This window comes from Periplaneta americana, chromosome 3, assembly GCF_040183065.1.
Source record: "Periplaneta americana isolate PAMFEO1 chromosome 3, P.americana_PAMFEO1_priV1, whole genome shotgun sequence".
In the NCBI taxonomy this organism is placed as follows: Eukaryota; Metazoa; Arthropoda; class Insecta; order Blattodea; family Blattidae; genus Periplaneta; species Periplaneta americana.
The window spans coordinates 206,342,510-206,401,500 of record NC_091119.1 but is presented as its reverse complement, the minus strand read 5'-3'; the positions used below and the strand labels follow the sequence as shown (position 1 = coordinate 206,401,500).

Sequence of the window (58,991 nt, the reverse complement as noted above, 5' to 3'; positions counted from 1 at the left end):
TTATGCATAATTTCCTTAGTAGAAAAAGAGGTCTTGTATTGCTTAATATTTAGACTAGTAAATAAATTAAATTTTACATAATTTTTTCTAAATAGTACACTTTAATTATTTTGTCTAATGTAGTTTCCATGTATGATCGTTCACCTCTGCGTCAGCATATGGACGTGAGGTCAGCAGTCGGCTGGTCGGTCTTGGCCCTGCATGGGCTGTAGCACCATGGATTTACTTCACTTTTAGTTTCCGTGTAGTTTACCACAAGGCAGGTATAGAGGAATCTATATTGAAGGGATGGTTGGACTGATCCATTACGTGGGGTGTACTACGTTAAAATGGCAATATTTGTGTAGAAAAACGATTAAAATATTATACAAAATAATGAGTATTAATGAACAAAATATGTAAAGAAAATATCAAAGGAAATAGACATTATTTTACATTAATAACGGGGATTTATGGCCAAAATTAAATGAAAATGCCTAAAAAATAACCGAACAAAACAAAAGATGCTCTTATGAGTTGAAATAGGCAGAAAATGCAAAAAAAATGCCCTAACAAATATGTCTTAAAACACTCAGTTTATCTCATAACATATAAATACTAAAGCAGCTATGTTTCTGGCTTACTACAAAAAAGATGCAATTTCATCAAAATCCTAGCCCTACTAATAAGTTACATGGAACATAAATTAGTTAGTTAGTTTGTTTGTTTGTTTGTTTTTTTCTTTCTTTCTTTCTTCCTATCTTTCTTTCTTTCTTTCTTTCTTTCTTTTTACTTTCTTTCTATCTTTCTTTCTTTCTTTCTTTCTTTCTCTCTTTCTTTCTTTCTTTCTTTCTATCTATCTTTCTTTCTATCTTTCTTTTTTCTTTCTTTCTTTCTTTCGTTCTATCTTTCTTTCGTTCTGTCCTTCTTTGTTTCTTTCTTTCTTTTTTTTTCTTTCTTTCTTTCTTTCTTTCTTTCTTTCTTTCTTTCTTCCTTTCTATCTTTCTTTCTTTCTTTCTTTCTTTCTTTCTTGACTGTATTCATATTATCCTTTAAGCGTTTTATATCGTATAATGCAGAAAAAAGGATGCGTATAATAATATTCATCGACCACGAAGTTGTAGCCTACGTGTTAAGCTCACCTTTGGTGTTACTGGCCCAGTCTGTGAAGGACGTCACTTAACAACGCTCACTGTGTCATCAGCAACTGAAGCGTATTTCCGTCAAAAGGAGTGTGAAAGGAGCCTAGTGGCGGTGTAGCGTGGTGTACCGTCTAGCACTATTATCATCATTTTAATTGTGTGTTATTTCCATGACTTCTCGCTAACTATATGAAAGTGGGTTTTAGGTGAAAACCTGACTTTTCTTTGATCTGCAATGTGCTCAGTAGATGGTGCATAGGCATAAATAACATTCTCGGTGTTTGAAATGCGTAACTATTTTGTGAATAAATGCCATCTGTTTTTCAAGGTATTAGAGCGAACCCCGTGAACTCAGAGTACAAGAGTTGTATCAGATAGAGAAGCATTTCATGTCGTTGGGATTTGGAGGGTAGTAGAGCGTATGAGGTTCAGACTGTATGAATTACTCTAAATTGAGTTTATAAATCAAAACACCAACATTGAGCTCGGACCTCTGAATATAATATTAACATTATTATTATTATTATTATTATTAAAATTATTATTATTATATTGTTATTATTATTATTATTATTAAAATTATTATTATTATATTGTTATTATTATTATTATTAAAATTATTATTATTATTATATTGTTATTATTATTATTATTATTATTATTATTATTATTATTATTATTATTATTATTACTGTTTCTTACCATTGTTTATTATTGTCTCACTAACATTACTTATCTAACTTTCATTATTTACTTTAGTTTTATTATTCTTTGCGTTTGTCTGAACCAAAATGTAAAACCAATGCAGCTTTTTATCATAGCATGAGTCAAGGTCCCAGATTATTAAACAAATTTTATTCCAATAATATTTCAACCACGGATCCTCTCCAAATTAATAAAAAAATATTGTATTGGATTTAAACATATTAAACACTATTTAATCTGTATTCACTCTCAATTTTAATTTTATTTTTGTCTGTATTGGAATCCCCTCCTGAGCACGAGTCTTACTCATTCAGAAGTGGGCTAGTTTATCTTTCATTGTATTTATTAACTTGTATTCATTTCAAACTTACTAGCAATAAAAATAAATAAATAAATAAATAATTCACTTTCATGTTGTTTTATGGCCTAGATATTAATGTAATAACTATGTAAGCAATTGTATTCAATTAGAATTAGAGTCTGGCTGGGTGGAAGAGAAGGCCTACTGGCCTTAGCTCTGCCAGATTACATAAATAAATTATTAATATTACATTATTATCTTTGGTATCCGAATGAAAAACTCCATGTCATTCCATAAAGGTTATAACGTTACTTCTTTTGTAATCGCTAGATGGCAGCATAGTGAAATTGTTAAAAGCGATTGTCGTGAAAGTTCATTTGGATTATCAGTCAGTTATATTATGTGATCAAGCATTATTATTGTATTTATGAGAAAGGAGCACCATTATCTCTTCTGTTATCGAGCATAATCATCATTAGCTTTAATGTAGGTAAGAACACATAAAAAGACATTAACACCAGGCAGGAATCAGTGGCTATTATCAGAATTCAGGCATTTGACAAATACATAGAAAACATTATTGGATAGGAAATTAAATTGTTCCTATCTTGTACATGCATTGAAGTCACTACCACAACGAGTAACAGAAATTATAACAAATTGTATTATAATGTTTAAATAACCAATGTTTCGTTTCTTTGACTCCGTCTTCCACGAAATAACAGCACAAAACACACACACACACACGTTATATATGGATATGCAATAAATAAGACGAATACAGAGTAGATAAGCTTTGTGATATTTGCATGTATCGTCGCTTCGATTGATTAAGATAGCAAAAGTTTTTTTATCCACACTCAATACATCCAGTTAACTTTTCCAACCGTGCCCGTTCACCTCTGTTACAACTGTCATGGGAGTAGAGCACAATAAATGCTTGTTTTGTTATGTGATAAATTAATTTTTAATAAAACGCAATAAAGTGTTCCGCCATGACATTTATACCTTTAATATCTCTAGCAATTCTATTATTCTCTGTCTGTGTACGTTGCATTGAGTACCTGAAACAGAGGAATATACATTCTGAATTAGAGAGAAAGAAATAATTATTTAGAAATAAAGTTACGAATTTGTCCATTACTAGTGAAGGTTGTTGAAAGCTTGCAACTTTTAGAAGTTGTATTTGCCGTTTACGTCAGATAAACAAAGAACAAGAAATGTATCCTACTCGGGGTTGATTACAAACGAAGTCAGTCAACTGAATTTATTTAGAGCACGACTAATGTAGATAAAACAATCGACATTTTGTTGGGTTATATATATGCGTGTGTGTGTGTGTAATGTATGTATGTATGTATGTATGTATGTATGTATGTATGTATGTATGTATGTATGTATGTATGTATGTATGTATGTATGTACTGAATGTATGTATGTTTGTGTGTATTTGTATGTATGTATGTATGCATGCATTCATGTATGTATGTATGTATGTATGTATGTATGTATGTATGTATGTATGTATGTATGTATGTGAAGAGTCCACTGCAAGAATGATGGATGTCATTTGGAATACATTTTGCAGGAGAAGCAATTGAAAGTTTGAAATGCTTAGCGCTCAAAGCTTAACTGTGATTTTCCGATCATTACTGGACAGTGACCATCAGTGTTAATGCCATGTAACTCTGTATGTACATTCTATATGTCTTAAGCTATGCATTGACAGTCTTGGTTCATTTTCGACAAGAAAGTGATATCCATCATTCTTGCAGTGGATTCTTCGTGTATGTTATGTTATGTTATGTTATGTTATGTTATGTTATGTATGTATGTATGTATGTATGTATGTATGTATGTATGTATGTATGTATGTATGTATGTATGTATGTATGTATGTATGTATGTATGTTGTAATGTGTAACTATCAGTTGGTGATTAAATTTTGTGTTGAAAACACTTCAACGGGTTTGTATTTTTCATTAAACAGCTCTTCAATTTAAAACAAGTCTGTTTATCTTATGTGTGACCATGAATAGTAATACAACCTTATGTAACAATGTGCAGATCAAACAGATCGCTGCCTTATTCGAACTTTCCTTTTAGTTTTCAGAAATTGCTGAAACTGTTTTTAAAGGAGTTCTCATCATTAAATTATCATTCAGAATGAAGTGAGACAGTTCATGAGCCATTAGAATTTTAATTGCTAGTACGTAACTCGAGAATTTATCTGCAATATCCGATCCTGTTTTAGTAGGCTTATTACCTAAGTTACTGACTATGGTGGTGAATTTCGTTGTAAAATATGTCGAATTGAAACCCTCTGTTGCATTTCAGCCAGATGAAGTTATTGCATTGCTATTGAACACTGCAATAGTTACGACGTCACTAGACACTACTTACCTCGAACTTTCATTCCTTCCGGACAGTTCTGAAAATGTAATATTTTCATTATCAATAATGGAATTTCTTGAAATCATATTAACTTATAAACACTAAGAACAAAACTTTCGTTATTATATGTACTTACAACTTCCATCATAGAACGAATACATTGTGACACAACAGCTGAGGCCAAGTTACACCTTTGTCCATAGAAGTAGACGTTGCCATACTCTAGAAATATACAATTAATATATTTGTTTTTGTTTTTTACTGTACACCTAACTTGAAATGAAGTATTTAACGAATTCCCACGCCTATTGTATATCTTAGATTTTCTACCAATTATGTTACTGTTTTTAGGGTTTGTTTACATATGCGAACAATTATGTCAGAAACCTAAATGTGCGAAATGAAAACTAATACCCCAAGTAACGGAGTAACAATCGATTGATAATTTACAGTTCATTTTTGTTCAGATAAGTCTAGTAATATAGTACAAAATACATATAAGTTCAATCATAAGACATCTCTCTTTGAAAGAGATATGTCTTATGATTGAACTGATATATATTTTGTACTAAATCGATTGATAGTTACAATTAGTCACTTGGGCAATGGCGCCACAATTAAAGAAATTATGAAAATTATTAAATAACTAGAAAATTTATGTACATATTTCAGGAATCCCTACACTGAATAGAAATGACTGAGGGATATCCAATAGCGTACGTCCCTCTTACTGAGATTTTTCTATTTAAGTTTACAATCCACCATCGTGATTGAAATTAAAGTTTTCCCCTTTCTACGCAGTTAATTTCTCTATCACTATAGTGATATTATTTTAAAGTTGTAGAAACGAATGTTTACCTTTCTAATAACAGAACACGATAAAAGTGAAACCTTAAAATCCCATCTTAAGATAGGTAGCATTCTGCAGTGTCTAGCTACCAACTCTTTTCTGCTGCCACGAATCCGTAACCAGTGACTAAAATGAAATGGAAATTCATCCTCCGGCTAGAGTTTTACATAACATAGATTACATTAAAGAAAATGGCGATATTTTGTTTTGTTTAAGGGGCTGAAACTGAAAGGTAGGCCTATAATAATGAATAATTATGATTGAAGTTAAAGTGTTTTCAATTGTTGTATATAATTCTTCAATTATTATTGATTTTGTAATGATTCAAATGGTAACTCTCCGAATGACACGTGGCGTCTTTTGATACCTACGAGTTGTGCCGTATTGTGTAGTGATACATACACACTTGGGTTACAGCGTCCAAGGTATCTGTTTTTATTGATTTTCTATATTATTTGATTTCTGTATTTCAAAAATATGTTTTTCTCTTATCATAAAATCTTTTTTAAATTAGAAATTCGTTCGGTGGGCACTTGAGGCTTTTGGAAAGTACCATTTGATGGTTGGTTTGACTGTGCAATAATTGCTAAGAAAACTAAAGAATAATAATTACAGTCCAGTCCAAAATGGAAATTACTCAAAATTAAAGTTATGAGGAACTTAGTATCGTTAAAATTGCTTAACGTAGAAAATACTCAGAATTATAAACTTTGAGGAACTTGTATTTCAAAGGTTTGTGTTGCAGTTAAAATCAAAGTATCGTTGAAATTACTTCAAATTCTGTTAATATTTTGTGTATACTATAAGTTTCAAATTTGAGTGTGTTAATTAGATTTTTCACAGCAAAATGAAGATTTAAAATTGAATTGTGTCATAAATTTAAAATTAGAGTTGTTCCTCTTTTGAACAGATCCATCTATAATTATTGGAACAGATTGTTCGTATGACTACAGTGAAGTGAAAATTTATAACCACAAGACTTTTTGTTAAAAGCACAGTGGTCCTTAAAGACCCCAAGCGCCCATCTACGTAACTTCTGCAACATGATCAGCATAGATGAAAAGAACGATAAGAATTACAAGCATTAGAGTAAGCTAATCGAAATTTTTACCTTCTGAAGTTCTATTTGTGAAATTCGTACATCTGCTTAAAATGTCATTTCTCTGTATGAACAGTGTGCGCCACTGAGATGAGCTGGTGATGAATTTTGACAGGTTGTCTTCCAAAATATTTCCTTCCACGTCTGCCTGCAACATTATGAACACAAATGACAACTTTTTCTTATGTTGCTACTACATATTTATACTAATGATGCTTTGAATGCTTGCTGGTGAGCTTGTAATCAAATTAAATTATTGGTTAGGAGTATATTTATGACAATCACTTCCATGTGTTAAATGGTAAACAGGGAAATTATTTCAAACACGTTACAAAGAACACATTACAGCCGTAATCAAACCACATAATACCTCCGCACACTTGTAAACACGGAGCACACAATCATTACCGAGCTATTTCGAGGTGCAACTTACTCTCTGAACAGCGACCAATTTCAGTGTCAAAGGATGTTCAAAGTTGCTTTTTTTAAAGTATATCAACAGTCTTACCAATAAGAAAATTAATATAAGAGTCTTACCACTTGTAACTTCTTCCCCATGCAGTCCGCAATACACTGCAATGAAATAATATTCAATGTATTACAAATTTATGTATTTACTCTGTACGAAATATTTAATATTTCTTTTATCAACAGTAATCTCACTAGAGGTTTCGATTTATCTATAGAAGATCAAAACTCGAGTGGGATTTAATTGACTATTACACGATTAGAAGAAAGTATATAAAGATTAGAAGTAACGAAGTACTCCAATACAATAAAATATTAATTGACTTACGAAAATACAACTGTCTTCAAATGTATTATTGTACCATCTCAACATTACGCTAGATGGCAGTACTGTTTTATGATTATGTTTTCTTGTTATCAGTTGTGCCAACTATGGAATCTTCACTGAACTCTGTGGACGGTTACTAGTCAAGAAGGCTTTGTTGATTCAATTTCATTTTTATTAAAACATTTGCATTCCACTTCAATCATCCGGATCCCAGTAATCAACGTCACTTGACAGATGATTTTCAATACATCTTAGTATTAAACAATCTCTGATAATTGACTATCCATAACATCATATACCAGAAGCTATTACATAACCTAAATAATATAAACAAGTGTTAGAAATGTTTTAATTAAGGATGATGAAATAAACAAGAAACATTTTAATTAACGATGATGAAATAAAAAATAAACGTGAATAATTTTAATAGAAACAATTATTGAATGTACAATTTTAAAATTTGAATGTTTTAGTGGTTGGTGGTTCAGTTGATGTTATATTGGACGTGTGCGTAAAAGAAGTGAACTCGTTGATGTACATGGTGTATCCCTCAACTTATTCAGGATTTCCGAATGGTGCTCTTCATTTATTTGTAAATTGAATTTCAGGGAAGATGCATAGCAATGACCAGTGATCTTTATTAATTCTTGTTCTTGAATGCCAATGTGAGTCATATTTGAAACTGCTGTGCATCGACTGGAGTGGTTTGTAATTTTCTGTGTGTGTGTGTGTTTTTTTTTTTTTTTTTTGACGTTCAGACCAGTGCAGTTTGAAATGTTGGCAAACAAAGAAACAAATGCTAGGGTAGTGATAAAAATAAACAAATGCTAGGGACGCGATAAAATTAAACAAATGCTAGGGAAGCGATAAAATTAAACAAATGCTAGGGACGCTATAAAATCGTGCGATAAGCAGCCATGATTGGTTGAGAGACATCCTTTCGTACCGTTTTATTGGTGAAAAGTATTATGACGTCGTAAAAGTGTAATAGTCAACTGAAATAGTTGAGGTGTAGTCTTTGGGTAGCACAGATTATCCGATGCTGATATATGAAGGGCTTTGAGATTATAACGTAACTCATCTCGTTCTGTCATAGCTGAAACAGGATGGCTCATCTGTACTTTGGTTCCAGAATGATACTCATTCTACTGTATTGTAGATGCTGGACATTTGTCAGCTACATCGTGCACAGTGGGCTGGTGTAAGCCTTTTACTCGGTAAAGTCAAGTAATAAATTGATCTGACAGACTCCCTTGCCCATGCTTAGGAACTGAAAGTTGTCTATCAGTCTCAATATAGGTTGTTTCGTAAACATAGGTACGAGTACAAAGAGTAGGGATGAGTAGAGGACGATGAAACAAGGCCAAAAGTCCTAATAAATATAAGTCCGGGAACAACCGTTTCTTTCCTGCTGATCCAGATTTGCGCTAGGGCGCAGGTTCGATTCCCACTTGGACTGATTATCTTGTTAGGTTTTTTCTGAGGTTTTCCCAAACGGTAAGACGAATTTCAAAATGAAGAATCCTCGGCCTCGTGTAACCAAATATCATCTCGCTATCATCAATCCCATTGACGCTAAATAACCTAGTAGTTGATACAGCGTTATTAAATAACCAAGTAAAAAAACAACCGTTTCGGAGACGTCATTACTATGTCACCAACCGAATATACCGCCTACATTTACTACTTCATTTCTTAATGTTATGTTTTTTTAACGACGCTCGCAACTGCCGAGGTTGCATCAGCGTCGCCGGTGTGCCGGCATTTTGTCCCACAGGAGTTCTTTTACATGCCAGTAAATCTACTGCACACTTAAATGCCATAGACCTGGCCCGGGATCGAACCCGCAACCTTGGGCATAGAAGACCAACGCTACACCAACTGCTCCAACCAGACCGACCTTCATTTCTTGCCAGGCAGACTTAATGGTCGTGCATAGGCTATCTGTATTTTTTCAACATGAGCTATCCAACGTTTTGGATGGTGTGCCTCTGTGGGAAAGGCAGCTGCTGTGCAACATGCATGAACAATCGAGAGTTCTTACGCTTCCACAACAGGTGTATCGGCGGTGGCTTACCAACCAATGGCCTCCCAGTCCCCCGACTTCAGTTCTCTGGAATTTTTTGTTAGAGGATAGGCCTATTTGAAATGTTTTGTTTTCTCCATATCTATTACTAATGTTAACGAACTCCCGGTGATGCGTTGTTACTTGTTATCAACGCTTTAATGAACGCCAGGGATGTTCGAATGTGTAAGGTTGTCGATAAGGAAACGTTTTGATGACTGTCTTATTATGAACGGTGGCCATATTCAGCACATGTTAAACGATCTCTTCCGCCAGTGCATATTTCGGAACTATGTTTATTAGAATTTTTTCTAGTTTCATTTTTCTCTATTCACCACTGTAGATTGTACCTATAATTGAAGACCTCTCCTGAATAAGGATGTAACAGACAAATCTGTAATTCATGTTTCATAAGAAAGGAAAACATTTCAAGGCATATTTTATTAGGTCTGTATTTACTATTATTTATGCTGGGTAACTTTCGGTGCTGGACCCCGGACTCATTTCACCGGCATTATCACCTTCATATCATTCAGACGCTAAATAACCTAGATGTTAATACAGCGTCGTAAAATAACCCCAAAAAAACTATTAATTATCATTTTGACTAAACAAGAATACACGTTTATTTAGCCATTGAATGCATTTATTATTATGAATTAATTTTTCTATCCACATCATATATTCCAAGAATTTGATGTTACATACTTTTTCCGGGGAGGTCTTGAATTATGAAACACACTGTACATCACTTCATAAATTAGACAGGTTTCATCGCATGCCATTAGTTTTGCAACGGTCAAAATACAAACAAAGAATCAATTATTATTTTTACTTCAGGTAATGTACAGCAGTGATAAAAAAACCGGACCGACTCTTGTAGCTGATTTCAGAGCCTTCTTCACTCCAGAACACTATAGACTGGTAACTAAGACTTTCGTGGTTCGAATCCTGCCTGGAAAGATAAATTTTTTTTTGTTCCTTATTCATATTTATTCCCAATACTTTTCGATTGCAACGATATTTTACTATTTTATGAACTTATTATTCCCAGAACATGAATTTTACCAGCAATCGAAAAGTATTGGGAATAAGTTTGAATAAGGAACAGAAAAAAAGTTTCCTTCCCAGACAGGATTCAAACCACGAAAGTCTTAGTTACCAATCTATCGTGCTCTGGAGTGAACAAGGCTCTGAAATCAGCTACAAGGGTCGGTCCGGTTTTTTTGCCACTACTGTACATAGTCAAAATACAAGCAAAAATTCAATATATTATATTTCCTTCAGGCAATGTACACTTCAACTTACAACGAATCGTTTCACTGATCTCTTCCCTGGATCGTCGGATGCATTATTGAGTGGATCTGAAAGTAAACCCAATGTATTAAACAAATAAATGTAAATTTATAATTTAAAATAATTATTACGAAACTATTTTGTATACGACTCGTATCGTTTCGCATATGCATGTATAATTTACATTTATTATCTTAAAAGAAACTAAAATTTTGTTGAAATCTCTGTAATAGATTTCATTTTCTGGAATATATTTAGTTTAAAGTCAATGAATTGTATATTTGACATACCGTGTGTTTTTCTGGGTATACGTAGGGAATTATCTTTGCCAGAAGAGACCTATGTATAAAAATAACGAAGAAATAACTTAGAAATTAACAGGCTTTGACAATTATTTGTAAAGCAAGAGAACATCGGGCTTTGACTTAGCAACCATAAGCGATGTTGTCTTGTTTTATAATTGTCAAAGCCTGCTAATTTCTAAACATGGCCCACGGATTAAGTTCTTTCTTCATTTTTTTATACATAGGTTTCTTATGGCAATGATAAACCCTATGTGCTATACCCAGAAAAACATACGGTATATATTGAAGCTACATACTTTTTTATTTAAATATTACTAGTGGTTTGTGTAGGAAATGCTGCAACTAAGTTCATTAGAGGTTCAAATAAAAATTTACCAGATTTATTTTCAATGAATACCAGACATTTTGGAAGTTATTTGCTCCCATAATAATGAAACATACGCCTTCTGAATAGTTTTTTTTATGCCAAATACTTTATCTTGAACATACGCACCTTAGTTTTTGAGTTTCAACGCGAAAACGCAAGTAACACTGTCAGGACGATCAGAGGATTTTTCATGTGGGAGTAAAGCAATAGCTATTTCAGGTTATTGTGGATTGTTGGTTTGTAGGCCTCTTATATTATCAATACGTAATACCTTTTGGTCTTTCCTTAGGAACTGTAATTTCTGCGCTCTCTCGAGCCAATACTGAAGAGAATGACGAATATAAATATCTACACCACACCGCCATTAAGTATCTATATGAAAAAGACCCAACCCCACTTGATTAATAACTAAAAAAATATTTGATTTTTATTAACAATATTATCTTACGTAAGTTTTGTAGCCGCCACTCAGTAAATTATAGAAAATATCAAGACTTAATTTAAGATATTCTCTACATCTACTTAAGCTATATAATCCCAAAACGTTTCACTTTCATATCATTAGTATAGGATGAATATGTATAATTAATGAAAAATAGTCATATCATGGTATTAACTATAATAATATTTCATTTCTAGTGGTAATAATGTCATCAAACAACCTCAAGTTTTGTAGATTTTAATATGCAATACACAGTAGTACTCAGAAAATTACACACCGCAAAATCGGACCTGTAAATTATTTTTAGTAAGTCTTGAAGTTTTTAATAACCAATTAAATTTGAACTCTAAATATGTCAGTCAGCAATCCTGCAGGTCATGGCCTTCGTGTACTATCCTATTGTTTATTGTAGTGTGTGTTTTGTTTTATATTCAAATTCAAATAGTTCTCAAAACTGACGAAAGATGGATTTTGGAAAACAGAAAAATTATGTAGGAAAACTAACGCTTCACTGAAAGCTACTATTTTTGTGAAAAACGTCGGGCTTCAAGCTTCAAAATGAGGGGTCATTTATTAAAATCCGTTCAGCCGTTTTCCCGTAATTTCCGTTACCAGTTCAAATTATATATATATAGATACTGTCATATTTATGTTCAATAAATGCAATATCCTAATATTATGGTGAGAAAATTATTCAATGCTGTTACAAGAAGAACATAACCATGTAGTTACTCCAGTTCTTTGATCAAAGCATAATACGTCACGAAGTCATGTGACATCCTGGCCAACGGCGACCTTAACTCCTGAACGATTATTTACGTATTCTACAAATATATCCTTACCATTTGGCGTTGTCTCTTGGACGCATTGGTAGTACACACTGGCCACCTTGACGTTTGGCTGGTCGTAAGGCTTGTAGCAACACTGTAGTACATAAAAATTAAATTAATTTCAGAAAATAATCTGCATCATCTCCTTCGTTAAAACTGAATACGAAGAAAACGTAACAATGGTGTATGACCTCTCCATACAAGCGGCCTGCAATTCGGTACCTGGCATGGGCAATAGAAGAGAAGCATCTTCCATCCACGGGACTCGGTTTTTATATCCTGTCCTGTGTTGTCTCAGCGGTGGCCCTGTACCGTGCTCACCACACGACCAGGGAGTTCTGCAATGTGTACTACCGCTGAGACAGCACAGGACGAGAAACATATCCTCTCCTATCCTGCATTTCATTGTAAGTCCTTAGTACTGCGTGTTTACACCTTTTGACACGGAAATTGTCACTCTCTTGTAGCGTGAATTTTTCTACGTGTCGTTCGGACTAACGCGGAATTCATACGGGAAAATACTAAAGGCTGGTTCACAATAAACCGAGAATGGAAACGATAATGAGAACGGGAACGGAAATAATGTTAAAATAAATGCATTTAAATAGGAGCATTCAAAATATGCAAATCTAGTCTTTCAGGTGAAACTCCCTGTAAAACAGATTTGAATAATTTCAAGGGAAAAATTGTTCCGGGGCCGGGTATCGATCCCGGGACCTCTGGTTGAACGTACCAGCGCTCTACCACTGAGACGGTGTCGGGTGGAGTTCCCGGGTAGCTCAGTGGTAGAGCGCTGGTACGTTCAACCAGAGGTCCCGGGATCGATACCTGGCCCCGGAACAATTTTTCCCTTGAAATTATTCAGCATTCACAGTAGTTAGTTGTGAATGCTCACATTTAAATTCATCTATTTTAACAATATTTCCGTTCTCGTTTTCGTTTCCGTTTGCGGTTTATTGTGAACCAGCCTTAAGCATCGAGGATGATGTCAAGTCATAGGAGCAACGTATCTGTATGTCATGAAACGACATATTCCTTACGTCACCTTAATGGCTTAGCGATAGAGCCCTTTCTTCTATTACAAAGACCAGAGTTTAATCTGGCTGTGTAAAACGCACGCCTGTGAACAGAGCGTACACAGTGACATTACAAGGTGGGGATTTGTCTCTGAATTTCTGTGTCAAAGGGTGTACATTTCGTATGCTTTCTTAATGAAAACTGTTTCAGTAGACTACCTGTGGAAAATTATCTTGATTGGAAAAGCGGTTTTCATTTGCTACTTGTCTCTGTTCGTACAACCATGAAGTCTGCGTAATTGTGGAGTGGTTGTTGACATCAGCTGCTATCCTGAAATTGAGAAAACCTGAAAACAGGAAGAGCAACTTGTATCTAGAAATGTGCGAAAATCTTGATGTCGAAAGTGTCGCACATCTGTAACGTTGTAGCTGCATCAGGTTCCAAGGTGTGTGCAAAATATTAGTGCTGACTCAAGGGTTACATACTCAGGCTTTATACTGGGCCATGAAGCAACCGTATGAGCAGACATTGCTTCATCTTTATGTAGTGTCGTTAACAACTACTAGGATCAACTACCGGTACTCAAAATGCACTAAAAATCAGCTCAACCGTAATTCCGGTGGGCGGGCAAAAGGGCTTAAGTCACTCTATGAAAAATTTACAGGAGGAACTTTCACAGATTTAACAAGTACTATAAATCCCAAAAGTGACATGTTTCAGCTATCTGTAACTATTTGTATCATTCTTTTACCCTTAAAACTAAAGAAGAAATGTATTTTTAACAATTTCAAGTTGATGTAACTCTGAAAATATTGGGAATAGGACCCATGTTCATATTATGACAGTTTCGCTCAGAATTTCTTCGGAAATAAGCTGCGTAAGTGGTGACAAATCCTCTTGAATCACCCTGTATATATACTCGTAATATATGTTTAATACTTACTCTGAGTATCGCCGAGTAGAGAGAATCCTGCTGCCACGTGACAATAAATTAGTATCCATGGAAATATCCGCATTGCAAAGCCGTCGGTGGTTTAGGAACTAGCTGCTTTAGCGACACTGCTGACAATTTTTATGCGATTATGAGTTTTCCCATGACATGATCTGATTATTATGGTTACATCACATCACAATTTCGATTGCGCACAAAGGTTTCCTGCTACCTAACCGTCCATTTCAACGTTTCAATGACACACTATTGTGACTTAGCATTTCAGGGATCTCTTGTACTCGTTATGTAATTAAAACGTGGCGTGTATTATGCCTCCATATCGCTCATTTGTGCCAAGGTTTTTGGCTTGGTTATTGTTCTGTGATTGCTGAAACTGTCATACAGCTGTGTTCCTCTTCATTTTATGCAGTTATTATTATTATTATTATTATTATTATTATTATTATTATTATTATTATTATTATTATTAACTTTGCTCTAGAGTATGCCATTAGGAAAGTCCAGGATAACAGAGAGGGTTTGGAATTGAACGGGTTACATCAGCTGCTTGTCTATGCGGATGACGTGAATATGTTAGGAGAAAATCCACAAACGATTAGGGAAAACACGGGAATTTTACTGGAAGCAAGTAAAGAGAATAGGTTTGGAAGTAAATCCCGAAAAGACAAAGTATATGATTATGTCTCGTGACGAGAATATTGTACGAAATGGAAATATAAAAATTGGAAATTTATCTTTTGAAGAGGTGGAGAAGTTCAAATATCTTGGAGCAACAGTAACAAATATAAATGATACTCGGGAAGAAAATAAACACAGAATAAATATGGGAAATGCGTGTTATTATTCGGTTGAGAAGCTTTTATCATCTAGTCTGCTGTCAAAAAATCTGAAAGTTAAAATTTATAAAACAGTTATATTACCGGTTGTTCTGTATGATTGTGAAACTTGGACTCTCACTTTGAGAGAGGAACATAGGTTAAGGGTGTCTGAGAATAAGGTGCTTAGGAAAATATTTGGGGCTAAGAGGGATGAAGTTACAGGAGAATGGAGAAAGTTACACAACGCAGAGCTGCACGCATTGTATTCTTCATCTGACATAATTAGGAACATTAAATCCAGACGTTTGAGATGGGCAGGGCATGTAGCACGTATGGGCGAATCCAGAAATGTATATAGAGTGTTAGTTGGGAGGCCGGAGAGAAAAAGACCTTTAGGAAGGTCGAGACGTAGATGGGAAGATAATATTAAAATGGATTTGAGGGAGGTGGCATATATTGATAGAGAATGGATTAATCTTGCTCAGGATAGGGACCGATGTCGGGCTTATGTGAGGGCGGCAATGAACCTCCGGGTTCCTTAAAAGCCAGTAAGTAAGTAAGTACAAGTTTCCAAATCATTGATAACATATGAAGTGATTTGGAATATTGTTTTGTGCATCTCTGAGTACAGCGAGACGAATGAAATTATATAGTTTCTGGTCAAAAAATCACTTTTTTGTTTTACTGTAAAAATAAATCTATAGACCCTAATCTGTCACATAAGTTTCAGAACACTAACACACTTGCAACTGTCGGTAATGACGTCATATTTAAATGGCTCGCTGTTTAAATTCTTCGTTTTATAATTTGAAAGTCGTTTTTCGACACTTTTTATTTTCAGCATATTTTAACATATTCAGAATCTAAACGGCTGTACAATTCTAAAGCTATTAAGCTGCATTATTTTGTGCATGCTTTATAAGGAATTGTTAATTAAATACAGTATCGAATTTTCTACATTTTTTTCTGTTCTTCTGCCTGTCCTATATTAGGCTTAGTGGCCTGTGAAAGATCTCATTCCATTGTTTCAGCTGACGACCCAAAGAGCATTATCCTGAAGGACGGTGGTTTGTTATTTGGCGTGGTATTCTGAGTACATGAAATTTCTTTAACTGTTTCTCTAAAACGGGAATTTTTTTTTATGTTATCAAAATATCTAGGCCTATATTTTTTTCTTGTCTAATTTAGTATAACCCGCAGTTTTTTATTTCATTGGCAGTGATTCAGTGTTCATCACATTTACGTATGGTCCAAGCTTCTCTTCCATACATGAGTACAGGTCTCGCTAGTGTATAGGGTTTGATACTTGTGTGTTTTTGGACAAGGCAGAGTTTGAGAATATTATTAATAGTATATTTATATACATTTTTTTATTTTGTTATATATATATTTTATACAGGTATTTTAGCAACTCTCTGAAATAAAAATAATATTTTTATTGAATGGGCCCAACAATTTTGGAAATTGTAGAATAGAATAGAATAGAATGTTTTATTTTTACTGGCAGAGTTAAGGCCATAAAGCCTTCTCTTCCACTCAACCAGCTTTAATCAAAACAATAGCGACATACATTGTGTCCAGCAAGTAAATATTTTCATATTTTTCACGACAATTTTTTTCAAATATGGATGCTCGTGATTCTGAATATATCAGAGGTGCTATAACTTACATAAAGTTATGGATCATGCAGTATATATAAAATTTTTGTTAGAAGATTGATTTTGAAAATATGACATGCATACCTGAAAAACTACTTAAATGACAAGAATGAATTTTATAGTATATAAGCATGTGTGTAAAATATAAACACTTCCATTAAACGCTGTCCCTTAAACTATATAGTTGGATTTTGTTCATATTCAATATCTAAAAGAACATTTCTCTTAAATAATGCACATATAATACACATAAACACTGCGTGAAGGATTTTCCATATACAGATGTAATTACTTTATTCTAGATGATTAATTTTGTGCTCTCGTTTGCTTCTTTTTTCCCATTGTTTACAGACGTTCAGTGTTGTTATTACTATTCATACATATAACACACAACCTAAGTCACTTAGACATTATACATTTTTTTTATTACAATTATATATTTGCAATGATGCATCTCCTAATAATCTTTCACTCCCACAGTGTGCTTTTGCTTATATATTCAGTCCGTCCACGGCGTCCTCTAGCTTGCGACGGTACTCTGTGCATTGTTCACCTGGAAAATAAAAATAAGATCATTGTATCATGAATTTCACAGACTCATACCACGGCTGTCTTTTCTGTTCGTCCATTAACAATGGTGTGATATCTTAACTTAGATACCGACATAACAGACGGTACCTACAAAATAATTTCTATAACTAACTTAGTTATGGCTTTTAAGGAACCCGGAGGTTCATTGCCGCCCTTACATAATCCCGCCATTGGTCCCTATCCTGAGCCAGATTAATCCAGTCTCTATCATCATATCCCACCTCCCTCAAATTCATTTCAATATTATTCTCCCATCTACGTCTCGGCCTCCCCAAAGGTCTTTTTCCCTCCGGCCTCGCAACTAACACTCTATATGCATTTCTGGATTCGTCCATAGTTAAAGTTAGAATTATTTATAAAACAGTTATATTACCGGTTGTTCTGTATGGTTGTCAAACTTGGACTCTCACTTTGAGAAAGGAACAGAAGTTAAGGTGTTTGATAATAAGGTGCTTAGGAAAATATTTGAGGCTAAGAGGGATGAAGTTACAGGGGAATGCAGAAAGTTACACAACGCAGAACTGCACGCATTGTATTCTTCACCTGACATAATTAGGAACATTAAATCCAGACGTTTGAGATGGGCAGGGCATGTAGCACGATAGGTGTATCCACAAATGCATATAGAGTGTTAGTTTGAAGACCTGAGGGGAAAAAGACCTTTAGGGAGGCCGAGACGTAGATAGGACGATAATATTAAAATGGATATGAGGGAGGTGGAATATGATGTTATAGACTGGATTAATCTTGCTCAGGATAGGACTGATGCGTTGAAGGGCTTATGTGAAGGCGGCAATGAACCTCTGGGCTTTCTTAAATCCATTTGTAAGTAAGTAAATATGTAACTACTTTTCTGCTTTTTATAAATTGAATAAAACAACACTGACTACTCTTTCAGGAGAAGCTTTCGATTCCCATTAACAATTAATGAAAAACTTCACCAGAATATATTCTACCAGTGAAGTCTCGTTTGAAAGAGGCTATTAACTCTTCACGCTTGCCTGCTAAAGCACAGTCAATGAACCAGGCTTCTGTAATCCGTTTAGCGTTCAGATGACATTAATCACGGTTCTTATAAGCTCGTGGATTTATCGGTGACTTAACGTAATGAAATGAATGTTTTTAGTTGATTGATTACTTAGAAAAGAGTTAGAGATTTTGCCTTAATACAGTAGACTCTGTTCTTTCCTGGTAATGTATGATATATGTTTTAGTGAAAAGAATACACACTTACTCACTCGCTCACTCACTCACTCACTCACTCACTCACTCACTCACTCACTCACTCACTCACTCGCTCACACTCACTCACTCACTCACACTCGCTCGCTCGCTCACTCAATCACTCACTCACACTCACTCGCTCACTCACTCGCTCGCTCACTCACTCACTCACTCGCTCACTCACTCACTCACTCGCTCACTCACTCACTCACTCGCTCACTCACTCACACTCACTCACTCGCTCACTCACTCACTCACTCGCTCACTCACTCACTCGCTCACTCACTCACTCACTCGCTCACTCACACTCACTCACTCACTCGCTCACTCACTCACTCACTCGCTCACTCACTCACTCGCTCACTCACTCACTCACTCGCTCACTCACACTCACTCACTCACTCGCTCACTCACTCACTCACTCGCTCACTCACTCACTCACTCGCTCACTCACACTCACTCACTCACTCGCTCACTCACTCACTCGCTCACTCACTCGCTCACTCACACTCACTCACTCACTCGCTCACTCACTCACTCCCTCACTCGCTCACTCGCTCACTCACTCACTCCCTCACTCGCTCACTCGCTCACTCACTCACACTCGCTCACTCACTCACACTCACTCACTCGCTCACTCACTCGCTCACTCACTCACACTCGCTCACTCACTCACACTCACTCACTCACTCGCTCACTCACTCACTCACTCGCTCACTCACTCACTCACTCGCTCACTCACACTCACTCACTCACTCGCTCACTCACTCACTCGCTCACTCACTCGCTCACTCACACTCACTCACTCACTCGCTCACTCACTCACTCCCTCACTCGCTCACTCGCTCACTCACTCACTCCCTCACTCGCTCACTCGCTCACTCACTCACTCCCTCACTCGCTCACTCGCTCACTCACTCACACTCGCTCACTCACTCACACTCACTCACTCGCTCACTCACTCGCTCACTCACTCACTCACTCGCTCACTCACACTCACTCACTCACTCACACTCACTCACTCACTCGCTCACACTCACTCACTCACACTCACTCGCTCGCTCACTCACTCACACTCACTCACTCGCTCGCTCGCTCACTCACTCACACTCACTCACTCGCTCGCTCACTCACTCACACTCACTCACTCGCTCGCTCGCTCACTCACTCACTCACACTCGCTCGCTCACTCACTCACACTCACTCACTCGCTCGCTCGCTCACTCACTCACTCACTCACACACACTCACTCACTCGCTCACACTCACTCACTCGCTCACTCACACTCACTCACTCACTCACACTCACTCACTCGCTCGCTCGCTCACTCACTCGCTCACACTCACTCACTCACTCAAAAATTCAGAATAAGAATTTTGATTACTGCACTGCAGCTGTTCAGTTCTAGAGGAAGTTTCCTTCTCGACACAGTCACTACGAAGCCTAAAATCCCGCAAGTCTGAACATATTTGCCTTTCGCTTTACTCTATTTACATATTACAAACATTTAGAATTTCTTATACTTACTTTTAACTACTTTGTCATCTGGGCAATTCTGAAACAAATAATTGGCTACGTAAATTTAAAATCAAATACATTCACTTAAAACTACTGTATTATGTGACTAAACTGGACTTCATTATTTTACTATGGCAGATAGTTTATCGACTCCTTTTATTTAATCGTTACATTTTACATGTTGAAAGGACAAAAAGGAATACATTTTTTTTTAGTCAAATAAGTTACTCCAATATTTCAGCTTGTGTTTTCCTACTGATTACATCTGAAAGCAGATTTTTTTGTCTCTCCTCAAATTTAAGACAATTGTAATTAATTAATTAGTAAATTATTTCCGTATTTATTATTACCACAATTAAGTCTTATGAACTGTAATCGCCATATAGAGTGTTAGTTGGCGAAATTTACTCATAGAAATACAGCACAGTGGATATCTGTTCATGTTTGAGGTTGCACAAATTATCCTCAAGGGAAATAGTTATTGAAGAGATACAGGGAAAAGATATGTACGATAGTATATGCCTTGTGAACCAGAGATCAGTCCGTTTAAAACAATTACTGTTACATTATATCCATACACCGTCATATTTGAAACTAGCTGTACCCGTGCGCTCCGCTGCACCCGTTAGAAATAAATATAAAGTAATTACATAATTAAAATAGGACATTTGATCCAGGGAACATTCGTGTTTGATAGAAGGATAAATCGTTTAATATATTACTTAATTTAAATTGCATCCAAATAATTAAAATGCGATCATTTTGGTCCAGAGACCACTTATTGGTGCAATGACAATTCCTTTAACATGTTTCTAATTGTTATTACATGCAACCATAGTTTAATGAACATTGACATTATTTAGATTTAATGTGTATACTTTATTTTACTTGTTATAGGTTTCCATTGAATTATGGTAATAACTTAATTTTAACCCTTGTTTTCTACGTATTCAGTAAATGGCGTTTGGCCCACTGTGGTTCTGAACCCTTCAAATAACTTAAATTATATTATATAATATTATATTACATATATTATATTATATTATATTATATTATATTATATTATATTATATTATATTATATTATATTATATTATATTATATTATATTATATTATATTATATTATATTATATTATATCATAAGTTACTGTAATAACATTATAGCATTATGTCCATCTAGAGAAACTACACTTTCCAATGGTGAAATAATAATTAATTATACAAATCGGTTAATTTAGCTTCCGATATTACTTCATACAAACATAGAAACATTCTCTGTAGGCTATCTTTCATAGCTTTCGATTGTTGCTGTCCAAGGCCCCTTATAGACGAAGTCATTTGTTTTCTATTTCATTATACGGTCTTATATGGCAGTTATTTTAATTTTAAAACTCATTTATCTCATTAAATATCAGTCCTGTCAAAATTGTTCAAGGAATAAAACTTATCGCAAATTATTTTTAAAGAAACTTTTGTTATGTAACATTTTTCACAAAAATCAATAATAAGCTAGATATTTCGATTTATTTAATTCAGGCCTCCTTATAACCCCCCTTTTAAATAATGTATTTTGAATGCCATATAGCCTAAAATCTAAGTTACAACGAACATAATTTATATTCCAATTTTCATCGAAATCCGTTCATCCTTTATCGCGTGAAAAGGTAACAAACAGACACACAGACAGAGATACAAACAAAAATTTCAAAAAAGCTATTTTCGGTTTCAGGGTGGTTAATTATATATGTTAGGACCAATTATTTTTGGAAAATCGAAAATTACCAGAAAAATTTCGGCTACAGATTTATTACTAGTATAGATATACTTGTACATCACTTCCTTAGATAATGCAAGTTTCTCTACTCTGTCTTTCAGACGATTTTGCCAATTTATCGGTAGCAGACGATAGTTTACGAGAAATATAAAATAAATTCAAGGTGACATAAAATACAAGTACCTACGGTAGAATAATATGATAATAGACACAAAAGCCATAGATGTAATAATTTTTAATAAATTTGGAGCCAGAATCAGCAGAGCAGTGTTTCATCGCAGTTGAGAAACTACATATTATTATTATTATTATTATTATTATTATTATTATTATTATTATTAATTGTAAGAAGAATTGAGGAATAAACTACAAACTAAAATTAATTAAGAGTTACAATCAAATGTCACAAATAATATAATATTAATATAGTAAAGAATTTACATTATTTTGTACGTTGATTAACTAAATTTGTGAAAAGGAATATAGATAAATAACATAGTGAGAATCACGTAAGAGTAGTTCCTAGAATGCTAATTTGGCTGTCTCTTCAGTGTTGCCAACTAATACCAGATATTACCATAGAGGATAATATCACAATATCGTGTACTGAAATACTATGGTAATAATAATAATAATAATAATAATAGTAGTATTAGCAATAATAATGTCTTAATTATTTACTTTTTTAACCACATGTCATCTTTATGTTGGGAGTGGTTTGTAAATGGTTTAATAATTTCTGAAAGAAAAGGCCTATATTTTCCTCCTGTACCTCTCGCACATTATCTTGGCAATTAGTCGATTAGTATGACTTATATTAAAATGTATTTTGTCTGACAACATGACATTCATTGCTTTGACTAGACTGTTTACGATTTACGAGACCTAATCTAAAAATATATTTTGTTTGATCATGTGAAATAATTAGTACGAATTCCAAAATAAAATACTACTTTGAAATGTATAGGCCTACTCTACTTAAAATACCGGTACATACTCCTAAGTCGCTACAATGCTATTTTCTCTGTTGGACATTTTAATAAAAATCTGAACACTAAAAAATATAAAAATATAATTTTCTGTCCATTAGTCACCAGCATATTTCATTCTAAGTAGGCTAGGTCTGTATTTAATCACACTTATCTGAATATAGAGTTGAATTGGAATAATAACGCAACATCTGAATTATGTTTTGATATTATTAATACCTGTACTAAAAATTAATCATTAATTATCTTCAAATTTCACAAGCTTAGGTACTTATATATCATCAGATTCCTTCTACTGCAAACCAAAATTATTTCTGCCAACATAACAGGTAGAAAATAACTGCCAGTTGTAGTATTTGTTAGCACTCGAAGTTGGAAACGGAGTTGGTAAAAGAAAATTCAATCTCACATCCACTACATGTAGTAATAGGGGAAAATGGTTAGGTTTCACCCTTAAGGTATTAAGTAAGCTGATCCGGACTGTATACACTATTAGATTCATAAACATTATTCCCTAAATGCCAGTAGATATTCATTTCTGCTTTGTGTGCTAACTCTGTAACCTCTACCCTCCTAACACTCTCTGTCCTCTCATCATTTCAAAATATATCGTTTGAGGACTTGCAGAAATATTATCTGGGTTGCTATACTCGTTGCACAAAGATTTAGCTTAAGTTAACACTCACAATATCCGTCATTATTTTCAAGCATTGCATACAAATTGTAGGAGCCATGTTGCATTTCTTGCCTTCGAAGTCAACAAATCCTCGTTCTGAAAAAAAAAATATATATGTGTGAGATGCACTATCACCTTTACTTTTTAACTTCGCTCTAGAATATGCCATTAGGAAAGTTAAGGATAACACAGAGTGTTTGGAATTGAACGGGTTACATCAGCTTCTTGTCTATGCGGATGACGTGAATATTTTAGGAGAAAATCCACAAATGATTAGGGAAAACGCAGAAATTCTACTTGAAGCAAGTAAAGAGATAGGGTTGGAAGTAAATCCCGAAAAGACTAAGTATATGATTATGTCTCGTGACCAGAATATTGTACGAAATAGAAATATAAAAATTGGAGATTTATCCTTCGAAGAGGTGGAAAAATTCAAGTATCTTGGAGCAACAGTAACAAATAGAAATTACACTCGGGAGGAAATTAAACACGGAATAAATATGGGAAATGCCTGTTATTATTCGGTTGAGAAGCTTTTGTCATCTAGTCTGCTGTCAAAAAATCTGAAAGTTAGAATTTATAAAACAGTTATATTACCGGTTGTTCTGTATGGCTATGAAACTTGGACTCTGAATTTCAGAGAGTAATAGAGATTGAGGGTTTTTGAGAATAAGGTTCTTAGGAAAATATTTGGGGCTAAGAGGGATGAAGTTACAGGAGAATGGAGAAAGTTACACAACGCAGAGCTGCACGCATTGTATCCTTCACCTGACATAATCAGGAACATTAAATCCAGACGTTTGTGTTGGGCAGGGCATGTAGCACGTATGGGCGAATCCCGAAATGCATATAGAGTGTTAGTTGGGAGGCCAGAGGGGGAAAGACCTTTGGGGTGGCCTAGACGTAGATGGGAAGATAATATTAAAATGGATTTAAGGGAGGTGGGATATGATGGTAGAGACTGGTTTCATCTTACTCAGGGTAGGGACCTATGGCGGGATTATTTGAGGGCGGCAATGAACCTCCGGGTTGCTTAAAAGCCAGTAAGTAAGTAATAATGATATTCACTCTCAATAGACCGCCCTCGTTCTTGCCACATATATACTTTAACATTGTCTAACTTTCATTCACGGATTTATCTTTAGGATTCTTTCCATTTTCAGTGGTAATGTGATGAATGAAATATTGTTACCTGTAAAGAACGGAATCTGGGTTCTCTGCATTTGTACCGACATAGTAACACATGAATTTTAATTAACTGTGAAATATGATTGCATGAATGTATGAAGCTAATTTTTAACATAAAATGATTATGACCACATTAAAATGGAATTATGCTCGTATATATACTGACCTTTTGAAAAGCTATTTGCAAAAGTAATGCATCTTTTTATAGCGTCTTCCTTGTCAGATAGAATTGGTCCCCAATCTTGAGAAGTTTTGACGTAGTCAATCGACTTATCTTGAATTAAAAATCCACTTTCATCAGCCTGAAATAAAGTAAGTAGATAAATACCTTTACGTTTACAGCATTACTTCCTTCGTACAGATAGCAAATTGTAGTTTTATTGATCTGAACTCACCAGTTCGTATTTCTTCGCCGCGCATCCAAAAATGCACTGAAATAAAAGCAGAGAGCTAGTTAGTTTATTAGTATGAGGACTGTCCTTCCTTAAGGAGATTTAAAAAAGTTCTGTGTATATGATTAATTTGTTACAGAAGATAGATTCCATGACATTTATTAAGATGATTTCATTTTGGTTCAATATATAAGATTATGAAACTTCCATAGCAAATTCGAAGATAATACAATGCGTTTATTTTATTTATTTATTTATTTATTATTTTGCTAATAATTGTAACATAAAATATAATATATACAGAAAAACTTTAGCTCGCCCCTGAAGGAGTAGAACTCGTGCTCAGGGGCGGATTCCTCAATTGAAATTAATAATTATACAATACAATTTGTCTTATGTCTACTGTGCAATTATAGTATATAAATTTAAATTTACAATTTTTCAATTTTTATAAAATCCATACCTAACTTTTTAAATAAATTTCATGTTGAAGTTTGCCGATAAGCTATTAATGTTTGACTATAATTATATGAAACCTAACATAGCATGTATATCATAGATGAACCTAAGTTAAGTCCAAGCAATCACACTAATATGACCCGAAAATTACCACATTAAGTTCCATCTAATAGGCAAGGTTTTCATCACATTAATCTAACATTTCACATCTGAAGATGATACACAAGTATCGAAAACGTTAATGAAAATGTATTTATTTTATGATAAGTAAAGGCGGTTTTGTACACATATAATTATAGTCAAAATAACTTTTTAAATTTAATACTAGAACTATTAGAATTGATAAGATTAGGATATTTAAATATAAATTTGTTATATATTCTTGGGCCTAAATTACTACTATGATTAAATACCGTAACAGTGTTGCATTTTGGTTCAAACAATCTTAAAGAATTCATACCTATTGTTTCATAACTATGAGGATACAATTCAAAATTATTTCGATTTTTATGTATCAATTTTATTACTACAATATAATAAATTTTTCTTACGTTAAGTACAGTAAAGTCTAGAAACAAATTCTGAGATGGAAAATCAATAGGTTTATGAAGACATATTTTAATTATTTTCTTCTGTAATAAATAAAGTGGATTAAAACTGGATTTAAATGAGCTACCCCATCCTATAATTGCATACATAATTACAGATTAAAATAAAGTTAGATATATTGTGCGTAATAAAATTATTATATTTTATTAGCTGATTGCTGAGTAATCACTTACGTTTGAAATGTTAATTAGTTTTAAAATAACTTTCAAAGGTCTCTTAGGCTAGGAAATTTATATTAATGTAAGATCTACGGGATAAAAAGGGCGTAATTATTTATTTATTTGAGTTATAGTGACAGTGAAGTGTGTTATGTCTGTGAAGTTATAATGGAGGCAGTGTAAAGTTCTTGAAGTAGGTTAACAGCGAAATTCGTTATTGTGACAGTCAAATTCGTCATACTGGCAATGTAGTGAGTGAGGTGAGAGTAAAATGAGTGTGGCGAATGATACTCTATGCTAAAATATACGTGTGCATGGGCTAATGTTGTAAATATGATTAATTTATGTCTATAAATACGTGTTAATTTAGATCTATCGAGTGTGATAGCATTGGATCAGAATACCTTGATGTATAAATTAAGTTTAGGTGTAATTAAGTTTATGTGTAATTAATTAAGTTGACGTGTAATTAAGTTGATGTGTTATTAATTAAGTTGATGTGTAATTAATTAAGTTGATGTGTAATTAATTAAGCTGATGTGTAATTAAGTTAATGTGCAATTAACTGAGTTAATAATATATGATTAAGTTTGACTAATTAATCTAATGAGTAATTAGGTTAATATATAATGATTATGTTTCATATGTAAAATGTTGACTTGTCCTAAATTAGTTGAGAAGGAATTAATTGTTTAACGTAAGTTGACAAGTGATAAACCGCACTCCTATGGGTTTTAACTCAGAACTGTTTCTTAGATTGTAATAACTAACAGCGTATTTCGAATTTCACCGGACCGGTGCAGCGAAATAGGAACAAAACTGCTAGAAGGATCGATTGCTGTCATGGCGACTGTATAAGTTGTCTGTGCTACGCTAGCAAATTTTGCGAAATTTCCTTACTGCCATCTCGTTCAAAGAAAAGAGAGCATAAACAATTCATTTCTTGAACCGGTAGTAATATCTGGTCCGTTGACATGTTCGCTCATAAGCCATTAACATATTGTTTTTACGTTGTGCTCATTACAAACAATACAGCAGAACACACCGCCATGACACAACAGTGCACGATGTCATTCGTCTGCTAATTCCCGCCCTATACAAGAACCAATCAGATTCACTCATGGCGGCTGATGGAGACTGCCACCACCTCTGCAAGCTGATGGCACCGGTGCGACACCGGTGGAGCATCAGTGAAGCCATCGGTGAAATTCGGAACACCGTGATGCCATCGGATTGCTCAGCGCTGAGATTCGGAATACGCTCAAGGTTAAGGTACAAATCAGGTTTACTTCAATTAATGAAGTTTATTTTAAAATAATAATTATGCTGCCTTTAATTTAGCGTGCTTCTTTTAATTTAGAGTTTCATATCGTATTATTGTTGTTGTTATTATTATTATTATTATTATTATTATTATTATTATTATTATTATTATTATTTGCAATTATATTATGAGTGTAATTAATTACAAGTACCATCCGGTATTGACCCATTTGCAGTGTGAATAAATACATACGAAATAAATCCATCGTGTAGTGCAATCGGCACTAAATGACCGCATGTGGAAGTCTACTGATTTTTTCTGTGTTGTAACAGTAATGGGAACCAATGACGTATTCACGGCCTCGTTGTTGTCTTTCTGATTACAGTATAATTCGAACTTTATAAATGGACGGTATTGTCTGAAAGTTTACAGCTGGTTGTAGGGGAAGTGGCTCGTAGTGTGTCATATAAATCATGCAATTCTCAACAGCACAGGTCCCATAAACTTACAAATGCTCGCTTCGAACTAATTCCGGTGAAATTGTAAGCATCCTCTTGATCTGAAAAGAGAGAAAGTGAACAATATAACACTTACGCCAGATCCTGCTCCATGACATTGATTTATGCCCATCATATTCGATCTCGTCTAAGGTTTATTAGCACAGCAATTTGGTAATTAACGTAATCCAATATAATAATCATTAATAGCAGCAGAAATATGTAAGTTATGGCAAGATTCTTTGCTCATGATAATTATACAGAGTTAGTTAAAAGTTCCGCACCACCTAAATAACTTTTGAAGCGTACAGTTCAGTGACATGAAACTTGGTATGTGAGGATAACCATATGCTAAGAACTCGATAATGGTATTACCGAGTTTTTTCTACTTCCGGTTTAACTGGAAGTAACTCCAACTCTCTTATTTTAAATGGAACACCCAATATATTATTTTATTTTTGAATAGTGCTCATTAAGAGCTTTTCAAAAATTACCCACACTTGTTACTTCTTTACAAATTCAATGTTGCTAAGTCAAGAAAACAGAAAAGTGTATCGGATATTAAAATAATAAAATACTCCCTCCTTAACAAAAACAAAACGAAGCTAGCTCACCTTCTACATTATGTGTTCAAATTGGTAGCCCTCAGCTGCTTTACAATGTGTCACTCGATCATAGAAACAATTTAAGGAATGATTTAACCAGCATTTAGGAATATCTTGCACCACTTCCATTTTTATTTAGCAACACTGAATTTGTACAGAAGTATCAAGTTTGGGTACTTTTTGAAAAGCTCTTAAAGAGCTTTATTAAGAAATAAAAAAATATATTGGATGTTCCATTTAAAATAAGAGAGTTGGAGTTACTTCCGGTTAAACCGGAAGAAGAAAGAACTCGGTAATACCATTATCGAGTTCTTAGTATATGGTTATCCTCACATACCAAGTTTCATATCACTGAACCGTAGGCTTCAAAAGTTATTTAGGTGGTGCGTTTATTATTTTAATATTCGATACACTTTTCTGCTTTTTTTTTTGCTTACTTACTTACTTACTGGCTTTTAAGGAACCCGGAGGTTCATTACCGCCCTCACATAAGCCCGCCATTGGTCCCTATCCTGAGCAAGATTAATCCAGTCTCTATCATCATATCCCACCTCCCTCAAATCCATTTTAATATTATCTTCCCATCTACGTCTCGGCCTTCCCAAAAGTCTTTACCCCTCTGGCCTCCCAACTAACACTGTATATGCATTTCTGGATTCGCCCATACGTGCTACATGCCCTGCCCATCTCAAACGTCTGGATTTAATGTCCCTAATTATGTCAGGTGAAGAATACAATGCGTGCAGTTCTGCGTTGTGTAACTTTCTCCATTCTCCTGTAACTTCATTCCTCTTAGCCCAGTTTTTTTGACTTAGCAACACTAAATTTGTACAGAAGTATGAAGTGTAGGTAATTGTTGAAAAGCTCTTAATGAGTTTTATTAAAAAAAATAAAAATAAATTGGGTGTTCCATTTAAAATAAGAGAGTTGGAGTTACTTCCGGTTGAACTGGAAGTAGAAAAATTCGGTAATATCATTATTGAGTTCTTAGTATATGGTTATCCTCACATACCAAGTTTCATGTCACTGAACCATATGCTTCAAAAGTTATTTTGGTGGTGCGGGACTTTTAACTAACCCTATGTATGTATGTATATATGTATGTATGTATGTATGTATGTATGTATGTATGTATGTATGTATGTATGTATGTATGTATATAATAGGTTTCAAACCAGAAGTGACCATCCTACAATATCACAAGTATTATGTTTTGTATCTCAGTCACACCTTATTTTAATCTATTTATTGGTGAATTGCTGAATGCTGCAAATAATCGATCAATAACTTGTAGTCTCTGATAATATAGAGAAACATTAACAATACCAATACAGCTCTTGCAGTACACACCTTTAGGCTTCGTTTCTTCGAGACAATGAAGCAACACAGCTGCAGCTTTTCCTTCGGGTTTCCTTTCAGCCTTTTCACAGCACTGCCCGCAAAAACACAGAGAGATGTATTAGAATTGAACAAAATACACATGAAACATGAACCGTAGGAGAGTAGTGGGTACAGTGAGACACAAAATATTAAGACATATGTATGCAAGTGAAATTTCAAGTATTTTTAAAATAAAGTGCAACAGAAATATACATTAAAACATGGAGTACAATAATATATAAACAGAAATGTTAATAGATAAAGGACATAATATACAATACGTGTTTGTCAAAACATGCAAATGTCTCACTGTTCCCTTTCAGGAGGGTACAGTGAGACACCACAGTGTCTATTAACGGGTCCACACCTGTGGAGTAACGGTCAGCGCGTCTGGCTGCGAAACCAGGTGGCCCGGGTTCGAATCCCGGTCGGGGCAAGTTACCTGGTTGAGGTTTTTTCCGGGGTTTTCCCTCAACCCAATACGAGCAAATGCTGGGTAACTTTCGGTGCTGGACCCCGGACGTATTTCACCGGCATTATCACCTTCATATCATTCAGACGCTAAATAACCTAGATGTTGATACAGCGTCATAAAATAACCCAATAAAATAAATAAATCTATTAACGGACATTGAAATGATTTACATTTATTTCAAAAGAAAAGAAAGCTTGCTGTCTCTTTATCTTGACATGTTCTGTAGACTTATTTAGAATCATTTTGATGTCTGACTTAGAAACCATTGAAACATCTGGAACATTTGGAATTTTCCATGACTTTTCAAATTTTTGCTAAAAAATAAAATGAAGTTTTGGTGACAACAAAGCTTATAATTATAAGAATTTAATTTAATTCTTTATTATTTTTAAATATATGTTTTTTAATTTTGTGAATAATTTTTTTATTTAAGAAACCATTAAAATGTAATGTATCCATTATTTTAAGCTATAGTTCCTAAATTGGTTACTAGTATGTTCATTTTTAATGTTAGTTACCGGTAAATGTAATATAATTACAGTTTGTTTTTGCAAATCATTGGTACATGGGAACAGTGAGACGTCTCAGTGTACCCTTCAATGGCATGTCTCACTGTTCCCTTTACGCATAGTTCGTTTAAAAATGGCACCCTCACTTCAAAATCAAAGCAAGAAAGACGAAACTTTGCCAAACATAACGTCAAATACCATAGTATTAGGTAACAAAACATTCATATTTATATCTCATTTGTATATCCAATATAACCTTCATTAAACACACGCCAAAATTTTACTTCTAGAGTGAAAAATTACGAATTATTTTTTATCACTCACCTTTATAACTAGAATCAAATCGAGTATGAAAATACTGTTAGTTTAATCATGCAACATACAACTCCACTGTTACAAACATTTCAACATCAAAATTTACCATCTAATAAAAAATGTCTCGCTGTTCTCCCTGTCTCACTGTACCCACTTCTCCCCTACAGTTGAGAAGGCAACTGATAGAAGGCTGTGCCACAACTCCGTGTACCTGTGTCTAAGTACAACATGAAAGAGGCACACCGCTTGTAGATCGGATTGTGAAATCTTCTTGAAAAGTACCTGCACGACACAGAGTTACGCCACTGAACTTAGAAGAATTTTGAATACCACAAAAACTTTACAAACTTTCATATTTCGTGTCAAATTTGTTTGTTTTTCTGTTTTATTTTTAATTTGCACTATGTTAAGGATGTAGGAAAGTCCAATGATTCGGAAATTTTATCGGCTTCAGAATCAAGGAAAACAGGAAAATGGAAAAGCTATTTGTTTGTAATAGATCTGACACACAGGTCCTCTCTTTCCCTGATGAAAGAGGCAACATAAAACTCCGAACAATGTTTCTTTCTCTTAAGACAGTGGAAAAAAAAAAAAAAAAGACGCTGAATACCGTGAAAGTTTGAATCATAACCATTTAGGTATATTTATAAGCTTTAAAACCAAGGAAGTATTATTACAGAATTTGTAAAACGTTTGCTAATGGTATATTACACTTATGTAATCTTTCTTTTTTCTTTCTTTCTTTCTTAGTCCGCCTAACCTTCCCTTTTTATCCCACTTACCCATTGCGAGTGGAGGAGAGAGAATCACTGAATCATACACTATAAATCTGACAACTTTGGACCACCCTGGTCATGTGATTAGCATAGCAGAGGTTCACCTCTAAGATATCACAGGGCAATCACAAGAGAACGAAGAAAAAGCCAGTCCCTTGGACGGAAGATAAATTTCTTCCATTGCCCACTCAGTGAATCGAACCTCGGGCCACTTGGACGCTATCGACATTTCACAAGGTAGTCATACCTACGAGTACATACAGAATGAACCGTAAGTAATGTCATTAATTTCAGTCGGTTATTCTTTGAGACATTTGAAACAAAGAAGTTTAATAACATTTTGCTCATTATGCCTCCCTTTCGAGAAAAAAATTAGTTTATATGAAACATATGAGAGCGTGTTTTAGGAAAGCCATTGATTTAATTTCCAAAATGCTCAGTCAATTTAGGGCAGCAGTGTATTATGATAATAAATGATTGAAATAATTTCAGTTTTGTTCTTTAAATATGCAGAAATTTGATCCGAAAAAATGTAACATTTTAAAATACCCTTTCAGAACGAAAAGTTATAATTATTTGTTCATAAAGCACAAAATTAAATTATTGAAAGAATACTACTTTTGACCAACAACAGAACAACGTGTTTCAACCAATCATGATTGCTTACCCCTACAACTTTGGTCACCTCCATAGTAATTGTGTTTTATGACCTCTCTAGCATTTGCTTGTTTTTACCACCTCCCTAGCATTTGTTTCTTCGTTTTCCAACATTGTACTTCCAATAATTGTGTCTTTTAAAATGATTAATGTTTATTTCATTATCCTTACTTAAAACTTTCATATCATTTATCTTGTTTATATTATTTAGGTTATGTTATAGCTTCTGTTGTATGAGATTATGGATAGTCACGTTTAATATAATTGAAGTGGAATGCAACTGTTTTAATAAAAATGAAACTGAATCAACAAAGCCTTCTTGACTAGTAATCAACCATAGAGTTCAATGAAGATTGTATAGTTGGCACAACTGGTACAAGAAAACAGCTCATCATAATACACTACTGCCATCTAGCGGAATATTTGTAGTGATGAGATGGTACAATAAAACATTTTCAAGACAGTTTATTGTTTTAATATTTTATTGTATTAGAGTACTTTATTTCTTCTAATCTTTATATACTTTCTTCTAATCGTGTAATAGTCAAATAAATTCAACTCGAATTTTTATTTTCTAGAGATAAATCAAAACCTCTAATGAGATCACTGTAGATAAATTATTACAAATACAAGCAGACTGTTCAGTGAGCTCATATCACATTTTCCAATCATGTTCTCAGCAATTAAATGAACACACACTTACTTGGTTTTCTTGGAGTTCAACTTCTCTCTTCACCCGGGACAGTCGATTCAGTCCAGGAACATAGATCTGCTGCAGGACCGCGTTTATATTGGAGTGTACTGCAGCCCCAGCTTTTTCAGAATTGACATACTTGAGTAAATCTACAAGACCGTTAAATATAATTTTACAATTTTAAAATGAAACGTTTAAGCTGTTACTCGGATAAAATTGTCTGGTTTTCTTGTAATACGGTGAAATTACTCGTGGTACCATGGAAACAAGAGTTTTCTATGCGGTCCGTCCTTATTCTCTGTTTTATGTGCATCGATGTTTTCCAGGCAACTGCGTGGTATCCAAGGGACAACTAACACTCCAAGCAATGTTACCACTGGCCCCACGTTTGTTACTTCTTGCATTGAAATGAAGACACGAAATATTTCAGTATTTTCTTTGGTAGTGAAACATATTTTTGTACAGTAGTGGCAAAAAAACCGGACCGACCCTTGTAGCTGATTTCAGAGCCTTGTTCACCCCAGAGCACGATAGACTTGTAACTACAGTAAGACTTTCGTGGTTCGAATCCTGCCTGGGAAGGAAACTTTTTTTGTTCCTTGTTCAAATTTATTCCCAATACTTTTCGATTGCTGGTAAAATTCATGTTCTGGGAATAATAAGTTAATTAAGTAGTAAAATATCGCTGCAATCGAAAAGTCTTGGGAATAAATTTGAATAAGTAACACAAAAAGTTTCCTTTCCAGGCAGGATTCGAACCACGAAAGTCTTAGTTACCAGTCTATCGTGCTCTGGAGTGAACAAGGCTCTGAAATCAGCTACAAGTGTCGGTCCGGTTTTTTTTTTTGCCACTACTGTACGATTTACGCATTGTTTCAAAAAACTAATTTTCACTATTTCGCTCATGTACCAATGAACTGTGGCCGTGTCCCAAAGCTACATTTACAGCTGAAGTGAATTAGATAGTTTACTAAATGGACGGATATGACGTCAGAAATCATGCTCCAGATCTACATAATGCATAGCAATCAAGTCCGTAGTAGCTAGTAAACGAAAATGCTTGCTTGATTGATTACTTGTACAGTAAACAAACATGGATACCTCATCAGGAATTGAGGTTATGAAATCTGGAGATACTTTGAAAGTGAAATAATGTAAATATAATGTAGAATTAACACGTTAACTTTGAACATTGACATTCTTTTAAATACCAGTAATATAATATTTTATGTCCTTATCTTTTCCACATAACTCGTAATGAAACTGCATTAGGACACTGCCTTCTTAATTCAGTGCTGCACCGTGATGTCATAGTTTTTAGAAAAGTAGTCTATGAAGAAGGCCATGTTTAAAGTATACATGTCCAAAGCACCCTAGTGTGTAGTTTAGTAACTAGAAACTAGGCGACTTGCAGTGTGTAGTAAGGGCTTTAGCTTTGAGACACGCCTAAGAATCTATTGAGTTTTAACCAAAGATAATTACGAACTGCAATCTTGTAGAAACGATCTTGTTGCAGCTTACGTTGAGATGTTAAAGATTTTCAGAGTTACCTTAATATAGTGGACCGTGATATTTTGTGAAGGCCGTGATAGGTAATGTGTGTTAAATATCTTAATTTATTATATCATATTTTTCTGTGTGTTATAAATTATTTTATGCTCGACCATGCCGAAATGTAGTAATTATACACCTGGTAGCTGTCCTTTAATGCATATCATTAAAGTGCACCTATTCATTAAAGTTCAGGTTTTCGATTATTATTCTCGGATATGCAATCGAAAGGCAGGGAGGGAAACGTCACGGAGGCTGGAAATCCAATACTGTCGCAGAAGGTTATGTTCTGTTACTATAATAATTAGCGTTAATTGTAAATAATATTCAAATAAATTCAATTTGTCATTCGGTTTTCAATTCTAAATCAATTTCCAGGTTATATCAAAATTAGTTCATGTTATTCTCTACATTACATCAAGGTCAATGACATTATTGTTCCTCGGAAAAAATCAATGCTTTCGCGTCTGCGCACATCTCACAATTTACGAGCTATGCACAAGGTCACTTCCGATCTTCAGTCAGATACGAATAAAATGAATACTTCTGAATAATTTCAAGTTAGAAATATGGTCAAGCATAAAAAGTCGTATGAAACGTGCCTATAATGGTAATTAAGACGCTCTTTTCATAAACAAACATACTCGCGTCTTAATTACTATCATTATAGGCTCGTTGCATAATGTACTATATTAGTATAAGCTATTCCCGAAATAGATTTTTTATAATATCACAAGAGTTCTCATCTTGTCGATAATTCACTGGATGAAAGTACCCAGTTCAAAATAAAATGTTATAACCTCAAATATTTGTTTCATTTTGCTGTTTCACTAACAGTAATTTCTACAGCCATTGTCAAATGTTTACTCGTGAATTTCAGGCCTTGGCCTCCTGGAATATGATACTGCAGGAGGCCAAGGCCATGCCGGTCAGTGAAATATAAGTCAGCAACTTAAATACGTTGTTCAATCGTGATATGATTTTGTTTTATCATTATTATTATTATTATTATTATTATTATTATTATTATTCGCGCTCGTTAATTTATCGACAAGATGCCAACTCTTGTGATATTGTTTATGAAAATATGTTACCAGGAGGAACACTTAGGCCGTGTCTCAAAGCTACATTTACAGCTGAAGTGAACTAGCTTGTTGACTAAATAGCCGGATGTGGCGTCAGAAGTTATGATCCAAAGCTACATAGTTAATAGCAATCAAGTCCGTAGTAGCTAGTCAACGAAAATGCTTGCTTGATTGACGACTTGTTGACTAAACAAACATGGATACCTCATCAGGAATTGGGGTTATGAAATCTGAAAATGCTTTGGAAGTGAAATAATATAAATATAATGTAGAATAACACGTTAACTTTGAACACCGACATTGTTAGTACCTTCTGTACAATGTTTTAAACATTATTGTAATATATTGAGTCCTTATCTTTTCACATAACATTGTTAGTACCTTCTGTACAATGTTTTAAACATTATTGTAATATATTAAGTCCTTATCTTTTCACATAACATTGTTAGTGCCTTCTGTACAATGTTTTAAACATTATTGTAAATATATTAAGTCCTTATCTTTCCACATAATTCGTAATGAAACTGCATTAGGACACTGCCTTCTTAATTCAGTGCTGCACCGTGATGTCATGGTTTTTAGAAAAAAATAGTCTGTGAAGAAGGCCGTGTTTCAAGCAAACATGTCCAAAGCTCCCTAGTGTGTAGTTTACAAGTCACCTAGTTGCTAGTCACTAGTGTGTAGTACGGACTTGAGCTTTGAGACACGGCCTTAGTATCAAATGAAGAGTCCACTACAAGAATGATGGATGTCATTTGGAATACATTTTGCAGGAGAAGCAATTGAAAGTTTGAAATGCTTAGCGCTCAAAGCTTAACTGAGATTTTCCGATCATTACTGGACAATGACTATAAGTGTTAATGCCATATAACTCTCTATGTACATTCTATATGTCTTAAGCTATGCATTGACGACAGTCTTGGTTCATTTTCGACAAGAAAGTGACATCCATCATTCTTGCAGTGGACTCTTCAAATGCAGTGAATATAAACTAGCCTATAATAATAATAATAATAATAATAATAATAATAATAATAATAATAATAATAATAATAATAATAATAATAATAATAATAATGGCTTTATTTAACCTGGCAGAGTTAAGGCCTTAAGGCCTTCTCTTACACTCAACCAGGATTAAAACTTGCTTACACAGTTGATCATAAAACTTGATCAGAATTAAGTAATTACATACTGATTACATAATGAGATCGAAAGAGGTAGTTACATAAAATTTACCTCATAAAATAAAAATAAACATAATGAAATACATATTAATTTGTTAGAATCAAATGCGAATCACATAAAAACAGAAACCGATAATTCAATAAAAAAAAAGAGAAAAATGTACACAGTAAAAATAAAAATAAACACATTAGTATACATATTAGTATTAGATTACAATTAAGTACGATTTACATAATTAAACCGGAAACCGACAATTGAATAAAATGTACACAAAAATGGATTAATAATAAAAAAACAACACAGTGGGATACTATTGGCGTTAAGTGATAAATAAACACGATTTAAGATAACAAAAAATAAATAAATAAATAAAAATAAATACAGTGGAACACATTTGCAACACGTTAGGTCTGGCAACTCATCACAAGATACTTTTCTAATTTACATTTAAAGGAAATTAAAGTTCGGCAGCCCTTGACTTCAGGCGGCAGAGAATTCCAGTGACGAGAAGTAGCAACAGTGAAAGATGAAGAATAAAGAGATGATGTGTGCAGTGGTATTTCTAGCGTGTTATCATATTGTGGCCGAGTATTTAAGTTATGATACCGAGAAAGACTGTGAAATCGGACAGATAAATAAGAGGGAGTAGAGGTGTGCAAAATTCGGTATAAGAGAGAAAGGGAATGTAACTTTCTCCTCTCATTTAACCTGAGCCACAATAATTTATCGAAAGAAGGCGAAATGTGGTCGTAGTAGCGGACATTACAAATGAAAGGAACACACGCGTTATGAACACGTTGCAGTTTCTGGGATAAATCCACCCCGAGATCACTGAATAAAGCGTCACAATAATCGAAATGAGGCATAATAAATATAGGACAATTTGAAACTGACAATTATTTTTGCGGGCATGATATTGGTATGATGGTTCCTTATATTTCCAGAATTATTAATTTCACTTAGAAATTAATGTATTTAAAACACATTATAACTAAAAATAATAGTATTTTACTTACCCAGTTGACTACTAGTTACAGCAGAAGCTGAATCTAGTGCAGCAAGCAGCCACAAACATAGCAGAATGATCACCATTTTCTGAGATGCACTGCCAGCTACTGAGTGAGTCGCCAGCTATATCATGTAGCTCAGCATTCACTCAATGAGTTTAGACATCCATCATTCTGCTTCGATTATCTGTACTGATAGTCTTCATAGTTTAAAATAAAACATTTTTCAGGCTTCATAACAATAGTGTGGCATACAATTCAACACAGAACAATACAGTGTGTCTTCCGGGTGTTGTAATGCTGACCATAAAGGTCTACAGCTAGCTTCGCGATGTGAATCCCCTTTTTAATGTTACATTTAAGATACGTGGGTTAGGACGATGCCGACCATGGTGAATGGAACGATGGGATAACAGATTTTATGTTGAAAGAGACGCTATTATCTTTTTCAGTTGGGCTCGGTGACTCATTTGCAGTGGCGGCTCGTGATAAAATATTGTGTGTGTTCACAATTTTGTGTTCCAAAATCGAAGAGAGTTTGAAATCGTACATTTAGCCTAATATGAAATGTTATGATCCCAATATTTCACTACCGAAAAAACCGTATATAAATTCAAAACAACAGGTAATAATGATGATGATAATAATAATAATGATAATAATAATAATAATGATAATAATAATAATAATAATAATGAAACCCAGTCTTTTTATTTCCAATTTTTCCTGGTAAGCCAGTTTACCCAGTTCTTTACTGTTCAAAATTACTTGAACAGATTTCATTGTTTGCGTTTGTTAAAAATTAATACATACCACAATGCCGTTATTTACAAGTGCGTGTGTTCAGTAATATATTTTGATTCACAACACACTGATACACTATAGCCTATACCAATACTGTAATCCCATTCGCATAGATTGATTACTATAAATACATGCCAGTAAATATTATTCTTAAATAATATACACCACCATACAGATATTTAAATTCATACCACCATCACATTCAACCAGCACGTGTTTGAAAACCAAACTATGATATTATGCTGAAGTATAGTAGTTCACAAACTAACTCTCTCGTAGCAGCACTGTACACACATCCACATAAAGTAAACGTTCCGACAGTGAGATGCTGACACCTATAGGCTAAAATACAGACTATTAAATTTCCTCCTCGACATATATCACGTGAACGACAGGCATCGATGCACCTGACATCTGTAGGATAGATTCACTGTTCACTTAACGCTTTGTGCTCTTGACGAGCCATAAGCGGCCAGCGAAAGACAATTTTCTCCCGCGCATGCGTGAAATTCCTGTAACCTTCTTGAAAAGAGCACGGCTTGTACGTGAACAGATGTTGCCAAGGTTACATAAGAAGTTTATGCAAGATGCGGGAAGTTTAAAATACTCGATTCTGATATTATACATCCCCACTACGTCAATACGGTATTCAATAATAAAACTAGTCGTGCATTAATGAAAACAAGGTGTTCACGTGCTCTTGTGCTCTTATTGACGCACCGCCACTGCTCATTTGCGTCCATACAGACTTACGTAGCGTAGCCTTGTCAGTCGCGTGTAATGTCAAAAGTGAAGGAGCTCCGTTGTTGTTCTGCTTGGGGTTTTTGAAGGTCATCTTCACCCGAAATGCACACGCGTACGGACAGGAAGAAACATTCTATAACGTTTTTAATGATTTTCCTGTATGTTTTGTTTATTTTTAGACGAAAAAATTACTGAAATCTGATTAAATCGCGGGATTTTGTATAGAATTGCGTCAAGTGTTGGATGACGAATATGATTTCTTTCATTAATGAATGAAGATTTATTTAATCACGAATGGATTATCACCCGATGGCAATTACATATAACAAAAAGAAAATGTAAATAGTAACAGAAACAGATAAATAAAACAAAAAGATGTAAATAAATGTAAGAACATTTAGAGGTTTCTTATTAGATTCACGTACTTGTGCTTGGGTTATTATGTTTGACAGAGTGGACTGGAATGCAACGACCAGGATATTGTACGAAATGCAAATATAAAAATTGGAAATTTATCTTTTGAAGAGGTGGAGAAGTTCAAATATCTTGGAGCAACAGTAACAAATATAAATGATACTCGGGAGGAAATTAAACGCAGAATAAATATGGGAAATGCCTGTTATTATTCGGTTGAGAAGCTTTTATCATCCAGTCTGCTGTCAAAAATTCTGAAAGTTACAATTTATAAAACAGTTATATTACTGGTTGTTCTTTATGGTTGTGAATTTTGGACTCTTACTTTGAGAGAAGTGGAACATAGGTTAAGGGTGTTTGAGAATAAGGTGCTTAGGAAAATATTTGGGGCTAAGAGGGATGAAGTTACAGGAGAATGGAGAAAGTTACACAACACAGAACTGCACGCATTGTATTCTTCACCTGACATAATTAGGAACATTAAATCCAGACGTTTGAGAGGGCAGGGCATGTAGCACTAATGGGTGAATCCAGAAATGCATATAGAGTGTTAGTTGGGAGGCCGGAGGGAAAAAGACCTTTAGGGAGGCCGAGACGTAGATGGGGGATAATATTAAAATGGATTTGAGGGAGGTGGGATATGATGATAGAGAATGGATTACCAATACAAGTTTGTGAAGTGCAATACAAAATCTCGGAAACTGAAAAACCCTCGATTTTGTTAAAAAAAATAATAATAATAAATCTCAACCTTGTATCGTATTATACACTGCTGTCTTTAGTAACATTTCGATCATTGTTATTAATAAAATTAAACTCCTACGTATACTGTCGCATTATGTATATCTATATAGGATATATATATATATATATATATATATATATATATATATATATATATATGTGTGTAATTTGAATTGGTAATGGAAATTACGGGAAAACGGATGAACGGATTTTAATAAATGACCCCTCATTTTGAAGCTTGGAACCCCAAGTTTTCCGGAAAAATAGTATTTTTCAGCGAAATGTCAATTTTCCTGCATCATTTTCCTTTTTTCCAAAATCCATCTTCCGTCAGTTTTGAGAACTTGATGTTCGCTTCCTTAAGCGAAGCGAGCATCAAGTCGGCCGTGTTGCATTTCAGAATAAAACAAAACACACACTACAATAAACAATAGGCTATTACACGAAGGCCATGACCTACAGGATTGCTGTCATAGAGTTCAGACGGCTCAGATTCTTTCCCATCATAATGGCAATATGTCGATCTTCATTTGTGCAATTTTTTGATGATGTATAAAAAATAATTTACAGGTCTGATTCTCTGGTCTGTAGTTTTCCGAGTACATCTGTGTGTTGGATATTAAGAACTACCAAACTTAAGAATGTTTGATGACATTATTACCATTAAAAATGAAATATTATTATAGTTAATGCAACACATAATGCTATACTGATATATGAAAGTGAAACCTTTTGGAGCTTTATGTAAGTAGACGCAGAGAAAGAATATTTTATATTAGATCTTCATTTCTATAATTTACTGAGTAACGGCTACAGGCCTATATAAACTTATGTTACTGAAAACTATAAAACTTAAGTAAGGTAACAATATTGTTATTAAAAATGAAACACTTTTACAGTTATTAATCAAGTGGTTTGGGTCCTTTTCATATATGTAATGGCAGTGTGATATAGATATTTATATGTCTGATTCTCTAACTTTCCTTGGTAGTAATTCAGTCATGCTTCCTATTTTAGCTGCGTCTTTAAACTACATCAAAATTAATTCCATATTTCTTCGGTTTAATTGATTAGATTTGTGATCGCTGCCAAGCATATTTTGTTGTAGGGAAAATAGCATGCCATTTCACTTCTTGCTACCGTGTTGAGTAAGTTTATTTCCCGCAACCAGCAACAAATGAAACACTGAAGCTGCTAACGATTTACGATGGACAATTTTATTTAGGGCGCATATAAGATTCTACAACTCTGACATATCATTCGCCTAATTTTCCACATCTCAGCAATAAATTCCTCACAACAGCCTATATTACAGAAAATATACGAAATAACATCATTGTTAAACAAATTAATCCAGCAGTATTTGATAGATCAGTATTGTCTGGAAGAAGCGTAAAAAATTACAATTCATAAGAAAAGACCAAAAGGTATTACTTATTGATAAGATAAGAAGCCTACAAGATTTTGTAGTAATCTTGATCACCTCAGCTAGATCTCTTAGCGGGAAAAAGTGATTCTGCCCTCTACATTTCAGGGTAGTTCACGAAACATGCAGCAGCTATACCAAATGCTAAGTCTTTTGTTCAAAGCATGACAAACCTTACATTTTCTTAACTTTCACATACAATCCGCAATGACCCGAAATAGCTACTGCATTACTCCCACATCAAAAACCCACTTATCATCGTGACATTGTTACTAGCGATTTCGCATTGAAACTCAAGAGCTGAAGACGGATAGGTTCAAGGAAAAGTATTTGGCAAAAAAAAAAAAAAAAAAAAAAAAAAACATTCAGAGGGCGTATGTTTCACTATTATGGAAGCAAATAACTTTCAAAATGTCTGGTATTCTTCATTGAAAATAAATCTGAACAATTTTTATTTGAACATTTTATGGACTTAATTTGCAGCAATTGCTGCACAAGCCACTAGTAAGATATATAAAGGTTGGTTAAGTTAGGCCTAAATATGTAGTCAATAACGTCAGTACTGCATTTGAGTCACCTTTATTACTTTTATTTCCTGTAGACATAGCCGCTTGCATGAGTTTCCAAGTGTTTGTAGTGGTGCATTAACCCAAATCATCTCATACATTCTAATAATTAATGCATCTTTTATTTCTTGGTAAATATTGTTTTGCAGTTAAACGTTAGCTCAGACAGCAAAGAAATATTAATGACCAAGATGTCGAAACAAATGTTCAGGTTTATTATAACAGTTTGAGTGCCTCTAACGTCATTCGCGTGTTGTGTCTATATTTGTCGCATTCTGCACCTGCAAGAAAAGGAGATTTAACTAATTTATCTATCTGTGACGTAAGAAATCAGACATAACCACATACACAAGTAACCACAATTATGTTATTGGTTTATAATGATGATGATGATAATAATAATAATAATAATAATAATAATAATAATAATAATAATACTTACTTACTGGCTTTTAAGGAACCCGGAGGTTCATTGCCGCCCTCACATAAGCCCGCCATTGGTCCCTATCCTGAGCAAGATTAATCCATTCTCTGTCATCATATCCCACCTCCCTCAAATCCATTTTAATATTATCTTCCCATCTACGTCTCGGCCTCCCTAAAGGTCTTTTTCCCTCCGCCCTCCCAACTAACACTCTATATGCATTTCTGGATTCGCCCATACGTGCTACATGCCCTGCCCATCTCAAACGTCTGGATTTAATGTTCATAATTATGTCAGGTGAAGAATACAATGCGTGCAGTTCTGTGTTGTGTAACTTTCTCCATTCCCCTGTAACTTCATCCCTCTTAGCCCCAAATATTTTCCTAAGCACCTTATTCTCGAACACGCTTAACCTATGTTCCTCTCTCAAAGTGAGAGTCCAAGTTTCACAACCATAAAGAACAACCGGTAATATAACTGTTTTATAAATTCTAACTTTCATATTTTTTGACAGCAGACTGGATGATAAAAGCTTCTCAACCGAATAATAACAGGCATTTCACATATTTATTCTATGTTTAATTTCCTCCCGAGTATCATTTATATTTGTTACTGTTGCTCCAAGATATTTGAACTTGTCCACCTCTTTAAAAGATAAATTTCCAATTTTTATATTTCCATTTCGTACAATATTCTCGTCATGAGACATAATCATATACTTTGTCTTTTCGGGATTTACTTCCAAACCTATCTCTTTACTTGCTTCCAGTAAAATTTCCGTGTTTTCCCTAATCGTTTGTGGATTTTCTCCTAACATATTCATGTCATCTGCATAGACAAGCAGCTGATGTAACCTATTCAATTCCAAACCCTCTCTGTTATCCTGGACTTTCCTTAATAATAATAATAATAATAATAATAATAATAATAATAATAATAATAATAATAATAATGCAATAGATATTGCAATTAGTGCTAAGTGTAGGCTTATAGTAATGCTCGGAAAATTGAAATGATACTCTGTTGTATAAGAACTCTGTAAAATAATCATACTTACTTTTAATTTGTCTTTGGTCAGAACAGTTCTGTAAAAAAAAAAAAAAAACCGGCAGATTTAGTAAATTATGTGAGAATTGGATAATATGAAAGAACACAATATTATAAGCAATTAGGCACTGCAACAACATCTGTATGAATTCTGAGTGTAGTACAGAATTGTTTGTTTGTTGCAGAAACTTCAAATACTTCTGAGCCACGTATGGAGGTCATCATCGTGATCAGCGAAGGTGAAGGGTAAGTGTTAGACTGGTTACTAGTCCTAGAGTGACGTTGTTAAGGATCAAATATACAGGTTTCCTTTCCCTTCGCGAAGTTCCAAAGAGTTGAGTGTTTTGCATGTATAGTAAAACCTCTCATTTTCGGACATCGAAGGGACGTAACAATCTGTCCGCATCTGGGAGGTGTCCTTTATTGGGAGGGAGGCTCCCCACTCTAACTGTGAATTTATAATATGCATTATTATATCCCTTCACGCTTTAAATGAAGTGTATTACTGTAGTTTAATTCTAAATACAGTATACTGTACTACAGTAAATTCTTTGCAACTTTAATTACAGTAGATAAGATCGAAAAAGGAAAATACAGTGCTGTGCCATACAGTTTTATTCTAGGTCTACAGTTATGCAGTACTGTAATTTACAGTTTTCAACTTAACCTTTACGTTCAGGTGCCATGTCTTTCAAAACAGGACAACTGATTGAAGTGAAGAGAATAATCCTACTAACCCTATCATGTGTCGAATACAATTTCACGATCGCGGAAACCTTGACCCATCAGACAGGTTAAATTTTATGATTTTCTTTATCCACCCGCTTCCAGCTAACAAGGGGTAGCCGGCTGGGCTAGTGGTATGCTATGAGGCCCTTATTGTCTTCTTTCATGTTAAGGAATTTCTGTACTAAATTTTCCATTTTTGTAACATATTAGGTCTTCAAATCCAAGTTCTGTCCACAGTCAGGAGGTAAAGCAAGCTTTGAGACTGTGAAACAGCTGTCCGTGTCCGTGTCTGAGAGTGTCCGTAAACGAGAGTTAAATTTATCATTATTTCTATATCATTTCAGTTGGAACATAAACATCTGTCCGTATATGAGGGGTATCCGTATTTTGGGGGTGTCCGTATGGAGATGTCTCACACGACATGGTGTAAAACTATGCAGCTATGGAGTATTAAATACTGGGAAGTTTAAATTGAAATTTGAAGTTAATTGGGAGTTGTAACGGATGTATTGGCGATTATGATATTTAATTAAGGAGGACCTTCACAAATTAATTACTATATGATGGAATCGATGTATTGAAAGTAATTTAAATTTATATGTCAGCGATGTATTTGCAGTGTTGTTTAAAATTGTACAGTCCTGAGTCAGGTTTTTCACATTGTTAGTGAAATCTGTTGTGTAATATTGTGGCTGTATTTATGTTACAAAAAGAGTTAATATTATGATCTCTGTAGCAGTCTATAATCCGTGATATAACTAAACTCCAACAGATATTCATTGGTTTCAAAGTTATTGCTATGTATTTTTGTTATATTATTTTTACTTTGCAAAAAGATAAGAAGAAACGTACTTCCTAAGTTCAAGGCAGCCAAACACAACACTTACCAACTCTGCAAAAGCGTTGACACACATGTAGAGCGCAACAATGGCAGCGTTACATTTCCGTTCGTAGTACTGTATGAGTTTGACGTGATCTGAAAATGAAGTAGTTTCCAGTTTTTACTGTCTTTACGGGGAAAAAAGGTGGTACTCTTGAGGGAATGTGATCAGGGTTTCATAACAACTAAGGGGAATCATCATATCACCCACGCGTTACCTTCATACTGATTGGATGATCGTTGACCTCTGCTGAGGATTGTGTACGTGAGACCAGGCAATAACGTTTTTTATTTTGAATTATCAACTCAGATGGAGAGGCCGGTCAGTGAAAAAGACGAGCTGAAGGGAGGACAATAATTGTGACCAGATCGGCATACTTCGCGAACCCCTCACCTTTGCTGTATTTGTTCGCAAAACTGCCGCACTTCTCCAGAATGTCCTTATTTTCGTTATAGAACACGGAGGAGCCACTGGAGTTCTTGATGAACTGTGCCAGTTTATCTTCTATTAAGTAGCCGCCCGCATCGATCTGGAACATTTGTTAACAGCACGTAATACAATATACAGTGGAAGTACAGCTACCTGGCTGTCGAGTTCTAAAAGTGTAGTTAGTTTGTTTAATATAATTATACCTTATGCTCCGGGCTTCAATTTACAATAGTGATTGAGATGCAACTTGTCTGATATCTCATTTCTTTCAATGATTCATTTTGTATTTGTGTATCATTTCTCATTATATGAAGTATAAACACAAATTGTTTCATTCTACAGAAATTCCATTTCGTTATGTTTGTCTGAAACATTTTTTGAACATTCATTGCACTACAAGTTTGGTTTTGAACATGTCCGTTTCCTTGTATAAATTATATATATATATATATATATATATATATATATATATATATATATATATATATATATATATATATATATATATATACTACTAGGTTCAAAAAGTTCCCGGAATTTTACTACCATTTTTCGTATTAATATATAACAAGGGATATTATACATTTGTTTTGTTGGTAACATTCATGATGTCATTTCCTTAAAGTTTGTTGATAATGGCAATTATTGGTTTTGAGTTGTAGGCAATTGTTTATCATAGTGTTTCGTTTGTTCGTCGCATTTTGTAATTATGTCCACAGAGCAAAGTACAAACATCAAGTTCTGTGTTTTGCTGGGGACATGATCAGTATGGCTGATGAAGATGGTGATTTCTTAAACAAAATGAAACTGGTGCTACTTGTACGACCCAGTCCCTAAACGACAGTCATCTGAGTGGAAATCGAAAACATCTCCTCGGAAGCAAAAATTTCCTAGGGACACTTCCAAAGGCAAAGTTATTTTAAATGTTATGTTTTATTTAACGACGCTCGCAACTGCAGAGGTTATATCAGCATCGCCGGATGTGCCGGAATTTTGTCCCGCAGGAGTTCTTTTCATGCCAGTAAATCTACTGACATGAGCCTGTCGCATTTAAGCACACTTAAAGCAAAGTTATGTTGGAAGTTTTCTTCGACTCTCAGGGTCTCATGCACCATGAGTTCATTCCAGAAGGTCGTACTGTAACGAAAGAATTGTACGTAGAAACCCTCCGTCGCCTCTGGGACGCAGTGAGAAGGAAACGTCCAGAAAAGTGGGTAGAAAACAACTGGTTCCTTATGCGTGACAATGCACCTGCTCATCGCGCAATTATTGTAAAGAATTTTCTTGCCAGGCACAACATAACTGCTTTGGATCACCCAGCATACTCTCCTGATCTCTCACCACCTGATTACTTTCTGTTTCCCCGTCTGAAAAGTCATCTGAAAGGACGGAGATTCAATGCTGAAGAGGTTATCGCAAACGCGACGAGAGCACTAAGACGGGTTTCACAAAATGGCTTCCAGGCCTGCTTCCAGGAACTCTACACGCGTTGGCAAAAGTGTGTTGTTGCGGAAGGCAACTATTTTGAAGGGAATGTTGTAGAATAGTGTTTAAGGTACGTTGTTTCTATGATGCTAGCAAATTCCAGGAACTTTTTGAACCTAGTATGTATATATATTAATAATAATAATAATAATAATAATAATAATAACTGCCTCCCATTGGAGGTAGCCCAGAAGGACTCAGTATACTCTCCTACATGAATTTACATTATTAAATGTTTACATAAATTTTGTAGAAAGAAAATTAAAATAAACATATATGAATTATAAAGCGAAGAAAAAAAAAATAAACAGAGTGAATATGATGACTCAGAATTTGGCAAGAGCGTTTCAAAGCTGAAGTTATGATGTCAGCAGTAAGTGTCTGTGGTAGTTCAAAAGTCTTCCTGAAGCTTTCAAAGAACTTGGGAATCACACCACGAGCTCCAATAAGAAGACCAATCACCTCAATGTCTTCAAGCTGGTATTTTGCTTTGAAGTAATCAACTGTTGGCAGATAAATGTTGATCTTTTCTTGATTGACATCCTCCGGCTGGCTACTCCCCGTTTCAATCCTTGTGGTAGGATCAATTATATATCCTTTCTTGGTAGTCTGGGAATACGCTATGATGTCAATGCGTCTAGAGGAGCCATTATTTATTAGAAGTATTTGCAAGTCAATTTTTCGGAAAATGGTTAATATTAATGAAAATTTAATGGGTCATTATTTGAAATTAACAGATGATTGATTCAAGCCGAAACGCGACGAGTTTGTTAGTGGTTTTTATATCACGTAGAACTTTCTAGCCAATAACTCGGTAGTGTTTTGTTCATAAGAAAAGAAAGTTTTCTCTGGGAAGTGAATTATTATCTATAGAATTAGAGAGAGATTTAAAAAAGAAATAAATCTTCCGGCCTTAATTAAAGATGACCACGAGGATCAGGAAATGAATAGAAAAATATGACGAATTAAAGATGAATATTGTTATAAAAATAAATTGTAATAATTAAAAGCAGTTGATATCAATTATTATAAAATAAAATGTTAAAATCTATACTAATAATAAATCTGTAGCCGAAATTTTTCTGGTAATTTTCGGTTTTCCAAAAGTAATTCGTCCTAACATATATAATTAACCGCCCTGAAACCGAAAAATAGTTTTTTTTTTTTAATTTTTGTCTGTCTGTCTGTCTGTCTGTCTGGATGTTTGTTACCCTTTCACGCGATAATGGCTGAACCGATTTATATGAAAATTGGAATATAAATTAAGTTCGTTGTAACTTAGAATTTAGGCTATATGGCATTCAGAATATTTTATTTAAAAGGGGGGTTATAAGGGGGCTTGAATTAAATAAATTGAAATATCTCCCTTATTATTAATTTTCAATGAAAATATTATATAACAATAGTTTCTTTAAAAATAATTTCCGATAAGTTTTATTCTTTAAAAAATTTTGATAGGACTGATATTTAATGAGATAAATGAGTTTCAAAACTACAATAACAACACCATCTAAAGCGGTGTAATGAAATAAAAAACAAATGACTTCGTCTATAAGGGGCCTTGGACAACAATCGAAAGCGATGAAAGTATGAAACATAGTCTACAGAGAATGTTTCTGTGTTTGTATGAAGTAATATCGGAAGCTAAATTATCCGTTTTGAATCGAGGACAGGTAAGATTAAAATAGCTTCTTATGCACAGAAAACTTGATGCTATTCTGTACATTCGTTTCCTGTATTTCCTAAAATAATTTTTGTGAACAAATGAGTGTCTCTGGATCAAAATGATCGCATTTTAATTTTGATAATACAATTTAAATTAAGTAACATAATAAACGATTTATCCTTCTATCAAACATGAATGTTCCCTGGATCAAATGTCCTATTTTAATTATGTAATTACTTTATATTTATTTCTAACGGGTGCAGCGGAGCGCACGGGTACGGCTAGTATTATCATAAAATTAAACTTATAAATAAAAGATTTTAGTTAAGATTAGCATATGGCATACTCTTAATTAAGACTTTCTGAGTAGTATAAAAGAAATTGCAAGGAATCATTAAGAATTTGAGAGATGATTTTTTCAATTTCAGAAGATGATATTGATAATTGTTTGAAAAATTATATGTCAATTTTGGTAAAGAACTCCAAGCACCAAAAAGTAAACCTGTCACTGACCAATTGAAGAGAGGGATGTTATACTGGGCAGTAAGGTAGGGAATATAACGTTCATAAATGGTCCACTTTTCATGATCAACCTGATGAGCTTGGTTTAGATCCCTCTCCAGGCGTATAGTTGGATCTATGATAATTGCCATTAGTTGTCTGTTCAATGCTATTATGGCCTGATGGCTTTAACTACAGTACACCAGAATAAATAAATAAATAATACATAAACTAACTAACTGAATAACTGAATAACTAAGTAACTAAATAACTAAATAACTAAATAACTGAATAACTAAAATCCGCTCTTCTGTGAGATTCGTCTTCAGACCTGGACCTCTTCATGAACTTCCAAACCCTTCTTTCGAAGAAGACAGGCGACAGCTCGACGGACTATGATGCCTGTTGTTACGCAATAACTCTCCTTTCCGACAAAAGGCCAACACGTGGCCAATTATGATGTAGTGTAATCGTAATAATGGTACTATACATAAGCTCCGAGTTAAACCACATCGTGATATTACTCTACATGGATCCTATTTTAATTGTAGTCTGAAATAGTCGTTGTCTTACCATGCCGAGATGTTTAGCACAGCAATGCAGGAGGCACTGAAAAAGAATGCAGACGAAGCCACTGTTATTTTGGGTATATACAGATGAACCGTAGTTAATGCTATTAATTTCAGGGGTTTATTCTTTGAGATATTTCAAAGAAAATAGTTAATACAATTTTGCTCGGTTTTGCTTTCTTTTCGAGATAATTTTTTTATGAAACATTCCATAGCGTGGTTCGGGAAAGCCATTGACTTAGTTCCCAATATGCTCAGTCAATTTAAGAGAGCAGTCTATTATGGTAATAAATGATTGAAAGAATTTTAGTTTTGTCGTTTGAATGTGCAGAAATTTGATCCGAACAAACGTAACATTGAACAATTCCTTTGTAGAACGGAAAGTTTGTATTGAGCAAGTCATGAAAATCGATTTTTCATGTACCTGAAATACAGATGGCCTAAACGTGTTACGAATTTTAAAGTGTAACTTGCAGTCCTGTTGCCATTAAGGGTGATACCACGAAGTTAACTTCACTTTCCTTGAGATAGTCGTTTAAGAAATACAGGTAGCATTGTTTGTACTCACGACATATCGCTTCTTGACTTCTTTGTCTGCGTCGCCCGGAGTGTAAGTCATAGAAGCTGAAAATGAATCATATTAGAACATATTATGAAACTAATTTCCAGCTATTTCATTTCTACTCTTGAAGCTTGGTTTGCATTAGTTGCCACCAGCATTGTACTAGGTGAGCGGATTATCTGTGAAATGCGAGTGCGTCACGGAGTTGACGGGTCGCAGAGCGTCTGCTCCCGGTCGGCCGACGACAAGATTTCGCGGTTAAACCTTCGACACTAGAGAGACTCTAACAAAATACTACTTACTGTTGTTTTAAAAAAAAAGGTAATGATCTCACCCATGTCTGAAGTAAATAATTTTATTTTTGGTTGATTATTTAACGACGCTGTGTCAACTACCTGGTTATTTAGCGTCGATGGGTTTGGTGACAGCGAGATGGTATTTCGATAGATGTGGCCGAGGATTCACCATATATTACCTAACATTCGCCTTACCAGGTAATAACCCAACCAGGTAATCAGCCCAAGCGGGAATCGAACGCAACTCTGGATCAGCAGGAAAGCATCTTAGTAAAGTAAATCGTTAAAACATATTTTATCAAAGTCCAGGATGCTAGAAAACGGTTTTTGCTATAAAATATTGAAAATATACAGAAAATACAGGCCAATCTTAATGTCGAAATATTGACGAACATAAAAAAAATATGCATATATCCACGAACAACAATGCGTCAATCATAATAATTAAACGTGAAACATGCAATTACTTAGTTCCATTAAGATATACAGCTCCGATACAAATACGTATTTTCATATGTACTTTTTCATCACTAGTTACTATTCTTAATGTTGCTGTTGAAATGTAACGATTTACTCTTCCATATAAGTAATTAAATTGCGTTAACTAATTAATTTAAGTAAGCAAATGTTGATTAGCCAGTCGTCCACTCTCTCGTCTTCAGATTCCACTCCATCCTCCACTGGCACTATTCCATCATATCGTATTTTATCTATTTCTTAATTAAGTAAGAGGAAGAGAGAGAAAAAACCCAATATGAGGATAGTTGTCCTTAAAGGGTTAAAAAAATGATACAGCCTAATTGGATTGTAAACATATCGGAATATAATAAAAAAAAATAAATTCACGTTAAGGATATGAAATTTCTAGGATTGATATTGGTAATAAATTGATATCTATTAAGTTTTATTTATATTCTAGGTTTATGGGTTCTATATAATTCATGTCTTATATTTCGACTTATGGTATATCTAATACTCCTTTGTGTTTTGGTTATAAATCATATAAGGTATTTGATTCTGTAGTAGCCAGACAGTTTTAGGTATGTTGTTGGCAACTGCTGGGTTTCTTACCCTTTGGTTTTGTCTCTTCTACGCATCTGTTGAATATTCGCACATCTTTCTCGGTGTACTGAGGTTCAGGTCGCCGGCAACACTGTGCACAAACAAAATTCACTGCTTGAATATATTCAAATAAATCGTTCTAATATTATTAAGCCCCGTTTTCATCAACACCGGTAAATTCCTTGTTAACTTAGTTTCCTAAAACTAGGTTAATAGCATTATCTTGGATAACAATGAACTCTGTGTACACTGGCGTTCAAAGAAATCTGACCTAGAATTTTTCTGATCGTGTAAGCGAACTTTCCAACCACGAGATGTCAGAACCAAAGATATAACAAAAGGACAAACTTTGATATAGTTTCACTATACTGGGTGTTCATTTCAAAGTGTGTCATGACGTCACTGTTGTGAGTCAGCGATTTGAAGCGAGCTTCAGTTTTCTAAGTCAGAGAAGTTGCTTATTAATCAAGGCGTTCAATCTGAACTTGAGAACGTGTACGGTATAACTTGAACGTCGTAGCAACAGATGGCGGTCTGTACGGTCTGTGTGCTACCATAACCTCTTTCGAACTGTGTTTTGCTCGGCCAAGTCGTACGTAGAGTGTTATCAGTTGCGTACGGTAACATTCCACAACACAAATCAAATGCTCCGTGTCCATGTTGACCGTCGAAATTAATGTCAACAAATACGTAAGTAATCATCTTAACTCTCTCCCCATATCCCGACAGTAAGAAAAAAACCTACCTCAGTACATCTTTCCAAACAGTTCACATTCCTGCCACTACCGGCGTTACCGTACATATCGGTAAGTAATTTCAGAATGAACGTCGTACTTGCTAGGCAACTTCTCAGACATATTGGTTATACGCCTCTGCGGAAGTGTAGGAAGATTGAATTCTCTAGGCTCATCGACTAGCCATATGACGGCATACAGAGAGCCATGAGACACTTTGTAGTCCCGTCGCTCTAATTTCCGGCAGCCAATCACGTTGCAGGTCGGCTACATTTAAACGTGTGCGTCTTGTGATTCGCTGATGAAGACGTTAAGCATTTCCTAAGGCTCGATAAATACTTAATATAATCGCCCGCCATTTTGGCTCTTTCGTTTGCGTTCGCAGAAAGCACACGAAGACGTTATTTGCCGCTCAATTATTTGCTGAATTACAGTGCGTCTGATTTATTATCATAGGAGCTACGACATGATAATGTTTAACGGGGTGGCAAATAGATCCCTCGTCTGGTAGCTCGGCAACGAAAGAACAAAAATGGCGAACGATACTACCTACCTAGACCTTATAGAGCCTTCACTTCCTAAGACGTAAGCAAAGAGGAGGAGTCACGCCGGGAATAACAGCGTCGCGACTATAGTTCTCAATAGATGGCACTAATATAGGGATAGGTAAAAAAATGTTTGGGAAAATGATGACGTAGATTAAGTATAAATTATTCTCATAATTAGCATTAATAATAACTAAAAAAACCACACTTACACGATCAAACAATCGATCACTATCGATTAGTAGGGTTCAGGTGTCTTTGAACGCCAGTGTACACCACGCCTTTTATTATCTTAGTTTTCTCAAACGTAGATTTAGTTTCAATTCACTTTGATCCATAAAATTTTCATATTGAAAGGAGTACCATCTGTTTGATACTGCTCGAAACGAGGCAGTCTTGGGACAATTGATTATCTCCATATGAGCAACAATAAAAACAAAATGAATATGAGTTGAATGATAAAGCTAATGAATTACCATAAAGAACTATGAACATTGATGGAAGAAGAAGAAAGAGGTCTAACGTAACATACCGATACGAAGAGAAAGATCTATTACTCAAACTCAAACAGAAACAAATGAATGTGGCTGAAAACAAAAACTGTAAGTGGATGTGTTCCATATTGTAGAAAAATGAGTGCAAAAGAAGCTACAAGAAGTGAGACGATGGCTTTACTGCTACTGTTCTTTCTTACAGAAAACAAAAGAAGTAATAATCCTACATTTAAAGACAAATATCGTAACGTTACCATGACAACTTTTAGTGACAAAAGACGTCCTTTTGCTATGAGGAAGATTTTCTTTGTTATTGTCTGGATCAACACGTTACCTTTACCTTCAGATTCTTACGTGTACCGTCTTCAGAACGCAGCGAACGGCTCAATAAAGGGCTAAAATACATTTCAGGCTTGTAATAAAATAAAGGTGATCGACTTGAAATCATGGGAGTATTTAATTCTGCGTCAACTATATCCGTGAATTCGGGATCTGGAATTGTAAATGAATACACAATGCAATTATTTGTGTTGAACTTATATTCCTGATTTTATTTCAATAAAACTCTGTATTATAAAATGATGTAATATTTTTATGCCACCGGTATATGACTCCTTTAAGGAAAGCGACATTTTCACAGAATAGTACATTATGCAACGAGCCTATAGTGGTAGTATAATAATTTTCATACGAGCGTCTTAATTACCATTATAGTCAAGTTTCATACGACTTTTTATGCTCGATCTTATTTCTAACTTGAAATTATTCATAAGTATTCATGTTATTCTTATCTGACTGAGGAGCGGAACTGACCTTGTGCAATACCTCGTAAATTGTGAGATGTGCGCAGACGGGAAAGTATTGATTTTTTCCGAGAAACAAATGTCGACATTGACCTTGATATAATCTTGAGAGTAAAATAAACATTAATCTTGATATAACCTTGAAATTGAATTAGACATGAAAAACAGATGACAAATTGAATTTATTTGAATATTATTTACAATTAACCCTAATTATTATAGTAACAGAACTAGTTGTCTTTCGATTGCATATCCGAGAATAATCGATACTTGCGCTTTCATATTGCTACAATGGTATTTTCTGATTGGTGGAACATTGAACTTTAATGAATAGGTGTACTTTGATGAAGTCCATAAAGGGCTACTACCAGGTGTATAATTACTACATTTCGGCATGGTCGAGCATAAAAATCTTATCATTTTATTTTTACCCATTTCCGTAACCTAGCGTTATGCCGATCGTGCAAACTCTTGATAGTTTTAAGCCCTAAAATTTTACTCTTTAAGCTTTCAGTTCTGTGTTAACTGAATAATTATTTACATCACAGGTAAAATTATATTTTTTCTCCCCTTTTCCGTAACTTCTTCTTCTCCTTAGTACTTTGTGATCTAGAGTACTCACGCTCACCTCGATCTGAAACTTCCACGCATCTTGCGAATATAAAGAGAGTAGCTATACAGAAAAATGAAGTTATTGGTCCCATAGCTGATCTTTACACTCGATCACTGCAGTTTCCAAGAGTCGACAAATACATAATTTATTATGGTCATTTCCCGTCTGTAATAAATTCCAATAACTTGCTTCATAAATTTCATTCTCATTGTCCGCTCTACTAAAAATAGGCACTTACCGTGCAGGTTCACGAATATTAACACATTAAATGACGTCATTTTACATGAGCGCTGAAGTGGGAATGAAATTATACCAATTACATGATTGCTAAATAGAGAAGGAAGTAACTTACAATATCAGCTACTCAACCCATTAGTTTTTGTACAAGTTGCAATGACACATTTCCGTTGTGTAGTGAAAAGTATAATTTTTACGTTTTCTGTGTAGCTGTTCATACTGGTTGATGTACGAGTAAATGATTCCATATTCCGGCACGTGTTTTGGAAAGTTTATAATTCATTTACACTCAAATTCTTATGCAGGGAGATACTGTTTAATTTTTTTTTTCTCTTAAGTCCTTTTCTTTTACTGCAGTTAACTAACTTGCTACGTTTGATATCTATTATGTCAAAGTACTGTTTTTCATAATTTAAAGTCCATGATAATAGACAGGGTTTGGAATTGAACGGGTTACATCAGCTTCTTGTCTATGTGGATGACGTGAATATGTTAGGAGAAAATCCACAAACGATTAGGGAAAACACGGGAATTTTAGTGGAAGCAAGTAAAGGGATAGGTTTCGAAGTAAATCCCGAACAGACAAAGTAATTATATGATTATGTCTCGTGACCAAAATAATGTACAAAATGGAAATATAAAAATTGGAGGTTTATCCTTCGAAGAGGTGGAAAAATTCAAATATCTTGGAGCAACAATAACAAATATAAATGACACTCAGGAGAAAATTAAACGCAGAATAAATATGGGAAATGCCTGTTATTATTCGGTTGAGAAGCTCTTATCATCCAGTCTGCTGTCCAAAAATCTGAAAGTTAGAATTTATAAAACAGTTATATTACCGGTTGTTCTGTATGGTTGTGAAACTTGGACTCTCACTTTGAGAGAGGAACATAGGTTAAGGGTGTCTGAGAATAAGGTGCTAAGGAAAATATTTGGGGCTAAGAGGGATGAAGTTACAGGAGAATGGAGAAAGTTACATAACACAGAACTGCACGCATTGCATTCTTCACCTAACATAATTAGGAACATTAAATCCAGACGTTTGAGATGGGCAGGGCATGTAGTACGTATGGGCGAATCCAGAAATGCATATAGAGTGTTAGTTGGGAGACCAGAGGGAAAAAGACCTTTAGGGAGGCCGAGACGTAGATGGGAGGATAATATTAAAATGGATTTGAGGGAGGTGGGTTATGATGGTAGGGACTGGTTTAATCTTGCTCAGGGTAGGGACCAATGGCGGGCTTATGTGAGGGCGGCAATGAACCTCCGGGTTCCTTAAAGGCCATTTGTAAGTAAGTAAGTATTATTTTTCATATTTATATCGTCCTTCACCCTCTTCTCCATATTCTACTTTCCATTTTTAGTCCACTGTTTGTTCATACTATTCACATATTTAATACTTCTTATCATTTTAAAGTATATCTACTTCGTGTTACATATCCATATTCCTTTTGCATACTGATTTAATAATAAAGTTGTGAGTAACTGTTCGATGCGATATACAACACTACATATTTGATAATATAATTATCTGTAGTAATGACGTGGGTGCTGTTTCACCTTATTGATAATTATTACGTTAATAAGGTGAAACCACGAGTGCAATTTAATCGGTTTATTCAACGAATAAAATTAAATAACTTGCAAAACCGAATTACTTACGTAAATGATAATAATTATTATAAAACACAGCAATAAGACATTATTATGTTTCCTTGTAATGAAGTTCAAAAACAAATTGCTATCTATCACGGCATACTAGATACTATCAAATACCCTACTATAATAATACCGGTCAGCTAGCAGTTTTACGTGCGAACGACGACGGTGCTGCTACCTACCTACCGGGGTGGAGATACTCGCGAAACAAGCTGTAATCAACTGCAATATATTGTTGCTGGGCTAGTTAATTTGTTAATAGTTTTATGAATTAGTACTAGTGTTAAAATGTCAGGGTGTATATGTGCTGTTTATAATTGTGACAATTGCAGCATTACAAATTGCTCCAAATCGTACTTTCGATTTCCGACAGTTCATAAAACGTGAGTCAACAACATTCTTTAGTAGGCCTAATTCCTTCGTCTTTGTGTAGATAGAAAAATACAAATTAGTTTTTTTTTATTTAGACCTAATAAATAAATAGAATTTAAAATGTATTGATAATTTTAAGGGTTTATCAAATTAAGTTTTATTGTTGTCCACATGCCTTTACTAATTATTACAAGCATCAGATTGCTATCAATTTCATCTTTGCAGTTGTCAGCAATGTGTACATAAAACATTACTGTAAATTCATTCCTAATATCAGATTGATTTTGTCTCGGTAAACCAAAAAAAAAAAAAAAAAAAAAATTTGTAACAATTAATTACGGAAAGTAATATGAAGTATGCAATATTTCTCATAATATGCAGCTTTGCTATAAGATAATAATTTTACATTAAATACTATTCAACATTTCTTAAGTGTATCATGTATAATTCCACATTAGTAACTCACGTGTTAAACAATAGTCCGAATCACGCTATGTTAATATTTGTATATGTGGACGTAATTCCATCCCTCTCCGCTAGATGTCAGGTCCGCGATATTTCGCACCCACGCCAATGCTGCTAGTA

The 58,991-nt window shown here is 34.5% G+C and overlaps 3 protein-coding genes across 3 annotated transcripts; all 3 read right to left on the bottom strand.

Moving 5' to 3' along the window:
* Positions 1-2,659: 2,659 nt before the first annotated feature.
* On the bottom strand, positions 2,660-14,690 carry LOC138697084 (uncharacterized). Its single transcript, XM_069822681.1, has 9 exons — positions 14,532-14,690; positions 13,807-13,934; positions 12,584-12,665; positions 10,640-10,695; positions 7,008-7,043; positions 6,483-6,618; positions 4,658-4,743; positions 4,531-4,558; positions 2,660-3,191 (listed from the first exon to the last, which is right to left on the bottom strand). The coding sequence occupies exons 1-9, from the start codon at positions 14,602-14,604 to the stop codon at positions 3,130-3,132; spliced, it is 687 nt and encodes a 228-aa protein (XP_069678782.1). The 5' UTR covers positions 14,605-14,690; the 3' UTR covers positions 2,660-3,129.
* Positions 14,691-16,774: 2,084 nt separating this feature from the next.
* LOC138696971 (uncharacterized) lies at positions 16,775-38,754 on the bottom strand. The gene is made up of 9 exons (XM_069822513.1): positions 38,607-38,754; positions 33,776-33,915; positions 30,311-30,392; positions 28,368-28,417; positions 25,372-25,407; positions 25,143-25,278; positions 23,799-23,884; positions 20,359-20,386; positions 16,775-17,569 (listed from the first exon to the last, which is right to left on the bottom strand). Exons 1-9 carry the CDS (start codon positions 38,680-38,682, stop codon positions 17,508-17,510), a joined length of 696 nt encoding a protein of 231 aa, XP_069678614.1. The 5' UTR covers positions 38,683-38,754; the 3' UTR covers positions 16,775-17,507.
* A 4,408-nt stretch (positions 38,755-43,162) lies between these two features.
* LOC138697184 (uncharacterized) lies at positions 43,163-55,210 on the bottom strand. The gene is made up of 8 exons (XM_069822750.1): positions 55,060-55,210; positions 52,956-53,037; positions 51,595-51,650; positions 51,031-51,066; positions 46,770-46,905; positions 46,383-46,471; positions 44,777-44,804; positions 43,163-43,576 (listed from the first exon to the last, which is right to left on the bottom strand). Exons 1-8 carry the CDS (start codon positions 55,165-55,167, stop codon positions 43,512-43,514), a joined length of 600 nt encoding a protein of 199 aa, XP_069678851.1. The 5' UTR covers positions 55,168-55,210; the 3' UTR covers positions 43,163-43,511.
* Positions 55,211-58,991: the final 3,781 nt, after the last annotated feature.

Excerpts from the sequence above, each read along its gene's own strand:
- LOC138697084 (XM_069822681.1), bottom strand. The coding sequence starts at position 14,604 with ATGCGGATATTTCCATGGATACTAATTTATTGTCACGTGGCAGCAGGA. Across the intron at positions 13,935-14,531 it reads TCTACTCGGCGATACTCAGA|GTTTTCTCAATTTCAGGATA; the intron begins GTAAGTATTAAA and ends TCCTGTTTTCAG. Across the intron at positions 6,619-7,007 it reads TGGGGAAGAAGTTACAAGTG|GCAGACGTGGAAGGAAATAT; the intron begins GTAAGACTCTTA and ends ATAATGTTGCAG.
- LOC138696971 (XM_069822513.1), bottom strand. The coding sequence starts at position 38,682 with ATGGTGATCATTCTGCTATGTTTGTGGCTGCTTGCTGCACTAGATTCA. Across the intron at positions 33,916-38,606 it reads TGTAACTAGTAGTCAACTGG|ATTTACTCAAGTATGTCAAT; the intron begins GTAAGTAAAATA and ends ACGGTCTTGTAG. Across the intron at positions 20,387-23,798 it reads TGAAAATAATGACGGATATT|AATTGCCCAGATGACAAAGT; the intron begins GTGAGTGTTAAC and ends TATTTGTTTCAG.
- LOC138697184 (XM_069822750.1), bottom strand. The coding sequence starts at position 55,167 with ATGATTTCAAGTCGATCACCTTTATTTTATTACAAGCCTGAAATGTAT. Across the intron at positions 53,038-55,059 it reads GTACACGTAAGAATCTGAAG|TGTTGCCGGCGACCTGAACC; the intron begins GTAAAGGTAACG and ends GTTTGTGCACAG. Across the intron at positions 51,651-52,955 it reads AGAAGAGACAAAACCAAAGG|CTTCTATGACTTACACTCCG; the intron begins GTAAGAAACCCA and ends ATTCATTTTCAG.